Source organism: Sciurus carolinensis, chromosome 3 (assembly GCF_902686445.1).
Source record: "Sciurus carolinensis chromosome 3, mSciCar1.2, whole genome shotgun sequence".
Classification (NCBI taxonomy): Eukaryota; Metazoa; Chordata; class Mammalia; order Rodentia; family Sciuridae; genus Sciurus; species Sciurus carolinensis.
Window position 1 is genome coordinate 102,564,514 of NC_062215.1, and position 72,089 is coordinate 102,636,602.

The following is a 72,089-nucleotide window of genomic DNA, read 5'->3' on the forward strand; positions in this document are numbered from 1 at the left end:
AGCCAAAGGCATAAAGTGAATGATTTTATATTAAGTTGGCTCACATTTCAACCAAAATCCATCTCTGCTATGGTTTGAAAATTTTGGTCCCCTCCAAAATTCGTATGTTGGAAACTTAATCATCAATATGACATGTTGCGGGGCTGGGGAGATAGCTCAGTCGGTTGAGTGCTTGCCTTGTAAGCACAAGGCCCTGGGTTCGATCCCCAGCACCCAAAAAACAAACAAACAAACAAACAAAAATATGACATGTTGGGAGGTGGGACCTAATGGGAACTGCTTGGGTTGGCTCTCTTCTGCTCTCCTGTCATTTGAGAACATTGTGTTCCTCCCCTCTGGAAGACAGGTGTTCAAGGCACGATTTTGGAAGCACAGACACCAGGCCCTAACTTGCGGACATCTTTACCTTGGACTTCCTTACTCTGGAACTGTAAGAAATACATTTCTTTCTTTAGAAATTATATAGTTTGTGGTCTTTCTATTATAGTAGCACAAAAGGAACTAAAACAAAATTCTGATTCCTGGAAACTATAAATATGTTACCATACATGGCAAAAAGGACTGCATATGTAAATATGTTAAAGGTCTTAAACAGGGGATATGTATCCTGGCTAATCCATGTGCATCCAAAGTAAACACAAGGATCCTCATAAGAGTATAGCAAGGTCACAGAAAGAGATAAGACAAAGAAAGCAGAGTAGAATAATATGGAACCATAGGCAAAGGAATGCGGCAAGCTCTAAAAGCTACAGAATGTAAGGAATGGGTTCTCCCTGAGAGCAGCTAGAAGAAACCAGACTGGTGACACCTTGATATTGGCCCTTCAAGACACATTTTAGGCTCTGACCTCCAGAACTATAATACATTTGTGTTTTTTAAGCCACAACATTGGTGGTAATTTGTTACAGCAGAAATAGTTAACTATACAGAGTAGATATGGTGGAAGCCAGAACTAGAAAAGTTTAGTGACAAAGGTTTCTGTCTTGGCAATACAGATGGAATCCACTAGCCCAGAAATGCTACAGTTTTGCCCCATGGGACATAGACATAGTTCTTTGTGCCTTCTTTCCCTGTCAAGGATTGCATTAATAATTTAGCCAAACAATGCTGTTTCTATAAGAAAGTTGCTATCTCAAGTTACTTGCAATCAGAAAACTCAAAGTACTGATTAGAACCAACTAAATGTCTGCACACATTTAGAATCTGAAATCTCGATTACATATACGTGCCTCAGGAAGTTATAGATTATTTTGAAGAATTCAAATGAGAGTAGCACTGAGAATAAATTATGCATTAGTCTGTAATCATGCAAGAGACTTGAAACATGTGACCTAAAAACTTGTGTCCAAAATTACGAAATGAGAGAATTTAATTTTGTCTCACATATACTTTGCCATAGTCTACAAGGAGTAAAAATTTTGTTTTCACAAAACTACAAGAATTCACAAAACTACAAGAGCCCAGAACTTCAGAAAGACACCATATTATACATAAAACGTGAGTATGTCTGCAAATATCTTTACATATGATGTGTCAGATGGTACAACTTGTTTTCTGATCACCATAAATACTGACCATAGAAAAAATACACACAGAAAGAAAGAATTCATAGCATCATGAAAAATTAAAGGTTGCTTTGGGTTACAACTTCTAGACTGGTAGTCTTACCTGTCACTTTTAACTTGTAATCAGATGTCAGCAGTACAAACAGCATTATCAAATCTCCTCTCCTGTTTGGCCTTAACCACACCAAGAGGCCCAATGTAAATTTTCAATACTTTTTTTTAGTTCTTGGGATGAAACTCAGGGGTACTCTACCACTCTATCCCTAGCCCTTTTGAGAGCTTGTTTGGAGGTTCTAGCAGGGGAGCGCAGCTACTCGTATACCCTTGACCGAAGAACGGTCCTCCTTTATCGGGGAAGGTCGTCCTCTTCGGGAGGGACGCACATGGAGCGGTGAGGGAGGAAGGGGACACCCGCCTAGCCAGCCAGATCAGCCGAATCAACCCTGGCGATCAATGGGGTGACAGATGTCGCAGCCAGATCGCCCTCACATCCTCCCTAGCCCTTTTTATTTTTTATTTTGAGACAGGGTCTCAATAAGTTGCCTAAGCTGGCCTCAAACTTCCAATCCTTCTGCTTCAGCCTCCCAAATCACTAGGATTAGAGACCTGCACCTCAACACCCAGCAATTTAAGGGTTTTTAAATGATATTATCCTAGATTATATAGTTGTGAATAACATAACCGTAAGATCCTTATAAATTAGAGAGACAGGAGAGTCAGAAAAGAAGATGTGATAATGAAAGCAGAGATCAGAATAATGTGATTGGTGGAAGGAGGCCATGAGTCAGTGAATTTGGGTAGCTTCTAGAAGCCAGAAGAAAGATAGCATTGATGACACCTTGATTTTAGCTCGATGAGATCCATTTCATACTTTTAATCTTCAGAACCACAAGAAAATAAATTTGGTTGTTTTAAGTCACTAAGTTCATGGCAATTTGCTACAATAGCAATAGAAAATAAATATAGATGTTAGTATCTGGAAGTGAAGTGCTACTGTAAAACATACCTAAAAATATGGAACCAATTTTGGATTTGATAACTGGACAGAGGCTGGAAGAATTTTGAGGAACATCATAGATGTTCCTACATTGCCTACATACTATTTTTGAAATATGAATGCTAATTATTCTGCTAGTGAGGGCTCAGAAAGGAATAAAGAGCATGGTAAAGAAAACAATTATTGTCTTGGGTAATACTTAAATGATGAGACTTTTAATAAAAATAGGAACATTAAAAGCACTGCCACAAGCTGGGTGCAGGCTGGTAATCCCAGTGACTCTGGAGGCTGAGGCAGGAGGATAGCAAGTTTAGGCCAGCCTCAGCAACTTAGCGAGGCACTAAGCAACTTAGTGAGAACTGGTCTCAAAATAGAAAATAAAACATAAAAAGGGCTGGAGATATATGGCTCTGTGTTTAAGTGCCCCTGGGTTCAATCCCCAGTATTAAAAAAAAAAAAGCATTTTCATGAGGACTCAAATGGAAATTGGGAACATGTTATTGGAAACTATAGGAAAAGGGATTATTTTACATGGTGCCAGAAAGCAGGGTGAATTATGCTCTGCACTTAAGTAGAAAGCAAACTTATAAACATTAAAGCTGGATATTGTATTAGGTTTTTATCACTGTGACTAAAATACCTGATAAGAGCAACTTAGAGATAAAGTTTATTTGGGGCACATGTTTCAGAGATTCAGTCCATGGTTGGTCAACTCCATTGCTCTTGGGCCAAAATGAGGCAGAACATCATGGCAGAAGGACATGGCAGAGAAAAATTATTCAGCTCATAGAGGCCAAGAAGCAGAAAGAGAGGGAGGAGCCAGTGTGACAAGATATAATCCCCAAGGGCAGGCCCCCAGAGACCTACTTCCTATAGCCACACCCTACATGTCTACAGTTATCACCCAGTACAGTGGTTTTTTTCCACTCACTTGGTTATTGCCCATATGAGCTAATCATTTTACCTCAGAACATTCCTGCATTGTCTATTATATGAGCTTCTTGGGGGAATCCTCATATCCAAAACATTACTATAAGAAGTTAGGGGGATTTCCAGAAAAAGTGGTGAAGAAGTGAACTGTTTCTTGCTTCTTACAGTAAATTGAATAAGAAATTGCAAGAAGAATTTCTAAGCAAAAGAGAAACCAGCTCTTGATTTGGGAAATTCAACCTATTGAGATTTCAAAAAGTAAGAAATTCACTGTCATTGTGCTTCAGAAAGCAAGTTGAGAGTATGTCTGAACAACCTTTTTTCAGTGCTTCAGGAAGACTGGAAGGTCAGACTACTCAGTCACAGAGAGGAGTCTTTCAACAGATTATTCATGTGATGCATGGATTCCCCCCAGTCATCTTAGTGAAATCAGGAAATATCTGCAGAGTAGCCTTTTGTCTAATAGAGTAAATCCCCATCATATACATTGGAGACCCACAAGTTCTTAAGAACCTCTGCCAGCGTGGACTAACAGGGGTCACTATAGTTTGCAGATAAAATGTCCCCAAAAGACCATGTGTTCAGGGTTTGGTCCCCAGCCTGCAGCACTAGTTGGAGGTGGACCTTCTGAGAGGTGGAACAAGAGGTGGAGCCTAATGAGAGATTTTAGGTCATTAAGGGCCTTTCTTCTGAATGGGATTACAAGACCCTAGTCTCTGGTTCTCTTTCTTTTTTCTTCCTGTCCACCATGAGATAAGCACTTTGCTCTACCACACACTCCCTGTCAAGTTGCACTGCCTCAGTTTAGGTTCAAAAGCAACAGGGAAAACTGACCGTGGACTGAAATCTCCAAAACTGTGAGCAAAAATATACCTTTTCTCTTTATAAGCTGATTATCTCAGGTATTTGTTATAGTAAAAGAAAGCTGACCGATACAATTTAGAAATATGATGCCTATTCCATTTTCTCTTTTAAAGAGAAGAAGAAACTCAAAACTATCTTCATGAAGAAGGAAAGATGATTCCAAGGACATGAGCCTGAAGTGCAGAAGGTAGAGCTGCAAAACACAGGATTATTCCCAGGCCTTGTAACCTAGTGTTGTTTGCCCAACTGGATTTTGAAGTTTCTTGGGGCTGGTCAGCCCCTCTCTTTTGGGGGGTGGGTGTAATGAGACAAGGAAATAATAGGAATTGCTATAGTTGTGTGTTAGGCAGTAATAATAAGCCGTATTTGGTATTTGCCTGAACTTGTAAAACTAAAATAAAGGTGCCTGGTGACAAACTCGCTGTGTGGCAGGATGACACTCCTGAACAATGCCAACATGAACCTTTATCTATGATTTGAGTGGTGGCTTCTAGTATAGTCATGTTCTGGTCTTTATCAATGAAGAGCAGAGCATGACTGGGCTGAAAATCACTACTTAAAAACCTGGACTTTTGGAGTAAACTGTCAGCAGCACCGTGACCAGAGGACTCCACGTCGCTCTGTCTCTTGACTGCCCCGGCTGCTGTCTACTCCATCACTGATTGCTGATCGACAACTGACCACCTCTCCCACAGCGACAATTGCCACCCAGCTTCCGGCTTATCAGACACCCAAGGACATCCAAAGATATCCAAGGAGCTGAGAGAGGCTACAGCTGAGAAGAATCTCCTCGGTCTTTCTGACTGACTTCTTGGTTAAGAGACGTTGCATTGAGTAAGTCCATGGGGATTGGACTGTAGGTGAACAAGGGAGTGAATCTTCAATGTATTTGTGACTTACTATTATTAGAAATGTCATGTGTGCATTGCATGAATAAAATCCACTTGTTGGAACCAAACTTGATTTCTCTCTTACTCACTGCTCACGACAGTGGGGGAGGGTTGCCAGGGATTGAACTCAGAGACGCTTAGCCGCTAAACCACATTCCCAGCCCTTTTTATTTTTTATTTTGAGACAGCGTCTCGCTAAGTTGCTCAAGGCTCACCAAATTGCTGAGCCTAGCTTTGAACTTGTGATCTTCCTGCCTCAGCCTCCTGAGACTCTGGGATCACAGATGTGTACCACAACACCCAGTCCCAAGTTCCCTTCTTTTGAACACGAGTATCTGTATCTGATTTCCTATGCCTGTTCCACTCCTGTATGTGGGGAGCGTATAACTCACTTCTCAAGTTTCCCAGATTCCCTCTTGGAGAAGAATGCTGCCTCAAGACAGGCTATAACCAGAGTCTTACCCATAGCTGATGAGATTTGGGACTTTTGAGCTTATGAGATTTTGGCAAGATTTTGGATTTCAAGTTGATACTGTAACTGGTTCAGATTTTTGAAGATAAGATGGGGTGGATGTATTACAGATGGGATGGCAGTAAATCTTTGGAGGACACTGATAGAATAATGGTCCACAAAGATGTCCACATCCTCATCTACAAAACACATAAACATGTTACTTCTATGGCAAAACTGAGTTTACAGATATGAATATGATAAGAATCTTGTGATTAAGGAGTTACCTGGATTATCTGGGAAGACCCAATATAATTGTAGGTACCAACACTGGGAAACTAATGACTGTTACCCACCACATTTTTTAAAATACTCTGGTCTAAGAGGTTTGTGTTAAATATTAGTATGAGATCAATGATTTCTAAATGTGAGTCATAGTTTTCACAGAACATACTTGCAGCTCTAAAGCATTAAATGTAATGTTATACTCTGAGTGCATAAGATTAATTAACAGATTGCCTCTGGATGGAGAGCAGATTCATATGTGAGACTGGGGTTTCTTACTCCAAGTCAATTCTTGGTACCTTACCAATACCATACTCCCTCTGGAAGGAGGCTAATTACAAAGTTGGATATCTCTACCCAGGAGGTTGGAATTTAATGTCCATAAGCAAAAAGGAATCAGAAGCCAGTTCAGCATGGAATCAGTGTCAAGGTATCCCAGGGAAACTGGGCAGTAATTTATCTTCATCTCCTAGCCAGAATACCAAAGCCTCAAGGTTGGGAGCTGAGGGGGACACAGATTAAAGTAATTTTGCTTTTTCTTACTATGCAGAATGTGGCATTTGTTTGGATTTTCTTTTCACTCTGAGCAGAAGGAAATAAACATCTGGAAGCCTATCACTATAAATTGTTTGGGTTTCTTTTCCTCTACTTCACAAGGCCATGGTGATATTAGACTCTTGGAATTCCTCCTTTCATCTGCTTCCTTTTCACTGACAGTCCATAAAGGATGGGCCACACTGGGAATGAAAGTCAAGCAGTTATTTCTCTAAATACCAAGGGAATTTAGGCCCTGTACCTGGGAGTGGAACCAGACAGAATTTTTTCCAAGTTGTAGTAGTTTCAGTGCCTGGGGCTGCACCCAAATTCCCATGTGGTCCTTTAAGACCTGAGCTAATAACTTAGGAAGTCTTGCGGGAGAGATTCAATCACCAGATGTGAAAACTGAATAAGGGACTTTTCCTCCTGGTTTTGTTATTCTTAATAATACAAATGATTACCATGTATCCATGTATAGGCATTATACTTGGGTTAAATTTTCTTGTTCACTTTATATACATAGTCTTGTTTAACCTTCCCCCAAACACTGCATGATAAATATTATAATGTCTACTTTATAAATAAGAAAATTGGAGTTTAAAAATCTTTAAAAATTTGTGATTCCCACTGAGTAGACTTAGAGACAGCATTAGAAGAACACTGGTCTGCTAAGACCAGAATCCACCTTTTTTTTTTTGGTACTGGGGATTGAACCCAGGGCCTTGTGCTTTCGAGGCAAGCACTCTACCAACTGAGCTATATCCCCAGCCCCAGAATCCACATTCTTAACCACTATTTACTACTGTTTCCCTCATTTATTTTTGTATGAGAAGGAAATGCTGTTTAAAATTAAAATTATTCAGTAGATAATATTTTATTATATTAATTGAAGAAAATTTTCCTCATAATTCCTGTGAACCCATAACCCTTCTCTACATCCAGGACTCTAAAGGACTTTAGCCTGTTTATTCCATAATTAATCATTAAAGATTATATGCTAGATCTGCTTACCAGAAAAGACAGAGATACCACAGGATTCAAAGAGAGAAATCAGACACTGCAATATTCCCTTAACAAGGTAATCTGTAGAAATCACTCTCTTCTAAGGACTGAACTCCAAATTCCCCAAATTTGTTAAGGGACTTGAAAGCAGAACCTGCAGAAGTGGCAAATGTCCTAGAGAAGTCTTTTAGGGCCTTCTATGGCAAATGTGGTATAGAAGTAGAGCAGACATAGCTAAGCAGGCAGGGCTGAGAAAGCCAGAGTGGAATTCTCTGACTGTTCCTCCATGTCAAAAGAAGTACCCCAATACTAGGAAGAGACCTTGTGAATGGTCATTGGACAATGTGGCTGTCATCTGCAAGAACGAACTGACCCAAGAGGAGGTCAGTGTTGTCTTACCAGAGGTCTGCCTCCAGAGGTGTCAAGCAAGATCCAGCCCCCAACTCATCACCACCCCATCCCACTACTAACTTTTACTCAGTACTTCTGCTGGCAAGTGGAGGTGGGAAAATTCAGATTATCTTCAATTTAGGTTTTGACAGTGCAATGTGAGATTACTCCGAATTAAATGATCCTTAGTTTCAGACATCTAGTATAATAGAGGCTCAAACCTTGAATTAAATTCAACTGTAGGGGGAAAGGTAATCTCTTCTTACACAACTGAGTTTGTAACCTAAGAAATAAATACACATGAGCCATAAATGATAATAAACTAAACTATAAAAATATTGTGGGAATATAATATCTGTACTTATTTTACTTTTAACAGAAAATTTTAGATGCTCACAAAAATAAGAGTAAATAGTATAATAAACTCCTATTCCAACAATTATCCAGATGCTGTTAATTTTATCTCTTCTGTTATCCCCCACTCCATACCCACCTCCACATACACACACTTTCTTTGTTGTGGAATATATTATAATGAATTTTGGCATCACATAATTTCATGCAAAAATTCTTCTGTGTCTTTACTAGAAAAGGAATTTTGTAGCATTACCAAGATACCATTATCACACCTAATAAAATAAGTGATAATTCCATAATATAATTTAGTATTTAGTTCCTAATCAAATTTCCCTAGTTGTCTCACAAACATCTTTTTAAGGCTGGTTTGCTTGAATCATGATCCAAACAATGTCCATAGACTGTATTTAGATAAAAGGTCTCAAGTCCCTTCTAATGTGGAACAGTTTACCTCTAAAGCCTGTGATTGTTGAATTTTTAATGCACGTGTAATTGTGTCTGTGGACTCAGGCTGAGCATTAAATTCACAAATCTACAAACTGAGCTAAAACAAGAGCAGAAGCTGTGTCCTAGCTCCAGGACAAAGAAGAATTTATCACAAAGGGATCTGGCTCCCTCTAGTGCTTTTTCAGATTCTAACTGTTTCTGATTCTCAAACCAATTTAGAAATAGAAAAATGATCCTGATATAAATAGTTCCCACTGAATACACTCTTAGTTGAGTATTACTTACATCACTCTACTCAACAATGAGTAGTTTTAATAAGGAGAGATAATACTTACTGAATGCCAAGTGCAGAGTCGGAATGGGGGATGTCTTTGGTACTGGGAATTGAACCCAGGGCTCACACCAACTCTTTGCCATGACCCTGTAACCCCACAGCCTCAGAAGCTAAATGTTTATTTCCTCACCTGATTTCTCCTTCTGTCGTGGAGATTTCATATTCTATCACTCAAAGTAACATAATCATCATTTATGCCTGTGCCTTGCTCCTTTTTTCAAACTGCTACTATTTCATTTTTTCCTTTACTATATTTGGATTACAATTAGAGGGGTAAACATGGTTTTTCTAAAAGCAGTTAAGTATCCTATAATTGCTTTTGTCATAGCATAGAATGATGAAAAAAAAAGAACAGAAGAAACAAGATGAAAGAAAAACACACAGAGCTTACAATAATCCTTAAGACCAGGTCATACCACCAGTTGGCAAGAAGTGGGGAGTATAGAAAATATCAGAAATAACTGACATACACTTAATCAATATATTTTAAAATAGTAATTAATTATACAAAGTGTTGTAACTGGTATTTTCAGGTGAGCATGCTTGTAATCCCAGCGGCTTGGCTTGGGAGGCTGAGACAAGAGGATGGCAAGTTCAAAGCCAGCCTCAGCAACGGCAAGGTGCAAGGTGCTAAGCAACTCAGTGAAACCCTGTTTCTAAATAAAATACAAAACAGAACTGGGGATGTGGCTCAGTGGCTGAGTGCCCCTGAGTTAAATCCCTGGTACCCAATTTAAAAAAAAAAAAAGAGAGAGAGAAAAGTCAGGGCAAGACACATCTAATCAAGGAAGACTTGTTTACCTTGAATAAGTCTGAGTGTAGGAAAAGGAAGGTATTTTCAACTACAATGTTAAATTTTAAACACAATTTTGTATTTGTATGTTTTAAAATTATCATTACTCTGATACAAGCCATTAAAAAAAAAAAAAAAGATACATTCCTGAAAGAAGTAAAGCTGAATTGATGCCAAAAGAGACACAAGGTATAAACTGAGCCCCATCTCTTGAACCCAGACGAATACGCCCCAAACCCTTTTATAGAAATTCTCAGGGTAGCAATAGCATAAGTCTTCAAGACTGGTCTCCTGCACATGTAATAAATCTTTCCAACTCTGTCAAATTTAGGAGAACACTGCTATCTTTGAATTTTTCACCAAAAGCTAAGATTAAACAACAAAATCCAATACAGTTTTGATTAAACACGAATTCAGTCTCCTGCCAGAGCAGACCTGTCAACTTTGGGCAGTGTTGATTTAATACTCTTTGCGCCCTGACATTTTATTCTAGAAGTGATGTAAGCAGGACTCACAGACAACTGTTTCAGTGTCTACATCACTTTCTATCAGGGTGACCTTGGTTACAACTGAACAGCTCGGATCTTGGGAAAGGTACCAGTGTCAGATTGTTCTTAATTTTTGTAATTATATATTGAGGGAATGAGAACAAGAAATTAAATTCTCCTACCACAAATATAATTATTCTGAGGCCAGAATGAGGACTTTTATCCATATCTGGCCCAAAAGAGAGACCACAGGAGCAGAGCTGGTGGAGTCGGCTTGAGATGGGCAAGGACAAGTTGTACCATGGCATCTCTGGATTATCCCCCTACCTTGTGCCACACCACCAACCCTCCCTAGCTAATGGCAGAGATGAAAAGGACAGAGATTCCCTTGTCAAGAGAGTACATATATATACTAGCCTGCTGGAGGACATTAATGGAGACAAGGATGGCACTTTAGGAATGAGGAGTCAGATCCTTCCACAAGTTCTTACAGGACAATTGCTGAACATCCTCCCTGACATTACAGGTCCATCTTAGGTGCTGGCTCTTTTTTTTTTTTTTTTTTTTTTTTTTTTTTTTTTTGGTGCTGGGGATTGAACCCAGGGCCTTGTGCATGCAAGGCAAGCACTCTACCAACTGAGCTATATCCCCAGCCCCTACAGGTCCATCTTAGGGAAATGACTATATGTAGGGTTGATTGTTAGCACTTATGCCCTATAAACGCTGAAGGAGAACATGGAATTAATAAATACTGAGTCATCCTACTTCCTAGCGAATAATACAGGGTTAGATTCCAGAGGCCACACCTCTGGTCCCATTTTTTGGAAAAGGACTAATACATAACTTTGTTTTGTGTGTCTCTGTTTAAAAACACCTTATTTAATATGTATCGTTGCCCGTCCAGGGCCCCTCCCTCCAGTTCCTACAACCTGACCCTGTCCAGCACTGTTCCCAGGATGTTGAAATTGAAATACAGAGAGGAGCTTCCTTTGCAGAAGTGTCTCTCTGAGGGTGAGAAGATTGGGAAAAAAAAAAAAAAAAAGCACCCAGACCAGGTCCCAGTGACAGCAGAAATGCCTCTCAAAGCTTGAACAGGACACCAGGGTAAAAAGAAATACTCCGTGCCTTCTGATTTTCCAGTTGGTCAGTCCTACTTCTTGAACATGGAATGAATTCAGATTCAAGCTAAGGATGCCTGGTTTCTTTTTATCAACCTAGTCATTCCACCCACCTGTCATTTATACCAGGAACGCCATGCAGAAGTCTTCTTTCACTACACTGCCTACAGTGACCAAAATGTCCATGTCTGTGACTCTGCTGCCCCTGAGGGAGTGGGGGCGGGGTGTAGGAGATGGGGGGCCGTTCTGCCAGGAGAGCAGCAGTCCCCTTCCTGAACCTCCTCCTTCCTCAGGTTCCAATGCCACCTCCCTTCTTCAGGACCTGCGCTTCCTAATGTGGGAGGCCTTCTTTCTAGTTGCTCTTGGCAGGAGGGGTAATAATGGAAATGGTCTCTTGTAGTTCTCCCTCTTTCTTCCCCTTTCTCTTTTCTCCTTTCCCACTCCCCTTTAGGCTTCTTGATTATCGGTCTTTGTCACATCTAATGATTGTTTGGTTTCTGTTCCCTTTGGTTTCTGTTCCCTTTACAATTGCCCAAAGGGCTCAGGACCCTCCTTTCTCTACCCTCTCTGAGTGGGGTGGGGGGATGGAAGTGACTGACATCATGGGGAGAAGGCAGGAAGCACATCAATAAAGGGAAAACTACATATGTCTTTAGTCGATTCATTAACAATGAATTCGCAGTCCACAGCACTAAGTCGTGCCTAGTTGAAGTTTATCTAAAACAAGTATTTTCTCTGGAAGGCACATCATCGTCTTCTCAAGCTTAGGAACCCCATGCAGCACTTCAGCACTACATTTGAGGCCCATTTCAAACAGTGAAATCACCAGCAAAGAGCGCAGAAATGTAGCCAAAAATAGACCTAGAAAAGTACCCTTGTTTACAGTAAGAGCTCAAGCAAGAAGACAGCATCACTTTGATCAACATCAACTGGGGATATGAGGATTAGGCAGCTCGTTTTTTTGCCATTTTTTGCATGTCTGCAAATAGAGTTACAAATAAGCATTAGTAAGATGGTGAATTCACAGACATGGAATCCATGAATAATGATCACCAACGATGTGTAAGAGGAAAAAGCTCTGTCCCTAAAGATGTATGTCCCTGAGAGCTGACCCGTCTTGGTATGTACTGAATAACTGGGTATAACCAAGGTGGCAAGTCTGCTTTGTTCACCCACAGAAACTGCTACCTAATCAGCAATGACTGCCAGACTCAGTCACAGTGGTGACTAGGCACACTGAAATGACAGATCCCCAGAGACAACTTTGAGCAGGTTGGGTTCCCACAGTAACTAGGCAGGCTTGATAGGTTTCTTTCTTTCAGGCCTGATCCCTTCTACTCAGCATATGTGTCCAGAATTTTAGAGTTACAGAGAGAGAATCTCAACAACAACAACAAAAAAAGGGGTGGGGGAGTATTTTTATAATTAGGAAAAAAAAAAAAAAAGTAAGGATTGGAGTCATTCATTTAAATAACAGAAAAGAATGTGACCTTATCTTGTGCCCCACTGTGGTGAAACAGAATCAGTCAGTTAAAAGAATTTAAAGTAATTTTCTAACTGCATAGCATGGTTTACCACACACACACTCAGCTAACTGCCGAAGTACACCCACTGTCCCCTGTCCCTGCTAAAACCATCAAGAGGAAAATGTGAAGACTCAAAGAATTTATTCTAAACTGGTCTAAGCATCCTTGGGGCCATCCATAGAGCCATAGCAGTGATTTCTTCAAAGTAACTAGTAAGGACTCAAGAATTCCCTTAATATAATAAAGCCAAAACTTAACCATCTCCAGGGATCAAAGGGTGGACTCACCTATTGTCTTCAGCCTAAATAGAAAATTCCTTTCTTCCTCCAGCATCAAAACAGAATTCTGATATTCCCACCCAAAATGATGTTGTGAAACAATGAACCCTGCTTCAGTCATACATCTGTCTCTTTGGGGATCCCTCTTGGGAGGGCATTCTCTCATATGAAAGGTATTTTGTAATCTAACATGGTCCTCCTTACCATGTGCTTCCTGTTACAGAAAAGGGCCTAAACAAAACACATGATCTCATTATATAGATTGGGAACTGTGTCACACTTTCTACTATGACCAACAGGAATGAGAGGAATGACTACCATATGCCACCAAGAGCCAAGCCCTAGCCTGAAGAGTTCTTTTTATTATTACAAAATTTTATGACCTCATAGTTATCCCCATTATATAGATGTGAAAACCAAAGGCCCGAAGTCACAGTCAGTAAGTAATATTACTAACATTCAATCTCAGACCTATCAAACTACAAAACCCTTGCTCTCAGTTGCTACACAGTAAGACCACCACACAGGCAGTGTCCTGACTCACAGGACTGCTAGTAAGGAAGCCAGGCTTACTAGATCAGGGAGCAATCAAAAGAAACTATTCTCATCCAAAAACAGACATTAAAATAAAAACAGAAGAGGCTGAATAGCTTTCCAAAAATACATGCTGAAAATGGAAAAGAACAGAAATATAAGATTAAAGGTTGCAATGAAATTTCAGGGTAGGACAATTAACACCAGAGAGTCAGTTTAATCCTCCCAAACACCACTGATGGTATCAGACACATTTAGTTTCTAGTGGTGTCCAGGATAAACTAAGGGCATGGGTTAGGTGGAGCCAAGCCAGGAAGGCCAGTTATAAGGATACTACAATAACCCAAGCATGAACTAATGAGTATCAGAGAAATTGGAAAAGAAGAAACAAATACAAGGGACAGACTGGAGGCAGAATTCAAAATATGGTAATGTATAGATGAGGGAAGGAAAATGTGGAGGTTTCACTCCAAGAGTCAGCCTGAGAGAAAGAAGAAGGGAAAGCAGATCCGCCATTTGCCTGCCTCTGGTCGGTCCATCGCCTGCCTTACACCTACCCATCACCCAACGCACAAGGTTCACCTCCCAATCCTCCGACAACAGTCAGCAAACTGATCGCCTACCAGCAGTGGAGCACCAGCCGCCTGCTGTTGCCTGGAAGTTCACTGTTACAGTACCTGCAGGTTTGATGACACATGGCTGCCGCCATTTTGAGACAACAGCCAGGCCCCGTAGGACCACTGGCTGGACTGACTAAGCCCCATCTCCAGGATCCCTCAGCCTGACCGATCACTCCCTGCCTCTGGGGCCCTCACATTGACTGACTGCTCCCTGCCGCCAGGACCCCCAGACCAACTGACTGCGACCTATCACGGGGACCCCAGACTGACTGCACCCAGCCTCCAGGATCCCGCAACCACACCAAACACACCTGACCTCCAGGACCCCTGCCTGACCAACCGCATCCGGCCTCCAGGACCTCCAGCTGACCACTTTCCACACCCTGAGTTGCAGTTCCCCATTTGCCAACACATTTCAAAGCCAGAGCGGCCATCTTGGATAATCCTGGAAGCCGTAGCTCTGATCTTTAGGTGGGGCAAAACCCATCCTGAGATGCCTGCTGGAGGCTTGAAGCTCATTGTCAGGTACCTCTCATGCATCAGGCTACTGAACTCTGGAAGGTTTCATTACTATATGACTGTTATACTGTCGATTTTCTTTTTTTCTCCTTATAGAAAAAAATTAAGTTTTTATTTCTTTACTTTTCTTGCTCTCTTTTCCTTTTGTTTACCTGTTCCCTCAGAGTCTCTTTCTCCCTTTTTTGCATGCTAACATCCAATTTCTTTTGATTACACTCTCACCCTTTCTATTACCTAGAACTGTACAGTCTTTTCTTATCCCATTAACAGCCACATTCTACATCCCTCTGCATCCTCTTTGTCCTCCATTAGAAACTGCAGACCTTATTGCAAATCTGTTTGTTTTATTGAAGATAATATTTTAACTCATTCTGTTTATTATGACAATTTTCTTATTGTCCTCATAAGGGCTATTTGTTCTAGGATTGCATAGTGTTTGAATTGGGCACTGCTAATATTGATCTCCCCTTAAAGAAAGGGTTTTAGAAACCTATAGGGCCACTAAAAACCTATAGGGGGAAATCTGCAATACCCCAGATCTGCACTACTAGAGGGAAAGATACACGAACAACATGAAAAAACAAGGGAAGAAAATGATCCAAACAAATCTAGATTCTATATTAATAGAATCCAATGACAGTATGTTAAAAGAAATGTCAGAAAAGGACATTATACATGGTTAAGATGATTCACGAAGCAAAGGATGAGATAAGAGAGCAAATGCAGGCAATGAATGATAAGACCAATAAGCTGAAAGAGCACCTGAGGAAGCAAAAGATCATTTCAACAAAGAGATAGAGATTCTCAAAAAAAAAACCAAATGGAAATTCTTCAAATGAAGGAAACAATAAACCAAATAAAAAACTCAATGGACAGCATCACCAAAAGAATAGACCACTTGGAAGACAGAACCTCAGACAATGAAGACAAAATATTTAATCTTGAAAATAAAGTTGCCCAAACAGAGAAGATGGTAAGAAATCATGAACAGAATCTCCAAGAACTATGGGACATCATGAAAAGACCAAATTTAAGAATTATTGGGATTGAGGAAGGCACAGAGATACAAAGAAGGGATGCAACTTTAATAAACTTTAGACAGTCAATCCGTAAATATCCATCTTCATCAGAAGCAAGTTGCTCCTCCTGACTTTCATTCGCATCCCTTGGAAATGCTGCAATCCTTACATTTACCGCTCATGAAATCACCTATTATTTATTTCAGGCAACTTTCTCAAAAAAAAAAAAATGGGAGAAAACACATTACATAATGTCCTATATTCCTCCTCCCATCTACCTCTAGAATTCCCTATTCTTTAAGTCAACACTTTAGAGCATCTGAATCAGTAAATACTTACTAGGCTAATTTCCTCCAATATTTCACTTCCTTAAAAAATCAAAAGGATGTATACACTACTCCTCTTGCTTTTGTCAGCATTATTCGAAATATGTTAACTTCAGGACAGTCTTGACAGACTTACACCTGCTATATAATATTTTCTTTTTTCATTATTATATCCGTTCTTCTTAGTTACACATGACAGTAGAATCCATTGTAATTCTCACACAGTATTTTCTACTAATAAAATATTTTAAGGTACCAAGCATTAATGGATAGACTGCTAATCAATATTAAGAATTCCTAAGTGACATGTTTTTTTTGTTTTGTTTTGTTTTTTAGAACTTGGAATTGAAGCCAGGGGTGTTTATGTTATGGGCCAGGCTATATGGGCAATGACCAAACAGACTCCATTTTTCCCTGAGACTCCGTGTCATATAGGAACAGCTTCTCCCATGGGAATACCCCACCTCTGTACCCAACAATAGTTGCTTAGCATATCATGTTTGGCAAAACAAAATGGCAATTCATATACAATATAAGATTATTCTCCCTCTGGGTCTCATTTTTCTTGGGCAGTGTACCCTAACCACATAAAATGTTAACATTTGTTTAAATGTTAGTAACCATTCTCTGATCGTCATAGCAACGGTCACTTACAATTAATGTACTGACATGCTTTACTTATGGTATAAAAGGTATACTCAAACCCTTGGAGGAGGTTGAAGGGTGCACACTTGCAGCCTGCTCCTCTGTCCCGCCAGCTGGTGAATCCAGACCACCAGCTTGTGAATAAAGATGGTTCCATCTCTTGCTTTAAGATCGACTTGGTGATGTATTACGATCTCACCATAACACTTAACAACTGAACCACATCCTCAGGCCTTTTTTGTACTTTATTTAGAGACAGGATCTCACTGAGTTGTGCCTCACTAATTTGTTGAGGCTGGCTTTGAACTTGAAATCCTCCTGCCTCAGTCTCCCAAGCAGCTGGGATTACAGGCATATGCCACGGCGCCTGGCCTAAGTGACCTCTTAACAGCTGACAATAACCAGACACCAGAGTTGACAGACCCAGAGACTCTTCCCAATTATCAAATATATTTGTGTCTCCTTGTGAAACCTAGTCAAGATTTAGGCAAAGTGGAGAGAAGCAGCCTAGGCACTTCCAGATACCTTTGCCAGCAGCAATTATTGACCAACCTACTTGACAAGACTGTAAGAGAGGGATGTCAAACTTGAATTTGTCTTGCCAGAGAGAATTTCCTAAATTGGAGAAAATAGTACCAGTAGGAAAGGTGGACTCATCCTAAAAAGGGAAAAGAAATTACTATTAATACTATTATGATGATGAAAAGACAGACTACATAGCACAAGATGGAAAATATTTGGACCCAATAAACACCCCTTTATTAAATGCTTACTAAGTGCAAAGTTCTGTGTTAAATCCTATGGAGATTACAAAAGTAGTTCATAGAGTTCACAAGTATTTGTGGAATGCCTATTATATTCCAGGTGCTCTGTTATAAACAGGATGAACGGAAGAGAAAACGAAGTTTCCACCCTCAAGAAAAAGGGTGATACAGGAATTTACAACAGGGACCCACACCCAAAACCATCTGCAAGGACCGAGATGCCCAGGTATTTTGAAAGTGTCAGATCTATTCATTTCCTAAGGCTGTCATACAAATTACCACTAACTGGTGGCTTAAAACAACAATAATATAATCTCTCACAGTTCTGGAGGCTAGAAGTCTAAAATCAATGTGTTGGCAGGCCATGCTCTTTGTGAAACTCCAGGGAAACTTCCCTTGCCTCTACCCACTCCTGGTGGCTCCCGGCAACCCTTGCAGAGATCCTTGGCTATAGTTGCAATACTCCACTCTGCCTCTTGGTCTGTTCAGGCTGCTATAAAAAAAAAGCCAGGTTAGGTGGCTTACAAACAGAAATTTGTTGCTCACGCTTCTGGAGCCTAGAAATCTAAGATCAAGGAAGGGACTAGCAGGTTTGCTATCTGGTGAGGGCTTGCATGTGGTGACCTCAGTAGGCCTGCATTGAACCAAAGATTATTTGCATGCAGTTCACTTTGCTAGATTTTTAACTTGCTTTAGACCCATCACCTCTTTCTTTTCTCATTTCTCCCTTTTGGACAGGATTATCTGTCTTATTCCCCTTCTGACCATTATATTTTGGAAGCAAAAAACTTGTTTGGCTTCACACATGGGCAAGATTTTTGCATAGACTGAATTGTACCCAAGTCTCATCGATATCTGATTTAGATGATATTTAAATGAAACGTTGGATATTAGACTATTAGAGCTGATGCCAGAATCAGTTTATGTCTGGGGCCGTTGGAATAGAATGAATGTATTTGGCACTTGACAATGACATGAATTTTGGAGGGCCAGGGAGAGAACGCTATGAACTAAAAGTTTGTGTGTCCCCACAATGCATTTGTGGAAACTCTAATCCCTGATGTGATAATTGGAGGTGGGGCCTTTGGGAGGTAATTAAGGCATGAGAGCAGAGCACGATGGAGAAGAGCCCCTCCAAGAGAGACTGTTTCTCTCTTTAGGAACAGGGTCCTCATCCCGACCATGCCTTCACTCTGTTCTCAGATCCTGGCCAGTCAATCTCTAAAACTTGAGAAATAACTGTCTGCTATTTAAGTCACCCAGCAATTTTTGTTATTGCTCTCTGAACTAGATAAAATAGCTCTTTTTACTCTGGTGATTGTGTCCTTTGATGCACCAAAAGGTTTTTAAATTTGATGTAGTCCCATCTGTCAGTTTTTGCTTTTGTTACCTATACTTTGGATGTCAGAAATACAATATTTAAGGAAATGGAAATTATTTACACACTTGAAATTTAGATGACTGAGAAAAATGAAGGCAGGTTTTTCTTATTCTTTTTCTACTGACACAAACAGTTTGAACAATTATAATCATGTTGTTTACCTTGAGATAAACAACTAGGAAGGTCTATGCAGTGGCCCAGATACTTAAAATCAATTTAATCTAAAGTTAAATTTAAGGAAGTTATAGACTTTGAAATAAATCAATGTGGTTTTTCTTTTTTCTTTTTTTATTTTATAATTGTATTGTTAAAGTAGTAGCATTTGAATAAGATCACGAATGTTAAGAATATAGACAGTTGACTTAATCATTCAACTTACAATTTAATTTTTCTACAATTTTTTACTTTACTGTGGCACAAAGTCAATATGCATTCAGTAAAACTGTACTTTGAATTTTGAATTTTGATTTTTCCAACTAGCAATGTGCAGTATTATACTTTCAAGTGATGCTGGGCAGCTGTGGTGAGTTGTAGCTCCCAGTTGACCATGTGATCATGAAGACAAATCTTTAGTGTGCTGTTTCTACACAAGGATGTTCAGTGGATTTCATACATTAAATGCATTTTTGTCTTAAAATATTTTCAACTTACCAAGCTTTTCTGGATGTAATCCCAATGTAAGACAAGATGCACGTATAATAGCATTTTATAGATTTCATTCAAAATTCCTAACTTAACAGAACTAACATTTTATAAAAGCACATAAGCTAAATAAGTAGCAGCAAAACTGCCTCACTTATCCAGCAATCTTATAACAGTGGAATTCAGTTAAGTTATGGTTACCTGCATTAGAAATACTTTCCATCTAAGTATTTCCCAAGTGTTTTTTGATATCATTCTAATTCTATATGAGTGAATACAAACTTGGTAACTATTAAGAAATCGCCAGTGGCATAATACTAATCATCCAAACTCCCATGAGTTAGAGTTAAGAAAACTTCTTTTTCTAATAATTTGGATTTCCAGAGAAAATGAGATTTCTTGGAAGTTTAGTTTTTTCCAAAGTTTTATTTAGATATTATTTTTGTAATCAGATAAACTAAATTAAGACCCAGTCCCATTCCTTCTTAGCTGAATAAATTCAAACAAGAGTTTAATTTCCCCAAATCCTAGTTCTTCCCCTACAACATGAGGATAGTAATGCTCACAAAGAAAGACGGTAACCAAAGGTGAAATGTGATAACGTATAGTGAGCTAGATAGAGTGGTGCAGGGTACAGTCACTACGCAGTAAGGGAAGGCCACTATTAGCATGACTGTGACTGAGATTTTATTAACTAACCTTTTGCCCTATTAATTTCATGACCTCTTCTTTAAATAGGTAAGTGTCAGAAGAAGAACCTATAATGTCAATGTGTGTCTTATAAAAATTAGTCAGAACCCTATGGTATCTTGATTGTAGTTGTTCACATGCCCATTCAATATTTCTCTTCTCTCTCTTTTCCTTTCCTCCCAAAATAAATGTCTCTTTCCTGAGCCGAAAGTGAAGAGCCTGGGTCCATTTCTCAAGGAGCTCCTTCACGTGCCGCGCACTGCTTGGTCCAGAACCAGCTTGAGCATTTGCCAGATAAATGGTGGTGACATCACCATCCACCCTCTCCTGACTTAGAATATTGAATTTGTTCAATGTGGTTTCATAAAACTCACACCTCCATTTCAGGTAAAGGAAGACATCTGTATCCATCACAATCATTTCTGGGCTTCTAGCAGTCTCAAGTACTAAGGTCCTGAGCGTCTCCACCATGTTATCACCTTTCGGTAGACTCCTTTCGGGGCTTTGTCTGTCCTGTTTTCTCCCTTCACTCATAAAATTCTTGTTTTTTTCTAAAAGAGAACTTGCTTTTGATAGCAAAGACTCTTTGAGCTTCTTGATAGCCAGAAATGATCCTTCCACAGAGATTCTTCCTCTGGGTCCCAAAGGACTGAAGTTTAAAGTTGGGATCATCTTTTTCAGGTCCATTACCAGGCTTTCTAGTATTATCTGACCCCGAAAAACAGAAAGATCAAGGGTAGCCTTCACAGAGCTGAAGACCTAAAATTAAAAAGAGAAATTAAAACAGCACAGCCTAGCACAGCCTACTGAGGCAAACGACATAAACAAATTCATTTTCTGCCACCTTCTTGTCACCACAGCAGTCGCTCTAACTCAGACCCTAATGACTAAACCCAGATTTCCTGGCTTCTCACACCAGGCAGCCCATCCATGGAGCCCAGGTTGTTCAGTTTGGGATTCATAGTCCCTTGTTACATACCCTAAAACAGAAGCAGACAAATCATTTTTAGAGGCAAATTGCTATTCTGAAACACAGTCTCTTACAGAACACATAAGTATAAACTGTTCTGGTTCCATTCTACAAGTCCCTCTAGAGTCATCCCCACCCTTCCTTTCTGCTTTGAAGTTCTTCAGATGGTGGCAAGAATGCTGGGTTTCTTGCAGAATCCAGTTTATAAATCAACACTTTCAATTTTAACTTTTCCTCTTATTCCTACCTTTCCTGCCCTTCCAAAACTCCTTTTTAGTCTGAATCTTAATTTTTTTTTTCTCCAAAATAAATCTCTAGGTAGGTACCTGATGTTATCTATGACAGCACAAAAGTTCACTGTCACTTTAAAAGCATTAAGGAGGACACAGAGAAATATAAAAACAAAACTTCAAGAAGCAGGTCTTTAGTACTGAACCGATTCAGGTTAGGGAGGTTAAGCCATGGAATGAGAGCACTTTGTGTCTCCTCACATAGGAAAGTCATCACAGGATTAATAGGACCAGAACTCCCAGCACACCCTCAGCTCACACCTTACCTTTTCACTAAAGTGAGAGACTGTGAGTTGAGCATGTACTGTCTTCTGAATTGCTAGATGGTGTTTATTTCGTCTGACAACATTCTCTGCAACTAGGTGAAAACAGCATCAAAAGTGTTTGTGGCATAACATGAATCATTACTGTAACTCATAAAAACAGAGATGCTTGATTCTATTATTTAAAAAGTCTAAGTTTTTCCTACATTTTTCCTCTAAATTCAACATTCAAATAACTTTTTCTTTACACTTGAACATATTAAAGTTCACTTCATGTGTTAATGTTTCTAATCATATTTTTTAAAACACACATAGGCCAGGCACGGCAACTCAGGAGGCTGAGGCAGGAGGATTGCAGGTTTGGGGCCAACCTCAGCAACTTAGCAAGACCGTGTTTCAAAATAAAAAATAAAAAGGACTGGGGAAGTAACTCATTGGTAAAGAACCCCTGGGTTAAATTCCCAATGCCAAAACACACACAAAAACATGCACACATACATATATGAATAGAAAACAAATACCCAAGAATTAATCCCCCATTCTGCTAATTCTGGTCAAAGGGACCTGCACCTCTGTGAATCCAGGGTTCCACATGTCCTGGTTTTCCTCCTAATTCACTAGCTCCTTTGCTACTTCTCCATCTCTTCCATTCTCTAGATGTTGGAAAGTCCCAGACCTCAGTCCTCAAACTTCTTTGCTAACCTACATCCACCTCCTGGTCAGTTCAACACTTCCCACAGCCTTAGACACTATCTCTAAATGCCTTGCTTCCAAAATTCTATCTCTGCTCCATCATCTTAAAAGATGCTTCGCTGACCCATACTCAACTCTTGATAACTATCCCCCTCCTAAACATACTCCATTCAACCTTCCCAGCTCAGAAATTGACATTAATCCACCAGCATATCCCAAATGCCCACCAGAGCTCATCAGCTGCCCTACTGCACCTCTCCAAAGCAGCAGTGGCTAGTAGCTCCTATTCCCCACACAGTAGTCAGCTTGAATATCTCAGAAAAGGCAGTCCTGTTTTGTCAATCCTCTGCTCAGAATCCAATCCTCTACCAGAATAAAATCCAGACACCCTGCCTTGACCCATAAGCTACTTAGCAAAAACTGGCCCCAGCTCCCGTCTAACCACATCTACTGTCTGCCCTGCCCCTGGTCCCACTCTCTTAAAACTCCAGCCATACAGCCTCCTTGCTGTTCCTCTAAATGTCCAGCATGCTTCCCCTGCAGAATTTTTACCTGTCCTTCACCTGGCCTAGAATGTTTTTCCCACTTACCTGCAGGATTAATTCCCTTACTTCATTCAGGTCTCTGCTCAAATGTCACCTAAACAGATGACATCAGGGCTGTAGGTATAGCTCAGCAGTAGAGCCCTTACCTAGCATGTGAAAGGCCTTTGGACTTGATTCCCAGCACCACCAAATTACATTTATAGTTGTAAAAGTGTTTTCCTACCCACTCTATCTAAAACAGCACCATTCATCATGTTTTCTCTCTATTCTCCCTTATATGTTTTCATAGCAATTTAGTGTCCTCTGAAGACCCAACTGTATCCCCTATGTCAGGGATGGGGCTGGAGAATAGGATAGCTCAGTCTTAGCTCAGATCCAAACCGTATTTCTCAATTCAACTTGGCAAGTCATGAAGTGGATGCTGTGTCAGAATCGCCATATGATAGTTTCAAGACAGAGCAGTAGAGGGTGTAATTATATTGTTGAAGGCATCTCAAAATCCCAAAGTAGTTATCTTGTTTATGGGATTATGTACCATTTAAGTGAGGATTTTTTCTTCATTTTTCTGCATTTTGCAAGTTTCCTATAATACTGGTATCCCAAGATACATTCAAAGTATAAGAGAAAAGAAGCCTTCAAAAATTTGCCAGTTACTAACAACTTTATCATGAGTCATTTTCATACATTTTTGCTCATATACCATGTTGGCCACTTTCATGTTCAGAATAGAATAATTTTAAGGCTACTTCAAATTTTATCAATTCCATGAATCATTTCAAGAAAATATAATTGTAATTTCATTGAATAAGTTATTTCTAAGATTATAAAACTTTGATTTGGAAATACCTTTTTTTTCTTTGAGTATTACATATGCAACTCCTTTGGTTTTTGTTGGATATATCACATCTTCAATGTCTCCACCATCATTATTAACGTCTTGGAAGTATCTTTCCACTAACGTGGTCAGCAACTGATCACTTAAAAGGCCAACAGGAAGACCAGCAACTACAATGGTTCTTTCAAAAGCTTTGGATTTCTTGACTTTTGAAACTGAGGCCTGTAAGAGAAAAAGTAGGATACTATTAAAAACATAAGCTCTACTTAATGAAGGTGGGATCACATGAAGTAAAAAAGTGGGGGTGGGGAGGGGAGACAAAGGGAAACAACTAGTGAATAGAGTTGACCAAATTATGCCATGTGCATGCATGACTATATCACAGTGCATTCCAATGTATATATATCTATAATGCACCAATTAAAATATAAATACATAGAAGGATGTATTTATAATACATAGAGTAGAGGAAGGGGATGATGGCACTGGGGATTGAAATGGAACAAAGTATGCTCTAAGCATCTATGAATATGTCAAAATGAGCCCGCTATTATGTATAACTATAATGCACTAAAAAAATTTTTAAATTAATAAGTTTTTAGCGAGGCATGGTGGTGCACTTAATCCCAGTCACTTGGTAGGCTGAGGCAGGAGGATTATGAGTTTAAAGCCAGCCTCAGAAATTTAGTGAGGCCCTGAGCAATTAAGTGAGATCCTGTCTCAAAATAAAACTTTTAAAGGGCTGGGGATGTGCCTCTGTGGTTAAGTACCACTGAGTTCAATCCCTGGACCAAAAAGAAAAAAAAAACAGTTTTTAAAAAGTAAAAAGAATTTTAAAAAACCAACAGGAAGACCAGCAACTACAATAGTTCTTTCAGAAGATTTGGATTTCCCAAGAGTCAAAACAGATGCCTATAAGAGAAACAGTTATATTATGAATATATTTTAAAATATACTTAATGAAACTGTCATCACATAAAGTAGAAGACAATATCTTACTCAATAAAGGCAACAGTGTAACTAGTTGATACTTTTTAAAAAGGGAATAGATCTTTGCCTTACACCATCTACCAACATAAACTATAGTTGAATTTGAAAGTTAAATGTAAAAAATGATCCCTTTTTTTTTTTTTAAGTAAGTGAGAAATATTGGATAATAGTTGATTTTAGGAAAGCCTAAAAATAATAGAAAACATTAGGAAATATGGGCTGGGGAGATAGCTCAGCTGGTAGAGTACTTGCCTCACAAGCACTAAGGCCCTGAGTTCAATCCCCAGTACCACAAAAAAAAAAAAAAAAAAAAAAAAGAAAGTTAGGAAATATAAATTTCAAAAATTAAAATGTAAAAAAAGATAATCAAATAACCATAAAGTAGTAATTTGAAGAGTCGCTGTATGTTTTATGGATTGTAGATTCCAAAGTACTTTAATAAGCCAGTAACAAACGCGTCCCTTTTATTATCAGAATCAGGGGGAAATTACCATTAAAAAAAACAAAACCCTAGGAGTAACAAGGGTGCTATAGTGGAGTAAGTCCCATCTTGCAGCAGATATCGGAGATGAAATCCAGCCTTAGAAAGAGTGTACGCTATCGTAGCCACTGGGCTGGGCACAGGGTACCAACTGTGCTGGGTTCCCTCTCTTCAAACTTCTAAAATTACCCAAATAAAGGGCTTCTAATTAAAGTCTTCATTTGCTCCTCAGTCCCATTTAGGGAAGTGGAACTGTGAGCGCCTCCCAATGCTTACACAGTTAGTCCAGCCTGCACAACAAAGGGACTACATGAGGGTGGACAGGATGGCTCACAGGCCTGAGGGATGGCTAACTGACCGCATAGGAGCTCAGGACTCTCGGTCAACAGGACTCTGTACTTAGAATCAGACTCCACAGGGATGGGCAAACGACTTCTGGACTCCCCGGAGGTAAGACAACAGTTTAAGCACACATACAGTGTCCTGTCCATTACAAGAGCTCCTAAAGATGAGAATAAAAGAATAAACTCAGAGTGAAGCAATCGGTGTGAGAGATTTCAACCAATTTCTGAAAGACTGAAAATACACAGGAGAATACGGAAGAATAAGACAGAGACAAGCAGCTAACCCAGAATAAGCAAATAGATGTTGCAGGGTAATGGTGACAATAGGCACAGAAGAACCTCGGAAATGGAAAAAGGAACCAAAACAAGAGATTGTTGGAAGGTTATTGGTTAAAAAACTGCCCCAGCATCTCCCCACGTTGCCAGCTCCCAATCTTTCTACACATAACACACTACACTGAAGGCAGCTGGGACAGAACATCAGGAAGGGAAATGAGGATTATTTTACTGAAGAAGAGGAAGGGGGGCACGAGGGGATGGGAAGCAGGGGATCGAAAGGAAGAGACTAAATGGAACACTCTAGAGAAAACTTGACAAGCCAGCCTGGGTACCCTGAACAAGTCTTCCTCCCATTTCTGGCATTTAAAGGCTCCCCAGCTTAAAGATCATAAGCAAACAGTGTGGCATGATTTCAAGTAAATTACAGCATACAAAAAGAAAAAGGAAAATCCATTTCACCCAGCTGCTAAAAACATTTTACTGAACATAGAAAAGGGAAAATACACGTGATATTGGACCAAAAGGAGAAAAATAATCATAGCACGCAATGAAACCCCACTATAAACAGCATTTACTATTCACAATGCACTATTATTCATTTTAAACTTTTCAACTGAACTTGCTATCTTCAAAATATCAAAGATTTAAATAATGGTTACAGAATAAAATGGAAATGCTCAACTCTGTCAATGCAGGAATAAAGGCAGAGCTAACAGCAGTTGAGGAAAAAAAAGAATCTCTTACATTACAGAGAATCATGTAGTAGTACCCACATTTTAAGTCTTTTACAGAAGTTACAAAAATACCCCATAGAAGAATTAAAAGAAGAATAAAAATAATATTACAAATTTCAAACTTGAAAGGCAAAGAAAGAAGTCAGAAGTTACCTAAGAGAAAGCTTTATTTATCATAGTGGTATTTGACAGAAAACGATTAAGTCAATGATGACTGTCCTATGTACTCTCTCAGCATCTGGTAATCAGCTGGTAGCTCCTAAAATAAAGTACAAAAATGTACCTGTCTGATGAAGTGGTGTTTTAAAATTCACATCTGAATGCACCTGAATTTTTTTAGACTATATACTATTTTGTCAATTAATACTAGCAAATACTGTATTAATTAAACGTGTTCAATGCCTGGCAACATTCTGGTTATCAGAGATGATACACACAAAGAAATAAATTTGCCCCTTGCCCTGAAATTCAGTTCCCCCACAAAATATAATTCATTATGTATAGGGCACATGGATGGGCTTTAGGATTAAGACTATAAAAAGCAGTGGGGGTGGGGGGTCTTATATGGAAAAGAAGGAGACAGACACATAAATAGATCTTTTCAAAGGAGCTTGGTATTCTCAAAAGAAGTAGATCTATTGCTTTAAGGAGGGAAGCAGGCCAACCCACTATTTTAGAAGGACACAGACCATCCACAATAAAATCCTACAATTATAATAAATGCCATCCAGAATTAAGAAGTAAGGTTAATTAATTCTGGCTAAAGGAGTATGGAAAAGGCTCCACAAAAGAGTGATTTTTAAGGCTGAGGTCAAATTTGAATTGATGAGACAAAGACACTAAGAAAAGTTGGGGGGGCTTGAAACTGGCTCTTGTTGATATATATGTAGGACAAAGGGAATGTTTCTCGAAAACAAAATGAGTAAAACTCTATTGGCTATTTGTTTTGGGAGATACTTTTAAGGATGAAAATCATTTACCTAGATTGAACAGTGAAACAGCAAAAACATACCAGATGGTAAGTGTGCCTACAGGCATCCTATTCCCAAGTGGTACAATACAATTTTCCCAAGACAATTCTCCCTTACAAGAGAAAAAAAATGACCAAAGAGATTTTTTTCAGATTTTTTTCAGATTTTTCAGATTTTTTTTATTTCTTAAGATTTGTAATGATACAACATCCAGCCTAACAATCCCCACCAGCCTCAATGTGTAAGTGGCTGGAGAATTTGCTCTTCATTAATGTCCAAAACATTTTTTCAATCACTTTAAATTCAAAAGATCACACTCTACCTCTATGCCCTCATCAATACTAATATTATATTTCTTTACTCAAATGTCTGTACACAATTTAATCAAAGGAAATTTCTGAGCTGGTATTTTTAGGAGAGAAAACAAGTGTCTTATTTTCTAACAATTAAGACTTTTTATAAATTATCTCATGATTATTTCAATGACCTGCCAGTATTCTTCCTTAACCTTCTTTTATATGTTTGAGAAAGTGTTGCTAACATATATAATTCTGCTGAGGTCCGTTATGAACAATGAGAATAACTAATCTCTTCTATCCAAGATTAGGAAGGAAAAGAAATATCCTGGAGAAAGAAGTTGAAGGATTTTGAAACAAGAACAGCATTGAAGTCAAGAGATATTAAGGTGATGGCACTTTTTCCTCTATCAACGTTCTTTTAAGAGGCTTTTGGCCATGAGAATGCAAAAAGGTATAAAGAAAAACTTTATTTAAGTAAGGAACTAAAGAGAAATAATTGGAAGATTCATTCGCTGCATTTATGTAAACGTCTTTTCTCAAAATTAGTTGTTTATTTTCAATGACTATGCCTTTACTTTCAACAGGTAAACAAAAGCGCATATGCATCTCACAATTGTTTTTACATTTCCAGGATTCAGGGATTTCAGACCAGAAAGCAAAGGCTCTGCCACAGCTTTCAAACACTTGATAGAGGGAAAAACACACGCACGCGCGCAGCCAAGTCTTGAATTTGCAGTTCTTCCTAGCCAGCACAGATGGTGCAAACACTGGGCCTTTGTGTCTCTGGAGAAAGAACTAAGACCACAAAAACGAATTCGCACCACGAGAGACCTCAAGATGCCTCGCTGTGTCCTTGGCTGAATCCGTTCTTAACCAGCTCTTTTAAAAGGAAGTTGTGGCCTTCATTTCTGAGTAATCGCTCCACTTTTGTCCTCCCCGCTCCGCCCACCCCCGCAATCGTGGGAGGACGACAGCTAAGAGCCTTGCAGCCTGCGAAGCGACTCCTCCATAAAACAGCGGTGTCGCCCAGGGCTGGGCAGTGGGCGCCGGAGGTGGCAGCCCGAGTCTGGGCCCTTCCTCCGGCCGCCCGAGGTGAATTTCAGGAAGGCGCGGCACCGCGGCAGGAGCAGGAGCAGGGATCAGGCCCGGGCTCGCGAGATGGGTGGCTCTTGGCTGCCCCGGGAACCCTCTGCGCGTCGCCTCGCCCAGCCGCGCACCCTGGACCGGCCGGCGGGATTCCGCGCCCGCCTGGGGGACTTAGGCGACGCGTGTGCACTGCCCTGCACCACAAAACCCAAAGAAAAATGACTTGCCATGGCGGAGGAGAGACGCGCCCTCAGCGGCCCGGAGAAAGCCCCAAGCTCAGGGGAGCGCGGGCGGCGCGGAGGGCCGAGCAGGCTGGTTTTGGTTTCGTTTTTTCGTTCCCGCTCACTTGGAGACAATACAAGAAAAGGGCGGCCCTTCCATCCCACATGGCTGTTCTATAGCTGGTAGCCTCTAGGTGGGAGCCGGAACTTGGAAGGGCCGCTGGCTCCAGAACAGCGGTCCTCCGTAGTTTCGCAACTTTTGAAAGCACGCTTTCAAAGAGTGACCCGGAGATTCCCGGACAGAAATCTAGCGGTTCTCCGGGTGATTCGCCTGTTCTGAGCTCAGTGGATTCTGGATGCTCCTTCCTAAACCCTCAGTACTTCCCCTACAATCTTCCTGTGTGGTCTGTTCTCCCAGATTGGGACCTCTGAAGTATAGTCCCTGCCAATAGGGAACTGACCACCTATATGCAAATGTAACGTGTCAACATAATTGCTGTCTGCAAAAGTATTAAGCATTGCTGTAGAATTGCACTCAGGCAGTGCTGGACTTCTGAGTCTGGTTCCTGGGGCAAAGGGAATGATATAAATAACAAGCTTCAAAGTCAAATCAAAGAACCAGTGGATAGCAGATGTGAAGAGGTTCAGTCTCACCCCTAGTAAAGACATACACGTTGAAATCACAATGCAATACCATTTTTCCCAACGTTAGACCATCTTGAAAGAACATCAATGTTGTTACAAGTGGTAGGAATATTTCAAAGGATTTCGATCTTTATTGGGGGGTCTGAAAACACAGCACTCCAAAGTATGACTCTTTGGCATGCTGAGTACTTTAAAGGAAGGATGTTGGTTCAGAGAGCCTCAAAAGAAAAAGTCTCTTTGACCTACCTGGGCCCTCCTGTATCCCGCCCCTTTTCTGCCCCTTAGCTAATCACAGAAACTAGAATTTCTCTTCTTCCAGGTGGGTGATGAAAACTAGAACCCCTCTCCCCACAAAGAAGCCACTGAACCCAGAGAAGGACATTCTACCCCTTCTACCTGCTCCCCTGAAGACCCTCATTCCAGAGGGATCCTGCCCTACACCCAGGAGGAAGGAATGCTACACAGGAAAGCCAAGAAGGATCTGAATGGGCTTTGCTGGGCCCCTGGTATTGGGCCAATGTGCTATCATTAGAGAATACCTTTGGTCCAGTCACACTGCATTCTTCATCAAACATAAGCATAAAATAGTTTTCTCTGAGTCTCTGGGTCTTCAATTCTAAATGTTCCTGTCACATAACACTTTGAATAAACTTTTCTCTTAACTTGTGTGTGTGTGTGTGTGTGTGTGTTCTTATAGAAGTGTGACCCTTATGGTGACTCAGTAAACAGTAACCTCACTCCTACACTATAAACATATAAAATGCAAAAAATAAAATGCACATATCCTTAGGCTTAGCAATTCATTTTTAGTAGTGAACCAGAAGTGATAGTACCAAGTGATACTAAGATGTATAAAAAGTTTAATTGTATGGTGCTTTTTATACAGGTAATAATTATTTCTTTTAAAAACTGTGTTCCACTCAATGAATGGAGCTCTTTATTATACAGATGATGGTACTTCACAAGACACAAGGCTATGACGATTTTAAAACAGAATGAGATAAATCTACATGAAATTTAGTTTCTCTCCATACTTACGTATTCAGGTACCCATTTGAATGCCTAATTAAGTATCTAAAATTTAAAGAGCTAAAGTGGAAAGCTATCATGTGATGTAAGAGTTACTGTGTCAATTTGACTGAGCTAAAGAATGTCTAGTAAAATGTTATTTCTGGATATGTTGGTGAATGTATTTCCAGGAGAAATTGGCATTTGAATTGGAAAACTGAGGATCCACCCTCACCAATGTGGGTAGGCAACATCCAACCTTGTGAGGGTTCAAATAGAACATAAAGGTAGAACACTGGTAAATACATTCTTCCTTTTAGAGCAGGAACATCCCTCCTCTGCTCTCAAACATTGGTATTTCTGATTCTTGGGTCTTCAAACTCAAGACTGGAATTTCAGCACCAGCTTTCCCAGGCCTCCAGCTTGCAAGTAGATCATGCGACTTCTCTTCATGAGGCAATCCCTCATAACAAATCTCTACAAATCTATGTATTTCCTATGGGTTCTGTTCCTCTGAAGAACCCTAACACATATGGTCAAATAATTTTCAACAAGAGTACCAAGACCAATTCACTAGGGGAAGGACTATCTGAAGAAGCTGTTGAGTATTCAAAATCTTAAAAATTGTGGTGCCAGAATCAGGTGTTGGCGGCACACGCCAGAGATCCCAGAGACTCAGGAGGCTGAGGCAGAAGGATCAAAAGTTAGCAAGACCCTGATTCAAAATTTTAAAAATATATTTTAAAAAACCAGGAATATAGCTCAGTGGTAAAGCATTCTTGGGTTCAATCCCTAGTTTGAGGTAGGGGGGACTTTGACCAGGAAGTGCACTGAGAAAGGTTTTCAGACTCCAGAACATATTTCAAACACCCTTTCTAGAATTGGCCAAGAAGAATGATTGACAAAGAAGAATGTACAGGAAATATGAGGACAATCAGCAAGAGAAGAATTTCCAGGGAATGAAAGTAGGGCCTAAATCAAAATTCCACACTCTAAGGGTGTGGTGCATGCATCTACTCAAGGAAATTTCAGAATTGCTTTGGTTTGGTGTCTCTTGCTCTTTCCCTTTCCAAGTGGGAGAGTTTATTGCACTTATCTTTCTCAGTTCCACCATGTGTATTGGGTATGTTGCTATCTCTGTATACAGTTCAGATCTGATAGAGAAACTACCACATGTCGCTGAGAGTTCACACACTTTGACTCTGATGCCTTAATTGAATGGAATTTTTAGTTCTATTCCTTGGGGATGAGGTGAGTATATTTTGTGTGTGAAGAAAAGTGAACCAAATGATGTGATCAACAGGGCAGGACAGCCTATGCTGGTCATTATTCTGACCCAGCCAAATCTGGTTCTCTTAACCTTAAAAAAATTTCTAGTCTCCTTATATCTGAATGGGGCCATGTAACTATTTCTTGACTGAGATATGAGAAGAAATGACCAGGGTCCATTCTGGATCACAGCATTTAATTACTGGTCCAAGTCTCCCCAGACTTTGCTTTTTCCCAGTTCTGGGATTCTCTTTATCCTCCAAGTGATGAGGATAAAGAGAATCACCTGCCAGGTTGTGCTGGGCATTGTGCATGATGAGTAAGACTGTCTTCCCCACCCCTCATACTAGGGATGGAACCCAGGCACGCTCTGCCACTGAGCAACATCCCCAGTATCCCCACCTTTGTTTTTCGGAGACACAGTCTCACTAAGTTGCTGAGGCCAGCCTCAAACTTGCATTCCTCCTGCCTCAGCCTCCTGAGTAGCTGGGATTACAACTGCAGACCACTATGCCTGGCTAAACCTCTATTCTTCATAAATTATCAGGTCTCAGGTACCCATAATATCAACAGAAAACAGACTAAAACAGTCTCAATATTTTCAAGAGCTTTAAATAATGTATTTCCAAAGAAAAATAGACATAAGAGTTTTTAAATGGTAAATATAAAGATTTATTATAAATTCAACCATTTTTAGATACCATCTTCATTCCTAACAAAAATATGAGAATAATGAGCACTTCTGACAGTAACTTTAAAAATGAAAAGTAAAATATCAAAAGGAAAAACTAAACTTTTCCCTTTTAATTTTAGGTGGTAGCATCCATTGGATAGGTTTAGAAACTTCTAAAAGCATTAATTTCTGCTGTAAGTATGAATTTAATTCGGCTTCCAATTCTTCATGAAACGTACTGTGTCAAAATAAATGTTCTTCACCAAAAAGAACTTTACCTTCTGTGAATAGGAACTTTTAAATTTATCCTTAAAAAGTTTCCACAAATTAAAACAGTGAAATGATAATAAACTGGGTCACTTTCCAACTAACCCTTAAACCAAAGAGGACAGGAACCATGTGCTGCCTTCAGGAATTCTCAGCATCTAGCTCCAGAAGTAATGAGCCCCTAGCTTTCCATTTAGATTTCACTGTGTTCCAAGGTTTTCAATCTTTTAGACTGATTCTTTCCACTATTAGTGTTAAAGAAAGAAAATGCTAGTCTTTACAAGCTCTCTTTGAAGAGGGGAGGGATTGGAAGGAGTCAGGGGACAGTTGGCATGCTGAGTGAAGGAAAGTTCAAGACAAGATTACACTTAGTTCTGAGAACCTTGGATCTGTGGAGTGAATTGCTATGCAAAGTAGGGCATGATCACTCCTGAAGTCCCTTGAATCTTTAGTAGTCTACAGAAATCACACACTGCCCAGTATAACTGCATTCCTTCACTCTTGAAGTTCCCTGAATCTTTGGTAGAGTCTTCTACAGAAATCCCAAACTATTAAATGTAACTGCTTTTCCTTTGGACAATACTAAGTATCAAGTCTACATGTTGGTGGGTATGGGACCAAAATGGAATTGGCCCACATGATCACCACACGCTGAGCCAACTTGGGCAGGGGAACATCTGGATCGCTTAAGGTCAATTTCAACAGACATGGAACTCACCCACATAACTTATGAATAAAACTGTTTTTAACACAGTGCATTTACACATTTATAAGTGTGCAGCCAAGTTCGAAACAAAGATGAATTCAAAAACTTGTAAGTATATTTTGTATCTAGAAATAAATGGATACTAAAGAATTAAAATTTTCATTTTTTAAAGGAAAGGATATTCACTTTTGCCAAATGTTTACAGTGATTTGAACTGAAAGTTATAATTTTCATATGACTACATCAGTTTATTCTTCAAAATATGCAGTGTAAGGTTGACTTAAAGAACACTTGACCACATCTACTTCTCCACCTCCATTGTGCTTCCGTTGAAAGTGAATGCCAATGAAATCCTCCACAGTTTCTTCTTCCATCTGAATGTTCTCCATTCCCGTCAGAAGCACTGTCCTCTTAGATAAGCCTGAAAATATCTAAGAAAGGAAAAAAGATAAATACAAAAATTTCCAAAAGTTTTAAATTCAAAACCTTTCATCCGAAAGTTGTGCTTAGTATATTGGACTTTATCTCAGTAGAAAAAGGAAGCTGTAAGATATTTCAAAGAGAATGTCAGAGTCAGATCTGAGTTTCAGAAAAAGAACTCTGGTGGCATTTTGAAGAGTGGAGGAGAGAAGGGCAGTTCAAGAGACAGACCTGTAAAGAGGTAGTCAGAGATGGATTGACATGATTTGGTGACCCAATGAGTGGTGAAGGTGAGGCAAAATCAAGAGTTATGTATGACTTCTAGCCACCAGGACTACAAAGGTAGTGGTTCCCTCTTAGAAGGAATAGGAAGAGGGTTTGTGGTAAAAATAATGAGTCCGCTGAAAACAGCAGAAAGAATGATTTCTAATACTTTATGATCAATAGATGCAGGAGAGAAAAGTAGCTGCATTCCACATATAAAAATAAAGATGTTTTGTTATTATGTGAGTAATTTTCATTTAAAAAATAGATAAATAAGGCACTGCTTTATATTAAAATATTCTTTTAAAAGTCAGAATCATTCTGAGACAAGAAAAAAATGAAGAAACTATTTTGATATCCCTCAAATAAAGGATTTGATATCCTTCAAATAGTAACAGACAAAAAATTTCCCCTCTCCTGGGGCAGGTTGGTACAGTATGTTCTCAAAATGAAATACAAGATGACTTTTTGAGCTGGGTGTGGTGGTGCTGACCTGTAAGCCCAGCTGCTCAGAGGGCCAGTGTGGGCAACTTAGCAAGACCCTCATCTCAAAAAACAAACCAACAAACAAAGATGACTTTACCTGATACTTTTTCAAGTGTCTTTCTATGTATGGAGAAACAGCAACTCTATGGCAGCTTTGATTTATGTAAAGAGGATATTCTTTCTTTTTCAATATCTTGTCAACAACTAAAAGTAAACAAAAAAGTTTTTTTACTATCATAAACATTTTTAATCAAACTTAAAACTTCTTCCCCACAGAGTAATATCACTGTGAACATTGAATCGAGTGATTAATTTCTAAGTAATGTTACAATCCACAATGAGACTTCACAGTACATAATTTTTAAATGTTTCCTTCTGCCTTGAGCTATCCACTGCAGTCAATCAATGCACAGAGGGCTGATTGTTCTCAAATGGACACTGAGTTACATAAAAAACTAGTCATGCTGGACACAGTGGCACATGCCTGTGATCCCACAGGAGGTAGAGGCCAGAGGATGGCAAATTTGAGGACAGTCTCAGCAATTTACCAAGACCGTGTCTCAAAATAAAAAAGGCCTGCGATTGTAGTTAAGTAGGAAGAAATCCCTGGGTTCAATCCCTAGTACCGCAGGAACATAAAAAGTACAACAGTCATCTAACAAGATTGGAGGATTTCTGTTTGTCAAGAGGTATAAATGATCTGGGCGTGGTGGTACATGCCTGTAATCCCAGTGACTCAGGAGGCTGAGGCAGGAGAAACAAAAGGTCAAGGCCAGCCTCAGCAATTTAGCAAGGCCTTAAGCAACTTAGTGAGACCCTGTCTCAAAATAAAAAAGTTAAAAAGGGCTGGGGATGTGACTCAGTGGTTAACGGTCCCTGGACTCCTGGGTTCAATTCCTGGTACCAAAAAAAAAGTATAAATGAAAACTATGAATAGTACACCATAAATATACAGTAAGTTACAAGTTTATTTTACATTATACATATATATAGTAAATTACTTGGTCATCCCAGTACATGAAACTCAACAAACTGAAATAATGATGTTAACCAAAGTGGTGAGGGAAGGCACTGAGTGTCATCTAGAAAAAGTGAGGACAAATAACAAAAATTCATCAGTTTTCTCTAACATAAAGGATAGAAAGGATGGTCTGGTCTTTTTAGTAGCATTTTTTTCCTAAAGTAGAGAAAGGTAGTACGTCAAACTACATAAGGTTTAACAGAAACAATTCTTGAGAACATACAACCATCTTTTAAAAAATCCCTCTCATAAGTCCACCTTGAGTTGGCAGTATGGTACAACGGTTAGGAGTAGAGGTCCTTCTTGGTGAGGATATGAAGTTGGAACCCTGGAGCACTGCTTGAAGGAATGTAAAATGGTACGAGAGGTATGGAAAACAGCATGGCAATTCCTCACAACATTAACAGACTTACCATATGATCCAGCAATTCCTTTTGCAATTACATATCCAGGAAAATTGAAAGCAGGAACTTGAATAGATATTTGCACACCAATATTCATAGAAGCATTATTCTCAACAGCCCAAAGGTAGAATCAACCCAAGTGCCCACCAACAGATGAATGGACACACACACACACACACACACACACACACACAGGCATAACAGAACATTATTCAGCTTAATTAATGAAATTCTGACTATAATATAATACAGATAAACCCTGAAAACACTATACTAAGTGAACTAAGTCAGACACAAAGAGACTAACAATGTATTATGATTTCACTTATTCAGAATAGGCATTTTCATAGAGAAAGAAAGGAGAACTCTGGTCACCAGGAGCTAAAAGAGGATGTAAGAAAAAGATCTTGTTTAATGGGGACAGAATTTCAGCATGGGATAATGAAAACATTCTGGAGATGGGTAGTGGTGATGGTTGTACAACATTGCGAATGTACTTGATGCCACTAAATTAGATACTTAAAATGGTTAAAATGATTAATTTTATATTATATATATTTGATCATCATTTTTAAAAACCATTTTAAAAGTGCAGGTCCTACATCAAATAGATATGCTTCAGTTCTGACTCTGCTGTTTATTAGTTATGTGGCCTAGGTTTCTTGCTTCTTGAAGCCTCAGTTTTCTTTTCTGCAAAATGGGTATAATTACAGTATCCACATCATAAATTGTTATGATGATTCTATGAAGACACAGTTGTAAAGTACCCAGAATATGCATCATAATGCATATATAAGTCTCTTGTGGATCGTTCTTAATATAAGAGATGGACCAGCTAACATCAAGCAGATAAAATGAATATAAGAATTTTAAAAATTAAATATGGATCCTTAACTATTGAAATTTCTACCAAGTTATGATGCATTTCTAAGACTTCTTCCATTTGGGTCTCTAGTTAACTACAAAACACCCCACTGTCAGGCACAGTGGCACTTTCCTGTAATTCTGTCTATTCAGGAAGCTGAGGCAGGAGGATCACAAGTTCAAGGTCAGCCTGGGCAACTTAGTGAAACCATGTCTTCAAATTAAAAATAAAAAGGACAGGGCTGGGGATATAGCTCAGTTGGTAGAGTGCTTGCCTCACAAGCACTAAGGCCCTCGGTTCAATCCCCAGCACTGCAAAAAAAATAAAATAAAAAGGACAGGATGTACTTCAGTGACTGACAGAGAGCAACCCTGGGTTTAATCCCCAGAGAAACACACACAAAAAAAGTTCTAAATTTCATCCAAAGGCCCAGAGAAATATCTAGAAATACATATAACTAACCATAACTAATTTTGAGGAAATGCTTTACTTTTTACTAAATTTATGCTCTCAATGCAGTATTTTAATTTTTTAAGATGTACCTATTTCATTGGTATGAAAAAAATTTAATCAAATTTTTTTAATTATATAGTTGGATTTCTATAAGCCCAGGAGAAGCCCAAGCATTTCACTAACAAGAGCAAGAGTATTTTGAGTATTTTACATTCAGAATCACTTGAACATATTTTAAAAAGCAACTGTAGAATCTTTTCTTTTCAGTTTTAAGTATGTAAACCGTCCTAATGTGATCTGATAAAAGTTCATTTCTTTCTTTTTCTTTTGTGGTTGTATGAGATTCGGGGGATTGAACCCAGGGCCCCAAACATGCTAGGTAAACGCTACTGCAAGCACTGAGCTACACTGCAGACCTTTTTTATTTTTTATTTTAAAACAGGATCTTCCTAAATTGCCCAGGCTGGTGCAAACTTGCAGTCCTCCTGCCTCAGCTTCCTGAGTTGCTGGGATTATAGGCATGCACCAAAACACCTGTCTAATAAAAATCCATTCTACCAGAAAAAAAGAATAAATGTCTAGCTCATCTTTTCTGGAATAGATTTCCTCTATCTGGTAAGACCTTTGTCAGTAATAATGTGTAAGATGAAAAAGAGAGTTGATATTTTTTTGGTTTTTGGTTTTGGTTTTGTTTAATTTGGGGATCCTGGGGATTGACTCCAGAGGTGCTCTACACTGAGCTATATCCCCAGCCCTTTTTTTTCAATTTGAGACAGGGTTCACTAAGTTGCTTAAGACATCGCTAAGGTGCTGAGGTTGGCCTCAAACTTTGTGATTCTCCTACCTCAGTCTCCTAAGTTGCTAAAGAGAGAGTTTTACATATTTTATATTATACTTATAATTTATATTAAATATATTATTTACATATACATATTCATATTAAATGTTATGTTTAAATTGCTATCATATCCACTGTACGTTCTTAGGAAAGTTCATTATCTTTTCTGGGCCTGTTTCCTCATCAGTAAAATAAATATATCACCTACTTCCAGAGACATGGTAAGGATCAGAAGAGATAATACATACAGTGTCAGGGTACAGTGTACATACAGTGCCATGCCTGACGCATGATCTTATGATTTAAGATTCATGGTAGTATTATTTGGAGTAACATTAACATTCTCAGCAGTACTCAAGAAATCATTTTAACCTTAATAAGGTTAAGAAAAATCCTCAATTATCATGATAATGATAATTGAAATTAGAAATAAAAAAAGTAGAATAGGAATACTTTCAGAAATGGCAAAAAATTATTAAGTGACAGAGTATTGAAGATTTTCAGTGTGCAAGGGACTACCTCCAGCTTCCACAAATGTGACCACGGCACTTCCGGATTGCTTGTCATAGTTCACGCTTTCCACCTCTCCACCTCCATGTCTGGATTTGCAAAAGCTCAGCTCTAGCTTGTCTCTCATCTGATCTTCAGGCAATTCATCAGGAATTTCAGTAACACTGATCTTCATTTTAGAAACTTCTACATGAACCTGGGAAATAGTTTCATGTTTGGAAATACGGATGAGAAAAGTGCCCGTGTTCAACAGAAGTCCGAAAAGCTTTAATTACAGTGTTACCTGGAATCTGACTCCTGTGTTCAGTGGAACTGGATTGGCCGTCACCTCCACACTCAAATCCTCTATCTTCACACGATGTTTCCCCATTCTTATCACATTTTGTGCAACTGAAAAATAATTTGGGAAGTATTAGTTTCCAATTTTTCAAAAGGTTTTGTGCTTGTTTAAGAATAAATGATCACAAATGTTTCAAATGTCTTTAATATTAAACGATCTAATTTTAACATTTTTCTTGGGATTTCCAAATGAAAATGGTCTTGTCACCAAAGCAGGATATATTAATATTGCAATACAGCAGCAAAAACAACAGTGCAGAAATCTTCAAGTTCCAGATTCATCTTAAGGGATCAATCTTTTATCTCTTAAGAGACACGCCCAATGATAATCCTCTAGGCATTCATGTATTATTCATATATTATTTCCATTCAGTTACACACACTTCTTTCCACTGTTGACAGTGTTACCAGAGAATTCCTCTAGCTCAGCCAGAAATTCTCTCATGTTGAGTAAGCTAGGAAAACTCCTCAAGGCCAATGTCATTTTTCCAATTAATTTTAACTGTATTTAATTTTATCATTTGTCAATCCCATGTTATTAGCACCATAGAAATACATTTTTGTCTCTATCTTCACAAGGATAACATAATAAAAACTATATACACTTGCATATCAGAGTGAGAACTTTTTGTTTTGTTTGGGGACTTTGGGGGCCATATTTAATGAGGAATTCTATTTTACTAAAATGCTCTTGAAATCATTCTTTTGAAAAGTAGAGTCCCAGTATACCAATCGCAAAGCTGTCAGTCTAATTTATTCACACAAATGGGAGAGGTTCAGTAATATACTTATGCCAAAAACATTAAAAATCCAAAGACCAACTATATGCCAGTTTAAAATGTATGTGAGTAGGTGTTTCTTTTTTAATTGTGACATGAGTTTATAGCAGTTCAGTTGTTGCTATTTGGAGCTGCTTCTTCTAATTTATCATGAAGATAAGAGATGTTCACTCTCTGACTCATAAACCTCACTGTGTTTATGACAACCAGATAGCACACCACAGCTGGAGGGAGACAGAAACAGGGCTAGAAGGCAGGGCGTTGTCAATGTGGGAATTCAGACTCACTGTACCACAATATGACTTTATAACTTGGATGATTTTTTTTTTTGCTAATGGCAACAGATGACAATTACAGAAAACATCAATGAAGTAATACTCATATGATCCTCTTTCCCTTCACTCCCCCAAACCCCCAACATCTGGTGATCTGACGCAACAGAGAGGGACCACTTATGTCTCAACTTCTATGACTCTCACAGCCAGAAGCCAACTTCTGTTTCATTGTGTTTAGATCTAGCACTGTCCCAGGAGATCAGGGCCTCAAAGCCATGTCAAGGGTGGTAACAGTGACGTGGCTAGAGCTGAAGAAAATCCTAATCCCAGCATTTCCAGGTAATGGCAGGGTGGAAACCTGGCTCAGAATCCTCCTTTAATCTGCCAGTTCCATCTACCACTGCCCATTGCCAGTGTGGCTCCTGGCCTCCACTTGTCCTCAGCTGCAGTGGTGGCTCCAGCGTAAACAGAAGCACCCTGGCATGGGTGGGGGGATGTGCATCATCTGAGCATTCACCAACTTTCTGGAAAATCTTTCCTGTCAACATTTATTTTTAGAATACTATGATAGGACCAGGAGTCAGGAGATAGGGGTTACAATCCTAAGAGTCTCTGAATATAAGCATTGAATGGCCCTGAAGACCACCTGGTCCCACCCTATAATTTCACAAATATCAGAATGAAGGCCAGGTGGGCAACCTGTTCAGAGGAATGTTGGTCCAGTAGAAATTACACAGGCATTCAGGGTTTGGTTCTCAGCTATGCAAATTATTATCTGTCTAGACCTTGAGCAAGTCCCTTCTCTCGGCTTTTGTTTCCTTATCTGAAAAATTCCTAATGTACAGCAGTACCAACAGCCAACATTTATTAAGTGTCCATTATGTGTCAGACACTGTGCTAGGTAGCCTATCAACACTTCTCACATAATACTCAAAGCAACTCTATGATGTAGGAGCTACCACAAAGCCTGTCATAAAAACCTGAGGTTTAGAAAGAACTCACACCAAATCATACCTCTAGGAAGAGGCAAAGCTGGCACTCAGCCGGAGCCTCCTCCAGAAGTTCCCTCAGCCCTGAACAGGGGCCCACACCATGGCAAACTTAGTAAACATCAGGTCCTATCCCAAATCACCCACTCCCTGGCTCTTTCCATTCACTGGTTAAGTGCCCTTAGGAAAATCACTTACACATTCTCAGAATCTGTGTTCTTGCCTAAAAAATATAAATAATAACAATCCTATCCTGCCCTGTTTAGAGTTGTGTGAGTATAAAATGAGATGATATCTATGAGAACACTTTGAGAATTTGAGAGCTCTATTACCTTAAAACATTATTACTATTCTCATCATTCAAAGGAAGCACATGGAAGAGAAGGAGGCTGGTATGGGGCATCACAACACCTTTATTTCAATCCCAGAGTCATCATTTCTGAATGAGTAGCAAATACTGATCCTTTAATATTATTATACATATTAATTATAAGCATATAATGTCTACATCCTATTACGATTTAGATCTGAAATGCCCCTCAAAGCTCATGTGTTGAAGGATCGGTCCTCATGCAGCAATGTTCAGAGGTAGGTCTTTGAGAGGCGAGGCTCAAACCTTGTGAACGGATTAATCCATTTAAGGATCCATAGCTGAACGGGTTATCAGGAGGTGGTGGAATGTTCAGGAGGTGGGGCCTAGTTGGAGGAAGCAGGTGTGTGTCTTCAAAGAGTATATTTTGTTCCCAACCCCCATCCCCTCTGTCTTTACTTCCTGGCCATCATGAGGTGAGCATCTCTGGTCCTGCCATGATGTCCCGCCTTACCACATGCCCAGAAACAAGTGACCAATGGACTGAAACCTCCAAACCTATAAGCCAAAATAAATCTTTCCTCCTTTAAGTGGATTTCTCTCAGGTATTTGTCACAGTGATGAAAGCTAATGAACACACTTAATGTCTTATAGTCAGTTTTCTCATAAAATGCGGATATTATATCTGCTTCAGAGTATCACTACAAGGAAGAGAATAAATATTATGTGTAAATATTGTAAAGCAATAACCAAATATCTACAAAAGATCTTTCAAAGTCCCAGTGCTCTCCAGAGGTAACATGGTCACAATTTTATTTATTTATTTATTTATTTTAAGATGAATCATACCCTCAAAGGGGAATAAAGGGAAGAGAAGGGGAATGGGAATCAGAAAGACAGTAGAATGCATCAGACATAACTTCCTATGTTCATATTTGAATACAAGACCAGTGCAACTCCACATCATGTACAACCACAAGAATGGGATCCTAATTAGAATAGGTCAGATTCCATGTATGTATAATATGTCAAAACATACTCTACTGCCATGTATATCTAAAAAGAACAAATAAAAATTTTTTTAAAATAAGAAAATACATCCAAAAAGGCAGAATAGTTAGATTTCAGGAAAAAAATGGTTTTGCTTTAATTTAATTATTAAAGATTTTTTTCTTTTTTCTTAAAAAAAAAAGATTAGTCATACCTTCTTCTTCTTCAAAGGTAATCAGTGCTTGTCCTTTTTGTATCTCATAAGGCACGTGTGATTTCACTTGAAATGAACAAGAAATATTTGAAAACTGGCTAGCATTCTCAGGAGTCTCTAGTGATGTGAATTTCATCTTTGTTTCAGAAATATCCTCTTCAATCTAATTCAAATAGAATGTTTGATTAAAATCAAGATAAGAAATAACTTAAGTCCCTCCAATGACAATATGATTTGGTCAGCCAATAATTCATTCTCCACTGATTTTAGAACCTCGTAGAATATTGACTGTGGATTTATTTAACATCTTTAGTAATTGCTTTTCCCCTGCAAGTACTCAGTAATGTAATCAAATACTGATCCTTTAATAGCATTTCACAAATGAAATTATAAATACATAATCCACTCACTTTTTCTAGTCAATATTTAAACTGGTCAGCATTGTATAGTGTTCCATTCTAAAGCCCACATCATTCAAGTAGATAAGGACTTTCTAAATAAGTGTGCCAATAATGCACTATCTCACAAGGGAATCATTAGATAACATGTTTAATTTCACTGCAAAGAAGTATGAAATATAGGACCAGGCATATTATGGTTATTTTTATGACAAACCAAAGACTACTGAATTATATGATAGAAAATTTATCACATTTAAATTTCACCTTCCCCAACACCTATCTATCAACTTTGTAAGCATTACCACAACATTGGTTTATAAAAAAGCTAAGGGATACTATCAACAAGACTCAGGTCAGTGGTAAAGTGCTTGCCTAGCATACACAAAGCCTTGCCTTCAATTCCCAGCACTACAAGGTGGGGATGGAGGGGAAGAATTGCAATCTGCAGGATAAAGTTAGGTGGTTTTATTTAACTATTTAAAATCATTGGGATTTGCCTAGCATACACAAGGCACTGGGTTTGAACCCTAGCACAGCAATAATTAATGAATTAAACAAGGGCTGATGTAGCTCAATGACAGAGTTCTTGTCTATCATGCTGGGTTGGATCCTCACATCATAAAAATAAAAAACAAAATCACTAGGATCAACAGACATACACAACATTCATAAATGCACAAAATGAGTTACAAGTTCACATTTCTATTTTCCATGGTTATTTTACATTCCTGTTTCTCATGGTTACTTTGCCTAAAAGGTATATTGCTAAAGATTAAAAGCATTCACTGAATCATTTGATCTAATCTTAAACTTATTTTATATCTTGACACCTAACTTTAGTACAATTTCTGATTACTGGCTAGGCACCATGGCACATGCCTATCATCCCACCTATTCGGAAGGCCAAGGCAGGAGTACCACAAATTCAAGGTCAATCTCAGCAACTTAGCAAGGCCTAAAGCAACTTAAAGAGATGCTGTCCCAAAATAAAATATAAAAAGGACTGGGGGTATAGCTCAGTGGTAAAGTGCCCCTTTGATTTAATCTCCCATATCATTAAAAAAAAAAAAATCTGATTACCATAGGCTAACCAAAAAAATCTGTATGCAGGGTAGAGTGGCTCATGCCTATAATCCTATCTACTCCAAAGGCTGAGGCAGGAGGATCACAATTCAAGGACAGCCTGGGAAACTTTAGTGAGACCCTGACTCAAAAATAAAATAAAAAGAGCTGTGGGGAAAGGGGTGACCTGGGGATATGGCTCACAGGTAGAGCCATAACCTGGCTTCTATCCCCATCAACACACACACACACTCCCACCTGCAATGTCTGTGGCGGGGAGTGTTTTCCCAGTATACTCTGAGAAGGCAAGAGCTTTCCAGAGTGACAGCGAGAAAGCCCAGTACTAGTCCTGACCACACTGTGGCAGAGAATAATCACTTAATCCCTCTTGATCTCAATTTAGGTGCCTACAAAGTGGTCCACTGGGCTGGCTGGTTTCTAAAGGTCTTTGATCTGGTCCCAGTCTGAGAAGTAACCAGAATCCTAACCATCTTTTGCAGGAAGTCATCCATCTCATGGACAGGAGGGACTTCACTTCCCCTTCAAGTTCCCCCACCTCAAATCCCTGCCCCACTCAAATCCCTATCTCCTGTTTCAACAATAAAATGACAATGTTTTCATTTTTTAACTATCTGGGCTGTTAAGAAGAAAAGAGAAGTGAAAGTTATATCTAATTCAAATACAGGGAAATTTAGGAGAGAATCTAAATGGTAAAGATTAATAGAAGTCCAACTTTGTAAACTAAAATTCATCGAAATAATTAGCCATGAGGAGGATAATAAATGGGGTCAGTGAGAAGATCATCGCTTTATTTGCCTTTGTAAATTTTGTTCATTTTTTTGGTTTTGTAAGTTCTATTAAAGTGTATATAAGTATAGAAAAGTGCATGTATCTTCCAGTCAACCTGGCACACACCTGTAATCCCAGTGACCTGGGAGGATGAGGCAGGAGGATTCCAAGTTTGAGCCTAGTTGGACAACTTAGTGAGAACTTGTCTCAAAATAAAAAGAGCTGGGGATATAGTTCAGTGGTAGAGCATCCCTGGGTTCAGTCCCCACTACCCAAAAAGAAAAGTGCACATATCATAAGTATATATCAGGATAAAATCACAAAAGGTAACACACTGTGTGACTGGTACCCAGAACATGACAACATCCCAGAAATGCTCTTGGGTTTCCACAGGGGTCTTACCTGCTTTTGAAGGTAACCACTAGCCTAATTCTGAGCATCCTGCTTTTGTGCGTTATTTAAATGGAAACAAATGGTATACCCTTGTTGTGGTTTGGATATGAGGTGCCCCCCAAAAGCTCCTATGCAAGAATGTTTGGAGGTGAAATGATTAGATTGTGAGAGCTGTAACTAAACAGCCCATCCTAGTTTGAATGGACTGATGGGGTTGTACCTATAGGAAGGTGGGGCATGGCTTGAGGAGGTGGGTCACTAGGGTTGTGACCTGGAAGGTTGCATCTTCCTAAGGCCCCTTCCCCTCTCTCATCTTCCTGGCTGCCATGAGGTAAGCAGCTTTTCTCCACCATGTCCTTTGACATGTATTCTACCTCACCTAGGGCCCAAAGCTAAGGAGTTGGCCCACCAAGATCTAAATCTCTGAAACTATGAGACCAAATAAACTTTCCCTCCTCTAAATTGTTCTTGTAGGGTATTTTGGTGACAGGGATGAAAAGTTGATTACCAACCCTCCTCTGTCTTTTCTGATCAACAGCATGTTTATGAAATTCATCTGTCTCGTTTTATATAGTTGTGGTCTGGTCATTTTCATTGCTATGTAGTATTCAATTGTGTGAATATACCCTAATAATTCATTCTACTATAGAAGAACATTTAGGTTGTTTTTGGTGTTATGAATGTTTTTAAAATAAATTTTGTATAATTGCATCACTTTTTCTGTAAAGTACATGTCCAAAAAAATGTGATACATAAAATAGAGTACCTGGAAGTCTTTCACAGCCTCTTGTAACTCAGCTTCAAGCTTTTGAATCTCCTCCTTTAAATGGATATTTTCCTTTGTGATTTCATCAATTACTCCCTAGAAAATATCAAATAGTACTCTCAAAGTAATAGACCCTGAACTCGTTTTTCTAAATTAAAGAAAAATGCTAAATTTCCCCACCCTGAGCAAGACGAAGAAAGGCAATAGACAATCTCAGAATTAATTATGCCCACATGAATAATATTTTCATTGAATATTTTACCTTATCGCCAGTGATTCTGCTAACACTTCCAATTTTTTCATTTCCCTAATATGAATAAGGATACTGCTGTTCACTCAGGACCAAATTCAGAGACATTTTTATAATTGAGGCAGGGATTGAGACTAGTTCCCTTCCTTGATCTTTGTGACTACTATATGATTTTTAAATTACACCGTAACTGTCAACATGTTATTCTGGGGCAATATTTTTTAAAAATTAGCTGTGATTCCCATAGTCCACAGCTGTCTTAAAAGGTCAAACACATGGCCTTGGGTAGCAGGCTTGTTAAACTACCCGGGCCTCTGCTCCTCTTGGGTTAGATCAGGTAATTGCTAACTAATCTTTTAAATCCCAGGTACAAATCCAAGGAATGAGGAAGTGCATGAGAAGGCAGCTAATTTTTAAATTATGTAAGAGAAAGATTAAAAATGAGATTCTTCTTAGAAGGCTTAAATAACACAACAAAAATTTTTAAAACAAAATTTCCAAAAATGTTGGATCCTAATAGCTTCCCAAATGCAAGCTAATGTTGGACAAAGATATATAAAACATGCTCTACTGGAAAACTAAAAATTAAATATTTATTAATACCTAGTCATTTTCCTTTTTACCTGCTTTTGTTCATCTTTCTTCAGTTCTTCATCTGTCCAATGTTCCTTAGAAAGTTGTTTGTTGTTGTCTTTATCAGCTTCCATGATTCCTTAATTATTAAAAATCTTAAAAAAAAAAAAAAATTTCAGGGCTGAGGATGTAGTTCAAAGGTAGAATGCCTACCCAGCATGTGCCGAATCCTGGGTTCAACCTCCAGCACCATAAAAATAATAATAATAATAATGAGAAGAAGAAGAAGAAGAAGAAGAAGAAGAAGAAGACGACGACACGACAATGAAGGGGGAGAAGGCGGAGAAGAAGAAAAAGAGGAGGAAGAAGAAAGAAAGAAAGAAAGAAAGAAACGAAGGAAGGAAGGAAGGAAGGAAGGGAGAAAGGAAGAAAGAAAGAAGGAGAAAAAATTTAATTTAAAATACTTTTTAAATAGTACATATACATGCAAGTTGAAGAAGAAACAACTTTTACTCTTATGAAAGAAACAGTCCTTCTTTGCTATATCTTTTTTCATATCATCAAAGTCTCTATTATCATATAGCTTATATCCAAACGAAATCTATATTTCAAATAATTTTCACAGCTATAAATAGATACAAAAAATTATTAAAATCATCTGCTTTTCAGCTCAAGGATATATGGAAAATAATGGGTATTAACATTCTTTAACAGTTCACATCCCAATTATAATATTATGTTCCATTTTAAAAGACTAGTATTTTGATCTTCCAATCTTTTAAAAGGTTTTGATTTAAACATGTTATTCTTCCTATTGTATTTCCCCAAAATAAAAAGTATAAAGGCCCCCAACACACTCTTTTTCTCTACACAAGTGATCTCACCTGGAGTTTTTATAAACCCTCACTGGGTCAATAAACTTGGATGGGATGAAAATTCGTGTATTTTAAAAACTTCTAACTGAAAATTAGCATTCTTTTCAAGTATAAATATAGGCAACTATGGTAGTATTTATACTACCTTTGACAAAGTCATAGTAGAAAGTATTATAATTGTTGCAAATATGCTGAAATATTGTTTTTAACACAGTTTCTACAGTAGTTATTAAACTCACTGAAACGCCTTGTGAAATAGTATAATGTATCCATACATATTAGTATGTCAAAAGTTTTCTTAAATATTCTGATAAATATATTTCAATATAACTGGTTTTCTTTGTCAATTAAGAATGTGAAGAAAAAACCTAGAGAATGAGAGAAAATCTTTACTAGCTAAGCTTCTGACAGGATTAATATCCAGATTAATATCAAAAAACTTAACATCAAAAAAAACCAAGTACCCCAATTAATTAATGAGCTGAACAGATATGTCTCAAAAGAAGAAATACAATTGACCAATGAATACATGAAAAACTGTTCAACATCATTAGCAATTACGGAAATGCAAATCAAAACTACACTGAAATTTCATCTCACTCCAGTTAAAATGGCAGCCATCAAGAATACAAAAAATAACTGGGTGCCGTAGCAAACACCTATAATTCCAGCAACTCAGGAGGCTAAAGAAGGAAGATTGCAAGTTCAAAGCCAGTCTCATCAATGTAGCAAGGCCTTGTTTCAAAATAAAAAAAATAAAAAGGGCTGGGGATGTAGCTCAGTGGTTAAGCACCCTGGGTTTAATCCCAAATACCAAAAAAAAAAAAAAAAAAAAAAAAAAAAAGAATAGAAACAATAGGGACTGGGATTGTGGCTCAGTGGTAGAGCACTTTCCTAGCACTTCAAGGCACTGAGTTCAATCCTCAGCACCACAAAAAAATAAATAAAATAAAGGACGATCAACATCAAAAAAAAAAAAAAAAAGAAACAATAATACATGCTGGAGAGGATGTGGAGGAAAAGGAACAGTTTACACTGTTGGTGGGATTGTTAATTTATACAACTATGAAAATCAGTATGGAGGTTCCTCAAAAGAATAGAATGGAACTACCATATGACCTACCTATACCACTTCTCAGTATTTATCCTAAAGAATTAAAGTCAGTCTACTATAATGATACATGCATACCCATGTTTATGCAGCACAATTCACAATGCTCAAACTATGAAACCAGTCTAGGTGTCCATCAACAGATGAATGGAATAAAGAAAATGTGGTATATATACACAATGGAGTTTTACTCAGCCAAAAAGAAGAATGAAATTATGTCATTTGCAGGAAAATCAATGGAACTTGAGAATATTATGTTAAGTCAAATAGGTCAAACTAAGAAGGTCAAGAGTTGTATGTTTTCTCTCACAGGTGGAAGCTGGAGAGGAAAAAGGAAAAGAGAGGGACAGGGGTGAGGGGATCTTATGAAAATCAAAGGAAGATCATTACAGTAGAAGAAAGGGACCAGGAGAGGGAAAGGGGAAATAACTAGGGAATGAAAAAGAAAAAAATTGATTTCCTTTGTTAATCTATGTATTTTATACACTTAAAAAACTTCATTTTTTATTAGGAAGACAGGTGTGGTGGTACATGCCTGGAATTCATTATACTAGGGAGGCCAAGGCAGGAAAATCACCAGTTCAGGGTCAACCTCAGCAACTTGGTGAAATCCTGTCTCAAATAGAAAACAAAGAAGAGATATGGATATAGTTCAGTGATAAAGCTCCCCTGGGTTCAATCCCCAATACCAGCAAAAAAAAAAGGAAGAAGAAAAAAGGAGGCCCATAGGTTTTGCCACTCTAGCAAAGGAGTAATGACATTAAAAAGGGGGGGAAGACCAGTCAGTCTACACAGTTACTGAGGTGAAAAATTGCTAGATTGTATGCTACAAGGGACATTATGACTGTCTTTCTGGTTTTAGATGCACCTTAATAATCAGTCTGCTATATAATTTTCTAGGACTGCAAGTGGTTAAATTCTCAGTATTTTTGAAAAAAGAATTATTTCTTTTTAAAAATAAAAGAGAGAATGGCATGGTGGTACATGTCTATAATCTAAGCAACTAGAGAGGCTAAGGCAAGACAATTCCAAGTTCAAGGACATCCTGGACAACTTAGCAAGACCCTGTCTCAAAATAAAAAATAAGAAGGTACAGGGATACAGGTCACTGATAGAGCACCCCCAGGTTCAATTCCTTAGTTATATATATATTATGTGGTTATGTAGAAGCACACTATACACATACACACACACACACACACACACACACACACACACACACACACATATATATATTTTTTTTTTTTTTAAGAGAAGTCTAGCAAAAAATTAGTCTTGCCTTAGTTTACCCAGCCTGAATACAGGAATGTAAGAAAAACAGAGGGTCACATAGCACTCAGAACTTGGTTTCTAATACTGTCTCCAATAAAATGTTTTCTTTTTTTTTTCGTGGTGCTGGGGATCAAACTCACAACCTCGTGCTTGCAAGGCAAGTACTCTACCAACTGAACTATCTCCTCAGCCCTCCAATAAAATGAACCAAGGTTCCTTAAATCAATGATTGATTTTAGGTCTGGGATAGGAAATCTATAAGATAAGCCTGAAATATCTTTTGTCACTCTGTGAGCTCAGTTTACCCTATTACATGTTACATGATTTTGATTTATCTTATTATTTACTTTAATTATCTCATTGTGGTGACATCTTCTAGGAACCCAGACTTTGATTTCTAATGCTATTCTCCACTCAAGAGGAGCCAAGCAAGGCTCTTTGGAGAAATGACTGCTCCCAGGACTGGGACAGAAAAACTACAAGATGTGCCTGGGACATCTTGTGATGCCAAGAAGCAAGGAAATGCTTAATGAATGATGAGGACATATCGAAAGGACACAGGATCCAGCTTTAGTTGGTTTTCACCAACTAAACCTGGGAATAAATTAGGGATTAAAATAAATAATTGTAGTAACGACTAAAGCCATTGAGTAAAAAACAGAACTGAGTCAAAACCTAAGTAAATAAATTTAAAAATTGAAATTTTGTAAAGAAAGAAATATTTAGTTAGTTTCAAAATACTTCCCAACAAAATACTTATTAATTTCAAAGGGGAAAAAGAGTAGCTCATAGTGGAGAAGCCTGGCAAATATCACCATACTGAGATAATTTAAATAATGGGATAAATCAATATCATGTAACCTGAAATAGATGCCCGGAAATCACAGTGTGACTTTGATGATTCCTGCCAACAAGGCATCATCTGAATCTAAGCATAAGAAAATATCAAACAAATTCAAATTTAGGCACATTCTACAATCAACTGGCCTGTTCTCTTAAAAAGTGTCAAGTTCATGAAAGCCAAGTTAAAACAGAGAAACTTCTAGACTAAAGGAAACTAAAGACTATCATAACTAAATGCAATCCATGATTCTGATATTGGGACAACTGGTGAAAACTGAATTTAATATAATGATTAGATGGCAGCAAATATCACTATTAATTTCATGATTTTAAATTGTGGTTATGTAGAAGCACACTTTTTTTTAGGAAATATATACCACAGTGATAGGTACAAATATCACAGTCATAGGTCATCAAGTTAGAAATTGGCAAATAGTTCAGGAAAAACAAGTTGTTCTACTGTACTTCAAACTTTTCTGTAAGTTTGAGATGGTCTGAGATGAGAAGTACACACATTTTTAAAATTACAGACACACACAAATATATATTTATTTATATATATATATATATATATATATATATATATATATATCCCTATTATATCAACAATTAGAGAATCTTCCTAATGGTGTTCATCCAAAGTCTAACACAATCTGACCCCAACTTATTTACCAGCCTTATTTAAACAATGCCTCACCAAAGCTTCCTTGAAAGGGGATTCCTCCTCTCTCTCCTATACCCCAGTGTGTCACCTCCTTCCTCCCCTCCCAACCTTAATTAAGTTCAACCCCAAAAAATCCTACTGTTCAAAGTCCATTCCAAATACCCCAAAGTTCTTGAAGACTGGTTCCCCCAACGGACATTACATCTCCCCCGCTCCATATTTTGATTAAGAGCAGTGCTTCAATTTATTTTTGTATCTGTGTCATTTTCCATTACTGAAGAAAGGAACCATATCCACTCCCTCTTGCATCCATTCAAAGCACAACCTTACATAATGAAAACATTCAATTTATGGAAGTGTATGTTATCTTGACTTGCATATTTGTTCTGCATAAACATCTTATGCATGTGAAGTCCTCTTACTATATTTCCAAAAGTCAGAAACTGCACTAGTATTTATTTGTTTTTTAAAATAACTATTGTTAGCCAGGCTGGGGGCACATGTCTATTATCCCAGCAACTTTGGAGGCTGAGACAGGAAGATCTCAAGTTCAAAGTCAGCCTCAGCAATTTAGACCCCATCTCAAAATTTTAAAAACAAAATAAAATTAAAAGGATTGGGAATATTGTTCAGTGGTTATGTGCTCCTGGGTTCAATTCCCAGTAAGCGCACCCCCCCAAAAAAAAAAAATCATTGTTACAATGCCAATATTCTCAAGAGTTTGTATTAAAGGTGCTCAATGTAAATGGTTCCCAGAACTCCTCCGGCATATTTACCATCTGAATAATTCCCCCTTTTTGTGTGGTAATTCTTTTCTTTTATGCAGTCATGTGGGGAGAATAATGACCCTTTGAATATCCACATCTTAATCCCAAGAATCTGTAAAATTGTTAGATTGCACTGCAAAAGAGAGTTAAGGCTGCAGATTAAATTCGGGTTGCCAATCAACTGTCTTTAAAATATGGAAGTCTTCCAAGATTATCTCTGAGAGCCAATGTAATCCAGAGGGTCCTTAAAAGTGAAAGAGGAAGACAGAAGAGTCAGTGAGAAGTGAGGACAGAAGAACGGTTAGAGATGCAAATGTTGTTGGCTTTGAAGATGGAGAAAGGACAACTGAGTCAAGTGAGGTGGGCAGATTTTAGAAGTCAGAAAGGGAATTCATCCATTCAGCTCCAAGAGCCTCCAGAAAGGAAAGCAGCTCTGCCAACACTTTGGCTTTAGTCCAGTGAGACCTGCATAGGACTTCTAACCTACAGAATCTTAAGATTTAAAGGAGGTTGGGGGGGACGTCAGCCATTAAATCCATGTAATTCATTATGGTGGTGAAATAAAACGAATACAAACCACCATCATCTTGTTTCCCTTAAAGCACTCATATCATTATGTTAGTTGCCTGGTGGTATTGAACAGAATCTGCACATTCAGGTCCAGAAGCAAAAAGAAGAAACAGAATGTATGCATGTTGTATAGACTGGAAACAGTGTAAAAGGACAAAACTGCAACAATTCAAAACTCTTACTTGGCTTTATTTTACTATTGGAGGATCCCACAACACTTTATTCCATAAAATAGAATTAAAAACGTTCCCATGGCCTGAATAGAAGTTGATTTTACAGAGGAAGCGTTTTAAAAAAGCAGAAACGGAATAAAAAGTAGATTGGTCACTTCAATGTTACTTTCTATGTAAGGCTGGGACAGACAGGAAATCAGAACAACAGAAAAATAACTGCTTGGTTACCATCAGGCTATTTCAGGTTACCTTTTTTGTATGAATTAAATCAGAGGGAAGTCATTATCATGCTAATTGAAATTGGCCTGTTTAGGAAACTTGGCTGTTATCTTTCTCAGAAGGACAGTTACAACTTAGTTTCCTTCAGTGACATGGAACTTTTGCATGGGTTACTCCATATTGATATTTTAGACTGGTTTCTTGGGGCCCAATGCAGGAGGTTAGTCCAAATAATGGCCCCCTATAGTTTTGATTTAACAATAGCATTCTCCTTTGGATGCCTCCCACAAGAAAACCTTGCCAGTTCTGAAAAGTGAGGCATGAGTTCAGATGAACTCTGCATCAGCCAAGAATAATCTCTTTAAGAAATTCGTTTTCCTAAGAACTCTTTCTGGAGACACTCCAAGAAAACAGTGGGGAGTCATAAATCGTTTTAAGTTTCAATTTCCGGAATGAAGCAAAGCAGAGAGACAACGGTCTGAGGGCCCGACACACAGTGCAGAGAAAGTTAAATGCCCCTCGAGGCAGGTGCGCCGCTGGGGTTTACTTGGCCCCAGTGACCCAGACTGCGGATAGCGCTGGGGCGCGGCGACCCCAACCCCGGCTCTCCAGTCGCTGCGGTGGAACCCGCGTCCCTACTCGGGCTCTCCAGTCTGGGGCTGCTGGTAGCCGGGATTAGCAGCCAGGAACTGGGCGCCCCACTCACCCGCGTCCACCAGACAAGAGCAGCGCCCGCGGGATCCAGAGCACTTGACCTTCCGGGAAACCGCCCTACGCCGCTGGGCGCAACCTCCTGGGTCTGGAGCTGGCGTAGGTGCCGCCGAGTAGGTGCCACTCGCTCAAACTGCTTGATTCCTTAAAAAAAAAAAAAAAAAAGAAAGAAAGAAAGAAAGAAAGAAAGAAAAAGAAAAGAAAAGAAAGAAAAGAGGGGAAGAAATTTCAGATGACTGTTTTTCTTTAAAACTTAAATCACGATTAGGAACACTAAACCTGGTGTCTCCAAGTGATTAGCCACTAACAGAAACAAAAAGTTCCAACTGATTTCACTTTCGGTTTTTGAGACCAGGTTGTTTTGTTTTGTTGTGCCAGCATTCCCCTAACAAGTATTCCTAAAGTTTCTAAAACACTAAAAATTTCAGGACATAATTTTTAAAACACATTTTTAATTGTATTTTACAGGACAGATTGTTGGAAAAATGGATAGCAACCAAAGTCAAAGCAGGAATCTCTCCAGATCATAACTGTTATTTATTAGACATTATAATCTTAGTTTATGAGTTTTTACAGTCAATGGTGCTTTGTCTCTGCAACATCCCATGGGTCATGAAGTTGGGACAACTATGGTGTTGAGTTGGTTTCTATGACCCAAGTCCCTTGAAAGTTTTCTTATAATCTTTTGTTTTGTTGTGAAGCTTGTAAACAAATACTTCACTAGGTGTGAACGTTTCCTCTGAAAATAAAAACATCTGGCTAATTTCAAAAACTGCAGTTTCCTAATCCTGCACAAAGAACCACCCCACAGCTGCACTTGCTCATACATAGAGGTAGGGAAAGGAGATGAATCGAAATTATCCCAAGACATCAATTCTAGTTTATGGTGCCATACAGTTGTATGCAGTAAAATGTGGTGGTCTAAAATAATAGACTGGCAGAAACAAAATTCCTTCCCATCAAGAATCTTAAACCAGGCATGCTGCATGTAATCTCAGCAACTCAGGACGCTGAGGCAGGAAGATTGCCTGTTTAAAGCCAGCCTCAGCAACTTCATGAGACCCTGTTTCAAAATAAAAAATAAAAAAGGGTGGGGATGTAGCTCAGTGGTTAAGCACCCCTGAGTTCAATCCTTGGCACCAAAAAAAAAAAAACTAAAAAGAATCTTAATGGAAAGCAGTCATTTCCTTTTCTTTTTCTTTTTTTTTTTACAGACTGTATTTTGATTCACTGTACACAAATGGGGTACATCTTTTTGTTTCTATGGTTGTGCACAATATAGATTCATACCATTCATGTAATCATACATGTACATAGGGTAATGATGTCTGTCTCATTCCGCCATCTTTCATACCCCTCCTTCTGTCTCTATTTCCCTCTACATAATCTAAAGTTCCTCCATTCTTCTCTCTAAAGTGGCATTTCAGCATTTCTAAGAAGAAAAAAAAGTGTTGAGTGACAAGGATTTGTGTTCATCCCTTTTAGAAAATATGAAAACTCCATGTGTTGCAATTTGGTAGGTGGGGATATCATTTCTGTTTTACCCTGGACTTTAAGAGGGAGCATTAATTTGTGAAATAATATTTAGAGGAGGCCATGGTTTGAGACTAAGCTTCTACATGAGGCCCAACAAACCAGACAAAACAGTTATTCATGCTGAAATTCCACATCACCAAGAAGAAACTGTGTTGCTCATCTGACCTTCCAAGAAATCAGGAGAAAGATAAAAAGCCAAATTCCAAAACAGACCAGTTTTAACGAACATGATAAGGAGGTCCTCTCTACTTTAATCTTTACAAGCAAAATAATTTTGAAATGACCATGTTCTAGTCCTTTTTTCTACTTTCTTCAGCATTTTTTTTTTTTTTTTGTCCTTGCCTGTAAATCCAACATCCCCTACTCAGCTCATCAGAACCTGAGGAATGGATAATCCCCTCTATCTGAGGAGATTTAAGAAGTCTCCTCCACAAAAGGAGGTAAAGATTAAAGGCGGAGGAGGTGGACTGAGACAGAACCATTGGGAGAAAAGTCCCAGAAGTATGGGCAAAGGACTCAGTGTGTCCCCTTGAAATTCATATGTTGAAATCCGAACCCCCAAGGTGATGGTATTGGAGATGGAGCCCTGGGGAGGTGGTTAGGTCAATGGAGTAGAGACCACATGAATAGGATTAGTGCCCTTATAAAACAGGCCCAAAAGAGTTTGTTGGTCTCTTCACTGTTGTGAAGACCCAGTGGAAAAGTGTCATTTATGAAGCAAGAAGAGAATTTGCTGCCCCATCACCACCTCTGAACATGCTGATGCCTTGATCATGACTTCCAGTCTCCAAAACTCTGAGAAATAAATTTCTGTGTTTTTGTTTGTCTGTATTTGTGTTACCAGGAATGAAACCAGGGGTGCTCTGCCACTGAGCTACATCCCCAGGTTTTGTGGGGTTTTTTTGAGACCATCTCACTAAATTGTCAAGATTCAAACCTGCAATCCTCCTGCCTCAGCCTCCTGATTTGCTAGGATTACATGTGTGCACCATCACACCCAGCTATAACTTTCTGATGTTTATAAAAGCCACCAGTTAATGATATTTTGTTATAGTAGACTGAAAGGGTCAAACTAGCATGATATAACTTGCAAGGCACCAAGAATTTAATAGGTATGCAAATCTGCAAATCAGGAGAAAACAACCTGATATCAGTTATTTTCTGCCCATCCTTTCAGAAAAGGTCTAATATACCAAGTTTGCACTCTTTGCCAAGAGTTGCTGTTCATCCTTGGGGAAGTTGAAACACTTATGATCAGCATTATGCAAGATCTTTGGAGATTCAAAGTGATCATGTTACAACACTCTAGTTTTCAAGAAGTTTGCTTTTGGAACATACAAATGATATAGGAAAATGCTTACCCTTTTGTTTGTTTTTTTGTTTGTTTTGGTTTTTTTTGTTTTGTTTTCAAGTACCAGGGATTGAACTCAGCGACACTTAACCACTGAGCTACATTGCAGCCCTATATTCTACTGATTTAGAGACAGGGTCTCACGGAGTGGCTTAGCACCTCACTTTTGTTGAGGCTGACTTTGAAGTCATGATCCTCCTGCCTCAGCCTCCAGAGCTGCTGGGATTACAGGTGCTTAATTTTTTAATGCTTCTTTTTGATGGGAGGTGGTAGGAGGGTTGAACTCAGGGGCACTTTGCCACTGAGCTACATCCTCAGTCCTTTTTATTTTTTATTTTGAGACGGGGTCTTACTAAGTTACTTAGGGTCTTGCTGAATTGCTGAGGTGGACCTCAAATTTGTGATCCTTCTACGTCAGTCTCCGAATTGCTGGCATTACAGGCATGGGCCACCATACCTGGCAAAATATTTACTTTTTACCAGGCAGGCAATACTATATAGTTAAAAGCTTGGATTTGATATCTGTTGTGGCTGTAAGTACAAATTCTAAGTTACTGAAGTTCCCCAGTCTCAGTTTTCTCATCCGTAAATGGAGCTGTCATAAACGAGATACTGTTGTACAGCAAGGACTAAGCACAGTGCCCCTCCATAAAGCCTTCAGTAAATGGTAGCTTATACTATGGGGAGAAGGGTTTTGTTGTCCTTTTAATTTTCTAAACACATTTTTTTCCTTTTCTTTCTTTCTTTTTGTCGATTTGTTTTAAACTTCCTTACCTACAGAAGTACTATTAAAGCAAAGACAATTCCCCTTTCTAAAATTTCCCTATGTCACTTGCAGTTTTCTAGCACAGTGACTGTACCCACTGCTTTCTATATATTTACATCTAACTTTTGATTAAATATCAGCATAGGAGTCAAATGCTGTGAGCCCAGTGTTATAGTCCCCTGTATAGGTTTTCATATTTCATATTTCTGATTCACACGTGTAAATCAGTTTTTATAAGTGAATAAAATATTGTAACATAGATTAGCCACTTATGAATAATCTAAACAAAATAATCATAAAATTAAAGAATGAAGCATTTTATCCTGCCTGGATAACTGATTTAGCATATAAACCTAACTATCAGTCAGAAAAGTCCATTTTATTGAAATATATAGGGAATGAAATATTGTCTTTAAAAATGCTATAAAAAGGACTGGAGAGATAGCTCAGTTGGTAGAGTGCTTGCCTTGCATGCACAAGGCCCTGGGTTAGTTCCCCAGCACCGCAAAAGAAAAAAAAAATGCGGTAAAAAGGAATAATGCAGTGTTTTGTTCATGAATAGGAGGTTCAAAAATAAATATCAATGCTTAATATCCAATCCCTTTTATTAAGCAGAAATATTCAATATTATATTAATATTATTTGAAGGAAATCTGAGAGTACTGCTGAGATTTTCTACTTTATGTATCTGATCAAAAATTGAAGTCTGCTGTGACCGAACTCTCATAGGATGATTGAGAATAGCGTAAACTTAACTACTTGATTTGAACTTAAAATCATTGTTTAAAGAATCTTAAAGTGTCACCAAGATTTAAAGAGAATGCATCCCTGAAATGTTTAAAAAATAGATATATTAAGTTCTTAATGTTATCACCAAATACTCCAAATAAGAATTAAGTAAAGCATCCAAAGGAATCAATGCAGTTCTCGGGAAATTGAGTTTTTAAGAAAGCCTGCAAAACTTCAGTCAAAACACTTAAAGAAATATTAGAAGGAATTTTTCTCAAATGTCTTCATTTTTATTTGTGGGTTTTGATCTTTGTGGTACTAGACATTGAACCCAGGAGAATTCGACCTCTGAGCTACATTCTCAGTCCTTTTTATTTTGTTTTGAGACAGGGTCTCACTAAGTTCTTGAGGCTGGCCTCAAACTGGTGACCCTCCTGCCTCAGTCTCCTGAGTAACTGGCTGCACCACTGCTCGGCCTATCATTTGTGTTTTGATTTGAGAATGTGTAGATTGTTTTTGCCTGAGGGACTTTATGAGGCATTCTAGAAATTGCACAAAGCAAGATTGGGGTTGGAGTTTGTGTAAAGTATTTCTGTTGTTTCCTTATCTTGAACAGTACTTGAAAGAGGTATCAAATGGTTACAACAAAGTCATTCATGTATTCAGAACGTCCAAAACACAAGAAAACAGCTCAACTTTTTGTCTTAAGTTAGATTTGTTTTCTAGTTGGTCTTGAGCCAAGTTATGTATAAGAACATAACTTCCACTAATATTTTCTTATGTGGTCTCTGTTGATTTCCCTTTAAATGTGCACATAGTTACAAGAAAGGGGAAAAAACGTGTTTCTGGGCAAGAAGACATCCTGGAGAACAATGCTTCTCAAACTTGAAAGTCCATACAATTCAGCTAGATATCTTGTTAAAACATACATTCTGATTTTGTAGATATAGGGTGGAGTTTCTGCATTCCTAAGGTTCCCAGGTGATGCTGATGATGCTGGGTTTGGACTATGCTTCAAGTAACAAGGCTGAACTAAGCAGTGCATTAAAGCAAAGAATGACCACAAATGGTCACTCCAGTGGGAGGGTTCTATTTGATACCTGGCTCTCCCATCCTGTCTCAGTTGGGAAACTCAAGGTCTTCCTGTTGCCAATTAATTAATGGGTCCATTGATGGAAAGTGAAGTATCTCTAGGAGTCCATGGTGTCCTTTTCTGAGGAAAGAACAATATCTATTCTTACCCCCCCCCCCCCCCCGCCATGTCACCTCCTTCAGAGAGCACTGCCTTGCCTATAACTAGGCTACCATTGTAGCTACTCTGAAATGGAAAGGAAGGAATAAACTGTGAGGGTGAATGGTTTAAAATGACCCAAAAGAGTAGAAAAGGAAGTAAGGAGAATCCAGGGGTTGTGGGGGGACAAGACTAGTATATCTGGTAACTTAAAAGGAATATTCTTTTCTCTTGCATTAATGATTCATTTTCATTTTTTCTAAGCAACTTGTCCTGGTGTGCAATGTAACAAGATAGAATGATCTCACATACAAGACTCATTTTAATAACAAAATATCTGCATGGGGCAGTTGGATGAGGTCTGATATCTAAAGCCAGTGTTAATTTATCCCTCTCAGGGTTTAAACTCTTCCAGGGAAATTATAAATAAAAACAGCTTTGTCCCCAGTGAAAATAAAATAAAAATGTGTGTACCCTTCAGATCTTATCATTTTGTGACTTTATGAATTGGAATGGAAGCAATATTGCCTTTTGGGAGGTTGGCCTGGGCAGTTTTTCAACCTTTTAAAGAACAGAACTTTAATTTTGGTGCCAATACTCAAAGAAAGTTTTCTTGGGAAATGTACACAGCTGATAGATTGTTGAAATTACAACACCTCAAAATCACCAGGAGAAACAAAGTGAATCTTTGCTTTCACCCTTACTAGTTCTGTGAACATGGTCATATATAATGGGTTTGACATATACTAGGTGCTCATGAAGATGTTACTGCTGATTATATGTCCTTTTAGCTTTCTGAGGATCAGTTTCTCAGTTTCCTCAAGCATAAATGTGTTAATCAGCTTTCCATCTCTGTGACAAAATACCTGAGATGATCAACTTAAAAAGAGGAAAGGTTTTTTTGACTCATAGTTCAAAGGTTTTAGTTCATGGTTGTTTTGTCCAGTTGCTTTGGTCTGTGATAGCACAGTATCTTAGGTCAGGAGCATGTGATGAAGGAGGCCTTTTCACCTCATGGTAGCTGGGAAGCAAAGAGAAAAAGAGGAAGGGGCCAGGTTCTCAATATTCTCTTCAAGGGCACAACCCCAATGACCAATCATGTAACTTCCTTCCAGTCCCCACCTCTTAAAGTGTCTACTACCTTCTGGGTGAATAGCCTTTAACACATGGAATGGGGGCCCTTCCAAACCATAGCAATAAAAATGAAGATGATAATGTTTATCTAACAATTATAGGATATTTTATGAGGATTAAATGAGTCGATGTACATAAAACTATTTTTAATAGCAAAAGCAAAATTTTAAAATATTATTAGTATTAATAATTTGTTCTGATTTTAAGCTATGATTATGAATAGGGTGATTGTTGGACAGGAGAAAATAACTAGATAGCAATTAAGTTTAGGACCTGAGTTGGTTCACCAAGGCAATTGTACAAAATGACAACTGGGTGTGCACTGCAGAATGCCACCTGGAGTCCCCTGGAATTGTGCAATGCATGCTAGGGAAGGATTCTGGGCTCCCAAAATTTGGTTGGTTGCTGGTCTAGAATTGAATATTATGAGGAAAAGCAAGTAAGTCAAACAGTAAGACTAAGATATTTCTATCAGTCTAAGTCTTTGAATTATTTATGTCAACTACACACCAGAGGGACAGGTAATGGAGCAATTTTTTGGCAATCTTGTATCTATCTTACCACCCTGAGGAACAGCAATGTGATTTTCCCTGCTCTTCACAGAGCCCCTTCTGGGGCCACTAACCTTGTCTGCACTCTTTCTGAGAACAATGTAACCAGATGGTTCAGATTTCTAAAGAATCAATTTCAATTATTCCATCCAGTTTCATCCCTCATGCCATAGTCAATGTCCCTCTCTCGCCCCCACCCTATTGCATGAAAACTCATAGTTGATGGTTTCATTCCCAAGGATTATTCATGGTGGCCAATTTATATCTGAAATCTACCCTGCTAATGATTCCCTCTTTCCTTTCATCCTGCACACTCCTGCCAGATTTTCCATCTAAAAAAAAAAAAAAAAAAAGCCAAGGCTACTTTCAACATGTCATTCCACATGTTAAGCACTTACTACCGACATCCAATATGTATGCAAACTCCATAGTGTAAGATAGACTCTCCCTTCCCACATGCCCAATGCCAAACTGTTACTGTGACAGGCTGGCTATAGCCTGTCTTTCTAATTTTATCATCCATCACTCCCCTTCTCTACATCCAGCTGAATTCACCAGCTATCCAATGGGGCCTCTTCTCCCTCTCACCATTTCCTTTCCAGTGATGTTCTTCCTTCCTAACCTATCCATGTTTCAGTCGCATGGCCGTACAAGTGAACTCTCAACAAACATACATACTCACTTTAAGTGCCGTGGTGATGGTCAAAATATGAACAACTGGACGTTGAACCATCAGAATGGCTCTAGCCAGAGTTCTGTAGCTGTGTCCCAGGGAATCCAGGTTTTAGTTCTTCAGTTGTTGGATCCTAGGAAGACTGAGAGGAAAAGAGTTAGGAATTTCTGATGGAGAGACATGTAGAGCCAGGGCAGTGGAGGCACTGGGGTGGGGGTGGGAGAGAAGAGTACTACTACTTACAAAAACATTTCATTATTTGACAACTGGTATGAACATTCAGAACATACTTACTGAACAACAGTATCAACCTTGTCTGATGAATCTCCAGGCTCAACTCAAGTTCCTTTTCCAGCAATCTTGGGGGCCACTAGTAATCCCTCCCTCCAATAAATTATTTTAGCATATTATACCCATGACATTTGATAGGCATATTTCCATCCTCGTATTGGGGAACTAATATACCATTCATCCTCCCAAGATAACAATTGTTTCCAAAATAAGAATTGTACTGTATTTTTGTTTCTCCCAAAAATGCCTGTGATAGTAATTTTATGTACCAATTTGACTGAGCTAAGGGATGCCCAGTTAGTTCATAAAAATTATTTCTGAGTCTATCTAAGAAGTATGTCAGAGAGAGATGAGCATTTGAATCGGTAGACTGAGTAAAGAAGATCTGCTATCACCAGTCTGGGTGGCCATCATCCAATCTGTTGAGGGCATAAATAGAACAAAAAGGCAGAAGAGTGAATTTTCTCTCCAGAGCTGAGACATTCATCTTCTCGTGCCCTCAGATACCAGAGTTCCTGGTTCTCAGAACTTTGGGCCTGAACTGGAACTACCCACTGATTTTCCTGAACCTCTAGTTCACAGATGGAAAATCATGGATCTTCTTACCACCATAGCCACGTAAGCCAATCTCTCATAATTATGTGTACCTTATTGGCTCTGTTTCTTTGGAGAACCTTAATATGGTGCCTTTCTCAAGTGATCTCTTACCCTATATTTCTCAATAAAAACTGATCTACCAAATAATTAAAAACTACATATATTATACCGCAGTCCCAACTCACTTATAGAGCAAAGAAATTACAGACATCCTGGAGAACATGAGGAGAGGTAGAAATTCTCTTCCCAGAAACACACAAAACTCTGCATAAGATTTCAGATGTCTTAGTTTTCTTCTTAGCCATTCATTCATAGACTTCCAGGATTCCATGGAACTTAGGTTAAGAACCCTGGTTTAAATGGAATCTTGTGGAGCTAAAACAATAACCTGAAGAGTTGACTTCAATGTCACCCCAGTAGTCCACTGAGGGAGACATTTCAGGAGTGCACATCCATTTTTTACCCCTTAGATCATCATATTTTTTTTCTTTTTTTTTTTTTTTTTTGGTACTGGGGATCGAACTCAGGGCCTTGTGCTTGCAAGGCAAGCACTCTACCAGCTGAGCTATCTCCCCAGCCCTAGATCATCATATTTAAGTGGGCTGTCTCCTGGCCTCTACCTGGGAGGCAGAACAGAGGAACCCACGTGCTGGCTGTGATCATCCAGTCTCTTTCTGGAATGTTGTCCTGCTGACTGAAGGTTTCAGCTAAGCACACTCATTACCAGTTGTACCCTGGACGTACAAATAACAAATGCCAGTAAGGATCTGGAGGCAGACCATCTTCGACGGGTTGAGCTAACTCATAAGTGCCACATGCCAAAGTATGAAGAGTGTGATTCATGTCTGGGAGGGAAAAGGGACATGTGAAAATGCGAAAAAAAACTGTCTTAGACAGGAACTTTTCCATTAGGGAAATCAACCTTGGCATATAAAGTGTAGACATGAGATACAAAAACAGTGAGATCACCACCACCAAAACTCTTCAGAATCAACTCCCACTGAGTTACACTGAGTCAAAGAGATGGAACTTTCATCAACTCCCAAAGGGAGTTAATAAAACGTTTTGTAATAAACCTCTTTCTGGAAAAAAGTAGACAACTTATTTACAAGGGGAATTTCCCTGCTATGGTACAGACACAAAAGTTTAGAAAAATTTTACTTTATCATATTTCATTCTGATTGGCTTCACTTAGGGGGAAAAAGTAGAAAATCTTTTATATAGTATAAATCTTTGGATTGCTTTCATTGTCTGAAACTTCTTGGATCACACTACTATGATAAAAACATAATTGAAAAGAACCCCAGAAAAGAATTACTAGGAAAAAAAAAAAAAAAGAGTTTAATCCATGCTAACTAAGATTACAGCCAACCTCTGCCTTGCTGGTAATAAACCAAAGTAATACCGCTGGAGACACAAAAAGTCATTATTTTCCAAGAAATTACATCAGTTCTCTGGACAGATGTGAGAGGGTGTACAATCGAGAGAGCTGTGACTCAGAGACAATTCAATTTTTTATCTACTTTGACGACTGTGATAACATACAAGGAGGCGTCAGAAAGGAGGAAATTCATTCTCTCCACGTCATTCCGTACAGTACTGCGTCCTTCATCACCTTGGCTAGATCCTTAATACTGAAAATACTGTGATGGTAATGTGAGACTCCACGGGGCTTGTGCAGAGAAAGAACCCCAGAGGCACCTCCCCTGGTCCTCTTCTGCTGCTAATTTGCAACATTCCCTCAAAACTATGCTGCTGAAAACAGGGAGCCAGGGTGAAATGGGTTAGCCGGTGGTGAGGAGGAGAGAGGAGCCTCCTGTCCATCTTCTGTCTTTTCTTGCTTCATGGCCATACCTGTATGGGAGTGAAAAACACAAATTCTCTCCAAGCACCTGGGGTAGGATGTAAGGGGTGCCAAACTCACTATTTTAGCACTTTTCATCCAGTCTCTCCACCAAGAGCCATCTGGCCAGCGTGGATGGAGTAGTTAACCACAGTGACTGAGACAATGCATGCCACACAGGAGTGGCCTGTAAATACTTCTGAGTAAGGTAATATGAATCTATTTATGGCCTTTATCTCACTCTTCTCCTATCTAACCACAATGCTGGCCCTAAGACACGCTGCTCTGTGGGAGACAGAAGATATATCTCTGAATAAAAAGCATCTCAAAGAAGTATAGGCTGTCAAATAAAATCAGGAAATGTTGGGAAACTTTCAAGCAGTACAGTGATAACTTTTCCAGGTCCCCAAAACAGGCTGGACTCTTAATAGGACTATGGACTATAGGATTATTATCCAAATAAGTTTAGTTAGATGGGCAAAGAAACAAATTGTGATGTATGCGTTTAATGTAATATTATTCAGCCTCATTATTACTTCAAAGGAGGAAATCCTGACAGAGTCTTCAATGTGAGTGAAATGAAGACATTGTATTGAGTGAAAGTCATTCACAAAAGGACAAATGTATCGATTCCACTTATTTGAGGTAGCAAGAGTAGTCAAATTTATAGAGAAAGCACAATTGTGCTTGCCAGGAGCTCAGGGAAGGGGTGAATGAGGAATTGTTTAATAAGCATAGTCTCAGTTTGCAAAATGAAAGATTTGGAGATGAATGGTAGTGATGATTGCACAACAATGCAAATGTGTTTAATACCATTGAATTGTACGCTTAAAAATGGTTGAAAGTAATTTCGTTACATGTATTTTACCATAATTAAAACTAAAAGAAGGGCTGGGGGATATAGTTCAGTTGGTAGAGTGCTTGTATCACATGCACAAGGCCCTGGGTTCAATCCCAAGCACACACACACAAAAAAATTTTTAAATCTAAAAGAAGATAGGTGGCACCTGACTGTCATCCCAGCAACTTGGGAGGATGAGGCAGGAGGATTGAAGGCCAGCCTAGACAATTTAGTGTGACACCATCTCTAAAGTAAAAAATAAAAAATGGGGGAAGCTGGGGTCTGGCATTGCGGTGCACACCTGTAATCCCAGCAACTTGGGATATTGAGGCAGGAGGATTGCAAGTTCAAGGCTAGGTGGGCACTAATGAGAACTTCTCTCAAAATAAAAGGGGGTAGGGATGTAGCTCAGTGGTATAGCACTCCTGGGTTCAATCCCCAGTATCCAAAAAGAGAGGAATGCAGACTAGTCAGGGGAAGACCAACTATATAAGTAAGGAATAAGAGAACAGAAGGAAGGGTAGATTCTGGGAATAGTTAAGGGTTAGAATTAATAGGACTTGGGTGATTAATTGAAACTTGTTAGGCTATGAGTTTTGTAAGGACATAGAATTGAAATCTTGTCATAGTTATATTCCCTAGCACAGAGTATGTGAGTTCATGAGTAATGAGTTGATGAGTAGATTTAAAAAAAAAAAAAAAAGTGTAAGTTTATTCCCAATTCCTGATGTGGACATCTGGTGCTAATGATACTGTTGCCTCTTTAGGCTTGGAAAGAAGTAAATCCATGCTCTTTAGGAAATAGCAAATGTGTGGCCTCTGCTGGATATCTGGGTGGGTACATCCAAAACTTGACAGAAAGGATGCATACAAGTGACAGTCAATATTCTGCAGAAGGATGGAATCAATTGGAGAGAATGTGTAGAGGGGAAGAAAAGTGATTCATGAACAAAACTCAGAGAATACAAGTGTTGTGTAAATAGACAAAAATCCCTAACAGAAAATTGTGAAAGCATAAAAGGCAAAAAGAGAATCAAACACTGCTGCAATTAGTAATAACGATAATTATAGTAGCTACAAGAAAAATAGCAATAGCTACGATATTACCAATGATTAATGAGGAATAACTATATTCATACTGTTACATGCCAGAGACTGTGCTAAGGGTTTTACAATGCTTGTCTCATTTGCTTCTCAAAACCACCACTAAATTACATTTTCTTACCTTTAGCTCACAGAAAGGAAAAGTAAATTTCAGAGAAGATAAGCGCCTTTGTGGCAGAGCTTTGAAATCCAAGTAACTACTACATTATGGGGCCATTTAGTCTTAAGGAATAATAAATTGTAGGGCCATTCTTTCAATAAAATAATATTATAAGGCATCTCTGGCATCTCTGCATACTCTGAAAATGAGAAACCTGGAGGAAAATTAATAGTTTTCACTTTCAGCCTTTGGCTAATTGGTTCATTTTCCTTCTTATAGACGTGGGGGGGGGGATTTAATGAAAATATAGGGAATTTATCCAACTTCTGTAATCTTTTTTCAAGAACAAGAAAGATAAAGTTGTAAGTAGGAAGAATATGGTTTATTGTGGTTAATCAAAGTAAAATTAAAACATGGAACATGTTGAGTAAGTTTCAGATTGCAGTGATAGAAGCTGTGAAAGAAAAAGAGATGCTTGGCTACCATAGGAAGTTAGGAACTACGCAATAAATAGAAGTCAAAGGCAAAGGAAGGTTTTTGAGGGTGTGTGAGAAGTTGTGTGATAGGTCAGGTTTGGGACAAGATAACCAATGATGGGATCTCTCTGGATCATAGGGGAAGGAATTAGCCTAGGACAACAGGAAGGCTGTGTCTTCTACCAAAAGGAGAAAAAGCACAAAAAAGCAAATTTCTTTTTTTTTTTCAAAGCTTTTTGTAGTTGTGTATGGACAGAATGCCTTTATTTTATTTGTTTATATGTGGTGCTGAGGACCTAACCCAGTAACTCACATATGCTAGGCAAGCATTCTGCCACTGAGCTACAGCCCCAGCCCAGCAAATTCCTTTTTTAAAAGTCAAAGGCAAGCTGAAACTCATTTATGGCAGGAGTGCCCAAACCCCCATAGTGAGCTGGCAGGGAGGGGTGCATATGAGTCGGGAGGTCTACGCAAGGTCATGGGACCTGTGAACAAACTCAGTGATACATCCATTACTTAAAATTATCCACTTTCCAAATTTTTTTAAAAAATTGTGCTGAAAACTCTGTGAGGTGGCACACGCCTGTAGTCCCAGCGACTCCGAAGACTGAGGCAGGAGGATCACACACAAGTTCAAAGCCAACCTCAGCAAAAGTGAGGCACTAGGGAACTCAGTCTCTAAATAAAATACAAAATAGGACTGGGGATGAGACTAAGTGGTTGAATGCCCCTGAGTTCAATCCCTGGTACCCCACCCCCTAAAAAATGTGATATTGAGACTATGAATCTTCAGATTAAAGAAATTCAATGTATTTCAGTAAAAACATACCGATTTATTTTGGAGAGAAAAACGATAAATAGCAATGACAAGATTTATCAAAATTCAATATAGTGGCCAGTCGCAGTGGCACATTCCTGTAATCCTAGCAACTTGGAAGGCTAGGCAAGAAGATTGCAAGTTCAAGGCCAGAGTCAGCAACTTATCGAGACCCTGCTTCAAAATAAAATAAGAAGGGTTAGAGATGTAGCTCAATAATAGAGTCCCCCTGAATTTAATCTCTAGTAGCACACACACACACACACACACACACACACACACAAAATTAGTACAGTGGGGTATAGTGGTTACCTGTGAATGTTCCAAAATTTTTGTGGTGGTATTGGTGGTGGTTGGTTGTTTTTGAGACAGTCTTCCTATGTTGCTCAGGCTAGCCTGGAACTCCTAGACTCAAGCAATCATCCTGCTTCAGCCTCCCAAATAGATGGGACTTCAAGTATGTACCATGGTGCTTTACACATTTCAAAATTTTAAATCACTGTGCTGATGAGACAAAACACACTCAATAACAAGATTCAGCTGCTTCTTGGACCACTTGTCTACAATTCTAATTTAGGAAATATGCTGGTTATGGTAAGTGATGGTATTTGGCAGAGCTGGCTCCTTCCTTTTGGAAATGTTGATTCTATAGTAATGAGATTCAATGATGCAGTTGACAATAAGACTTTGTTCACTGGGAATACTGGGTTATTAAGGTTGCTGATGCATTCAGATATGTAATTTCTGATTTTAGATTTAATTACTAGGGAAAACAGAAGTGTGAACAGTAACTTATAATTTTTTTAAAAGAGAGGGACCTGGGCAGTAAAGTGATGAAATTCACTTCTGTGTAGTCTGGTTTTGTTTATTAGTTTTTTTGTTTGCTTTTATTACATGAGAGGCCAAGTTATCTGCAGAAGCATGAAATAGAAAGCTTGAGGAGAATTTTAGAGTAGCTGTGATGAAAGCATGAATGAAAGCTGCTCAACAGAGTTTAGTGAAAGTTTTGTTGGAGAACCACAAAGACTAAATGAAGATTAGAAGTCCAGAAACTTCTAGCGGCACCAGGTATCATGATTATTTTCTTTGTTCAGCAATGCTCAGGAAAGAAACAGGGATCTGAATTTATATTGGATTTTGGAGTTTGGGGTATAGATGTGATGAGAACAGAAACCAACAGCCTATGTGTAATCCTCAGTTATTAATATTGAAGGCAGATAAATGTTACTAGCAGGGAAAAAAAATCACACAATGCTCCCCTCTTCCCGGTGCCCACACCTTGTGTAGTTCTTGCTGACATTGTGGACAGGGTGGTCTGAGTGATCAGTAGTGGACAGCAGAAGTGAATATGTTTACAGTCAATGAGGACCTGAGGCCAGTCAACAACAATGCAGGTGAACTTGGCAGTGGGTTTCCAGCCCAAGTTGAGCTTTAAGATGACTACAGCCTCAGCCAACAGCTTTACTCTGACTTTGTCAGAGACCCTGAGCCAGAATGACCCAGTTAAGACACTTCTAGATTCACTAAAAAACTGTATGAGAGCTGGGCACAGTGGCACAGGCCTACGTAATCCCAGCGACTCAGGAAGCGAGGCAAGAAAATCACAAGTTCAAGGCCAACCTGGGCAACTTGGTGAGACCAACCCCTGTCTCAAAATAAATAAGAAGGACTGTGGGGATGTAGTTCCACAGTAAAGTATCCATGGGTTCAATCCTCATTACCAAAAAACAAAAGTAAACTAAGACCTGTATGATATGTTTGTTGTTATAAATTACTAAGTTTGAGAATTTTTTTTTTTTTCTTGGTACTGAGGATTGAATCCAGGGGCGCTTAACCACTGAGTCACATCCACAGTTTTTTTGTTTTGTTTTGTTTTGTTTTTAATTTTATTTAGAGGCAGAACCTCACTGTGTTGCTTAGGACCTCAATAAATTACTGAGGCTGACTTTGAACTTGTGATCCTCCTGCCTCAGCCTCCCGAGCCACTGGGATTATAGGCATGCACCACCGTGCCCAGCTTGAGATCATTTTTAATGCAGTAACAAATAGCACATAATACATACAGAGTAGGGAAAAGTACGTCCCTTGCCTAAAATTCACCTGGATTTTCACAGAGCTAAACATGTTACTTGAAAGTAAAAAAAAAAAAAAAAAAAAAAAAAAAAAAAATCGGGGGGAGTCATTTCTTGTTTCAAAAATTGTTGGACTTGGTCAGTAGAGGGATCAGAGAGGAGAGACACACAAAATGTACTAACAATGTGCATTAGTTATGTCAATGCCAGCATGTTGAAAGGAATGACCCTGTGTATTACAAGCACAGATTAAGAAAATTATTTTTCCTTCCTTATGGTCTCACTCGAGGCTGCAATGGAACAATACCCTTAAAAGTCTTCCAAATCTTTTGTCTAGCTGAGGTTCTACCAGAAACCACAAAAAAAGGCTTTCAGGGTTCTTAACAAGAGGTCTTATATAGGCACCTTCTAATTTTATCTTTACTCTTTCTGACCTGTGTTTTTGTTTTGTTTTGTTGTGTTTTGTTTTCTCTTCTAGAATCGAGGATTGAGAAACTGTCTTGTTTTTCAACCATCAATCCTGAGATTCCTATATTTCTTCTGCATTCTTCTTGCAAAGAGAATGGTTCCTTATTTAGTCCTTCATTCTTTAACACCCTCTTGTTAAAGATAGTCATTTGGCACCTTCATGTTCTCATAACCCAATTATAATTTTATTAGGTACATTTTTTTTTCTTTTCCAAATCATAGAAGGTGATGGCGTCTCTTTTTCCACCAGGAGATTAAACCAGTTGTCCTTTCCAACCTCAATAGCAATTATCCTTGCTGTTCTTCCAATCTCCACTAATGATCTCTTACCTTCTAGTCTATGTCCACTGCCTAATCTCAAAGTTAAGGTTCAGTTTTTTATTGCAGCAATATCCCAATTTCTGTTTCGGTTATCTATTGTTACATAATAAAACCACCTGAAACCATCTTATTATTTTTTAGTGACTGTATTAGTAAGCTTTTGTGTCATTGGTTCCAAAATACCCAACAAGAACAACTTAGAGGAAGAAAAGTTTATTTGAGGCTCATGGTTTCAGAAGTCTCAGTCCATAGATGGCTAACTTCTTTACTCTGAGCCTAAAGTGAGGCACAACATCGTGGGAGAAGGACCCAGCAGAGGAAAGTTGCTCAGTTCATGGAAGGGTTAGGAAGGTGAGAGAGAGGGATGGAGGTGGTACATGGAAGATGCTCCCTTCTAGGGCACATCCCCAGTGACCCACATCCTCCAGCTATGCCCCACCTACCTACAGTTGCCACCCAGTCATTCAAACTAGAATGAACTGATTAGGTTACAGTTCTCACAATCTGGTCACTTTACTTCTGAACATTCCTACATCAACACAGGAACTTTTAGAGGACACTTCTTCATAACCAAACCATAACAGTGACTTGAAATAACAATTTATTTTTTTCTTCTGATTCTGCTGGCTGG

At 38.7% G+C, this 72,089-nt stretch overlaps 2 protein-coding genes and 1 non-coding gene across 3 annotated transcripts; all 3 read right to left on the minus strand.

Annotated features, from left to right (window-relative positions):
- Positions 1-7,212: 7,212 nt before the first annotated feature.
- Trnas-cga (transfer RNA serine (anticodon CGA)) lies at positions 7,213-7,286 on the minus strand. Its single transcript has one exon. It is a non-coding gene; the product is annotated as a tRNA-Ser (tRNA).
- Positions 7,287-19,769: 12,483 nt separating this feature from the next.
- On the minus strand, positions 19,770-29,702 carry Rbm43 (RNA binding motif protein 43). The gene is made up of 4 exons (XM_047545419.1): positions 29,400-29,702; positions 24,000-24,210; positions 21,919-22,010; positions 19,770-21,151 (listed from the first exon to the last, which is right to left on the minus strand). Exons 1-4 carry the CDS (start codon positions 29,400-29,402, stop codon positions 20,393-20,395), a joined length of 1,065 nt encoding a protein of 354 aa, XP_047401375.1. The 5' UTR covers positions 29,403-29,702; the 3' UTR covers positions 19,770-20,392.
- Positions 29,703-32,969: 3,267 nt separating this feature from the next.
- Positions 32,970-54,694, minus strand: Nmi (N-myc and STAT interactor). The gene is made up of 8 exons (XM_047545141.1): positions 54,553-54,694; positions 47,403-47,507; positions 46,530-46,625; positions 43,119-43,281; positions 39,506-39,612; positions 39,232-39,418; positions 35,229-35,335; positions 32,970-34,392 (listed from the first exon to the last, which is right to left on the minus strand). The coding sequence occupies exons 2-8, from the start codon at positions 47,484-47,486 to the stop codon at positions 34,210-34,212; spliced, it is 927 nt and encodes a 308-aa protein (XP_047401097.1). The 5' UTR covers positions 47,487-47,507; positions 54,553-54,694; the 3' UTR covers positions 32,970-34,209.
- Positions 54,695-72,089: the final 17,395 nt, after the last annotated feature.

What these genes read in the sequence shown, in the direction of transcription:
- Rbm43 (XM_047545419.1), bottom strand. An exon ending in AATACTCAAAGAAAAAAAAG is followed by an intron (nt 22,011 to 23,999) that starts GTATTTCCAAAT and finishes GTTTTCACCTAG; the next exon opens with TTGCAGAGAATGTTGTCAGA. An exon ending in TCTCTCACTTTAGTGAAAAG is followed by an intron (nt 21,152 to 21,918) that starts GTAAGGTGTGAG and finishes TTTTAATTTTAG; the next exon opens with GTCTTCAGCTCTGTGAAGGC.
- Nmi (XM_047545141.1), bottom strand. Translation starts at nt 47,486, where the DNA reads ATGGAAGCTGATAAAGACAACAACAAACAACTTTCTAAGGAACATTGG. An exon ending in AGAAAGATGAACAAAAGCAG is followed by an intron (nt 46,626 to 47,402) that starts GTAAAAAGGAAA and finishes GATATTTTCTAG; the next exon opens with GGAGTAATTGATGAAATCAC. An exon ending in ACACAGGAGTCAGATTCCAG is followed by an intron (nt 39,419 to 39,505) that starts GTAACACTGTAA and finishes ACTATTTCCCAG; the next exon opens with GTTCATGTAGAAGTTTCTAA.